Here is a 72,089-nt window from a genome sequence, read left to right on the forward strand (position 1 = left end):
CCATGAAGTGATGGGACCGGATGCCATGATCTTCGTTTTCTGAATGTTGAGCTTTAGGCCAACTTTTTCACTCTCCTCTTTCACTTTCATCAAGAGGCTTTTTAGTTCCTCTTCACTTTCTGCCATAAGGGTGGTGTCATCTGCATATCTGAGGTTATTGATATTTCTCCCGGCAATCTTGATTCCAGCTGGTGTTTCTTCCAGTCCAGTGTTTCTTCCAGTCCAGCGTTTCTCATGATGTACTCTGCATATAAGTTAAATAAGCAGGGTGACAATATACAGCCTTGACGTACTCCTTTAGTTTTGTCTAATTCTTGTTAAGTGCCACTTATAAAGTACCAGTGTCCAGTAACCATCCTCAGTTCAGTGTCCCTGCAGCTATGACACAGTCTCAATGACAACATCTTCATGGAAAGTGGAGGCCAGGGACTCCATGGTTACATGACATGAGGTCGGGCAAACCTGGGTTTAAATCTAAGTTCTGTCACTTAATGGCTCTTTATGATTGAATAAAATATTTACCTACTGTAAGCCTCAAAAAGTTTTTATATTATGAGGATCAAATTAAGGATTAATACAGTGGATTGCTATTGGGAGGACTCTGTATATACCTAGCACAATTCCAAGCACACTGCAGTCGTTCCATTGGCTATAATGATGATATTATTAATTTCAAATCAGACGGTAAGTCTGGAAGCTGCAGGATGGAGACCTTTGATTCATGTAACACGTTTCTTGATATCCCAGGTTGCAAAGTTCCAATTTAAGAAGGAGCTATAGTCAAGGTATTGAAGATGTAGTAGGGAACAAGTCTTTGAAAGTCTCTTCTCTTGGATCTTATTTTATAATGGGCAAGGGGAGGAATAGATTTTGAAAAATCAGACAATGATAGTTGCTATGCAGAAGATTGAAATAAAATAATGTAACAGAGGTGCAAAAACCCACTTTATATTGCCCTCTCTGAGGAGGTGATATTAAAATTAAATCTGAATGATAAAAAGGCCATACAAATATCTTGTATTCCCACAGTCATGGGCTTATTAAATTAATTTAGTAAAGATTCCATCCTGTACTTCCATGTGGTTCAGGTACAGCTAGGAGTTGGAGAGATAGAACTTTGGCTATAATTTGGAATGGAAGCATGCTAGAGTAAATGTTCCTAAACCAACATAATCATCTTTATTGTAACTTTTTGTTCCAGAAAAAAATATGATGGACAATTTTGAGCATGAAAACATAACTACTCTAAACTCTATGGAATTTTAAGTTCCCTTTAATTTTTTTAAGGTCCCGTTAACAGGCCATATTCTCTCCCCACCACTCAGGCAGAATGGCCATCAGCAGAGACACACAGACGCTCCTAACTGCCAAGCCCAGCGGACAGATTTTCCATCTTTATCTTGGGGGGCATTACCACTGCATCTGTCAACTGTTCCTTGATTTTGGTCACAACTTGCACTCTTTACTTTCCAGTTCCTCTCTTTGTCTTTTCCTGTTTATGAGTCATCTCCTCAACTTTCATGGTTCCAATTACTATCTGTAGGTTGACCCCTCCGAGAGCCACAGCCCCAGCTCCAAATACTTCCCTGAGTTTGAGAATCATGCCCAATGGTGTAGCACCCACTTCCCCCTGGGTATTGCGCAAGAGCATCAGCTTCTCGCCAAGCTGACCTCTCCTGTCCCTCCAGCTCCCAAACTCACTCACGGCCCATGGTGCCCGCACAGGGGACAGCAGGCCAAGCCCAGAGCCTCCCAGGTTGGAAAAGTAACCTCAGTTTACAGACTGAGACTCTTTCTAGTCTCATGCTTACTGTTCAAACCAAAACTCTCAAGCAGGCTGACGACTATAGACGTCCAGAGTACAGATGACACCAGCGGACTGGTCTGTGCAGAAAAGGCAACTCTGCCTCTCCCTCAACAGAAATATCCTCCCTTTCAGCTTTAATTTGACTGTGAGAATCTTCACAATTCCTGGCATCTGGTGATAGTTTGTACATATCACTCTACATGTAATTTTGCTCATAGAAAAGTCTGTATACGAATAAGATATGGTGCATATATGCATGCCTGCTAAGTTGCTTCAGTCGTGTCCAACTCTTTGCAAGTCTATGGATGTAGCCCAACAGGTTCCTCTGTCCATGAGATTCCCCAGGCAAGAATGCTGGAGTGGGATGAATTAGGAGATGGGGGTTGACAAATATATACTATTCAGTTCAGTTCAGTTCATCTCAGTCGCTCAGTCATGTATGACTCTTTGTGACCCCATGAATCACAGCACGCCAGGCCTCCCTGTCCATCACCAACTCCCGGAGTTCACTCAGACTCACGTCCATCGAGTCCGTGAGGCCATCCAGCCATCTCATCCTCTGTCATCCCCTTCTCCTCCTGCCCCCAATCTCTCCCAACATCAGAGTCTTTTCCAATGAGTCAACTCTTCCCATGAGGTGGCCAAAGTACTGGAGTTTCAGTTTTAGCATCATTCCTTCCAAAGAAATCCCAGGGCTGATCTCCTTCAGAATGGACTGGTTGGATCTCCTTGCAGATACTATGTATAAAATAGATAAATAATAGAACCTTCTGTGTAGCACAAGTAATTCTATTCAATGCACTGTGGTGACCTAAATGGGAAGGAAATTCAAAAAAGAGAAGACATATATATATAGCTGATTCACTTTGCTGTACAGCAGAAACTGACACAGCAGTGTAAAGCAATTATACTCCAATAAAAAAAGATATCTTATTAAAAAGCCTGTAAATTTGGGGAGAGAGATATAGAATTTACTTAAGCCTGAAAAAGGAAAAAATGTGAGTACAAATATGGAAAATATAAAAGATGAAATGTGTTGGGACAATGTGTCCTGGAGAACAGATGGCTGTTGGAGAGAGATGATTAAATAACTGTCCTCAAAGAACAGGAGAGTCTATAATAGGAATGTTCTATATAAATCTTCCCAGAAAACTAAGGAAGAGAAATTTAAACTCGGGGTTGAACTGAATGTGTTTGTTTCTTTTTTTTTTCTTTTCCAGCACCTAGAGTCTCTGACTAAATCGGCATTTCCTATACTTCAGTTTCCTTGGTTCATTTGTCTGAGCAAAACCAAACATGGGTAAGACAATTCTAAACACCTTCCACCTCTCAAGGCAAATCCACCTCCATGTTTTTTAAAACTGTGTCCTCCTCTACTTCATTCCTTTTATAATTTCCTATTTCCTTAGGACTTTTTCCTTTCAACTGATAAATGAAATTGTGCAATCATCATCTTTATCTTAACCAATAAATTAGCCCCTTATATTGTCCACAGAGCATGTTGTTTGCATGCTAAGTTGCTTCAGTCATGTCCAACTCTTTGCAACCCTATGGACTGTAGCCCATGAGGCACCTCTGTCCATGGAATTTCTCATGCAAGAATACTGGAGTGGGGTGCCATTTCTGCCTTCAGGGGATCTTCCTGATCCCAGGGTTGAACTCTTGTCTCTTCTGTCTCCTGCCTTGGCAGGCAGGTTCTTTACCACTAGCACCACCTGGGAAGCCTGCATAGCACAGAGTCACACAATAACTGTGGTGGACCACTCCCACCTCCATAGAAATACTTCAAGGAACCCAAACATTAATCCCCATTAATTTCAATAAAAATTGAAATCCTTAGAAACAACCAAATTGAACTGAAAAACATTTTTAATTCACTATCCACCAGTCACACATTTAAATAATTCAAAATGTATTCTACATATTCATCTTACGGACCTGAAGTGGAATCCAAGAAAAGCCAGAGCTGAACCCTTCTGCTGTGTGTACCATTTCCTCTATGAAGTTACAAATAGGAGAGACTTCCCAAGGTCTTCCCATGTGTTTTTCCTGGACACCTGCATGAATATACAGTTATTAAACATATGAAACATCCACTGACCCAGAGAAAAGGCTAGTGCATTCTACGGAAGCTCTTGAAATGCTTTCATCCTTATGCAGTTGTTTTTCTTCATCTGCATGAGAGCTAATGTCAACACAGTTCTGGATCACCTCCTTATTCAGAGTCTACAAACAGAAATGGTTGAATCCCTGAAAAATGACAAAGTCATTTCAGTCATGTCTGATTCATTGCAACCCTAGGGACTGTAGCCCACCAGTCTCCTCCATCCATGGGATTTCCAAGAAAGAGTACTGGAGTGGGTTGCCATTTCCTTCTCCAGGGGATCTTCCCCATCCAAGGATCAAACCAGCATCTCCTGCACTGGGAGGCAGATTCTTTACCACTCAGCCACCAAGGAAGCCCTTAATAACTCCATGTAGGCAGCTGCTAATAATGACTGGAGGTGCAGAGTATTAGGAAATGAGTTGCTTTTGTAGGAGCATCTGGTCAAAAAGCATTACAATATTCTTTATTTGTTTAATTTTCATTTTTATTTGAGTCAGGTCCAGCTTTCAGTTTTGTGAACATCCACTTCCCATCTCCTTGTTCCTGGAGTGGCAGGAAATCACCTGCAGGGCTGGCCACGAGTGGGTGGTAACGGACAACACGTGGAGCACATACCAGGGATGGAGTATTTTGGGGAACTGATAGCTCTTTAAGCAAGGAGTTTCGTGGCATTTCCCCAACACGTGGAACATGGCCTGACATGGAGTAAAGCCTAAGGTCTCCATTTGGAACTTTGGATGCACAAAATCAGCTGGGGGATTTGCAAAGACATGGATGCCTGAGTTCGTTCCTCAGGGGTTCTAATGTAATTGGTCTAGGCTGTGACCTGGTGGGACTTTCCCAGCGGCCCTGAGGGAAAGAATTCATCTGCCAGTGCAGGAGATGCCAATTCGATCCCTGGTTGGGAAGATCCCCTGGAGGAAGAAATGGCAACCCACTCCAGTATTCTTGCCTGGTAAATCCCATGGACTGAGCAGCCTGGTGGGCTACAGTACATGGGGTCACAGAGTTGGACATGACTGAGCATGCATGCTTGCAAGCCGGTTGCATGGTTTGTGACCTGGCAGAGGGATTTCCAAAAGCTCCTCTGAGGATTTTGGTGGACAGCGAAATTGGTAAAGTACTCTCCAAAGCAAAATTTGTTTCCTAAAGGCACCTAAATTTGAAGTTCAGAGTAGGTGTAAAAGTGAATTTTGCACCTACTTTTAAACAAAGAATGGTGGATCTCTTTGATGAGGGTTTCCCTTGTAGCTCAGCTGGTAAAGAATCCACCTGCAATGCAGGAGACCCTGGTTCAATTCCTGGTTTGGGAATATCTCCTGGAGAAGGGATAAGCTCCTCCTTCAGACTTTGATTTCTACCTTCCCCGTCAGGCACAACTAATCCAAGAATTAATGTTTTTCTCTTTTTTTTAGTAATATTATAGTTGATGTTGGCTTCCCAGTTGGCTCAGCAATAAAGAATCTGCTTCCCAATGTAGGAGACACGAGTTCTATTGCTGGGTGGGGAGGATCCCCTGGAGGAGGAATGGCAACCCACTTCAGTATTCCCTGGAGAATCCCATGGACAGAGGAGCCTGGCAGGTTACAGTCCATAGGGTCGCAAAGAGTTGGACACGACTGAGAACATACGGTATCCAAGCTCCCTGGCTCTCAGGAAGGTTATGTCACTGCATAATTTAACAAAGTCCCAAGTCTGTTCTTGAGGAGATGGGCACAGAAGGAGCTTGGACCTGCTGACATTGTGAAAACCTGCCTCTCGATTCATAATATGAATTAAGGAGACCAAAAGTTCTGAAATTCAGAAAGAATGCTTTGAAAAAACAATCATTTTTCAGTGACTCAAATAGCAGTAATCACTTTGAGAATTCAGTAACATATACTCAAGAACAGGATTAAAAAATAAAATTGATGGGCTTTATTTCAAACCTAATGTGATTAATATTATTTTATCATCTCTGGAGGAATAAGAAGAGTGTGCTTTAAATAAGCAAAAATAAACCCTCATTTTTCCAAGTCCCTTGCAAAGGAAATATACTTTATCTCCATGTTGATATTTTCTCAAAATTCTAACATTTTCTAGAACTCTGCTTACAATTATAGCCATGTACATCAAAAGTTTAGGCTATGAATTGAAATACCACAGCAGGGGCATGACTTTTTCATTCAAATAATATCTAGGTGTGTGCCAATTTGCATAGATGATTGTCTAGTTTAAATCGTCTGATTCCAAATTGCTTAGTTTTTATTCATATCTAGAATTCAAGGAAGCATGCACACACATACACACACACACACACACACACACACACACACACACACACACTGTTATAGCTGAAACTTAGACCAGATATTCACACACTGACATTACAGAGCATCAGTCACTAATGAAAGTGAACCTCTAGGAAGAATTCTGTATGATCTGTGGACAATTTATACTCCCTGATGGAAAGTCTAAAAAGACTTAGAAAAGTACATATTCTAAATTCCAATGTTAACCCAAAGCACAACATTTGAATGCTATTTAAAAGTATTATTTAATGGTGTGTGTGAAATAGACATTGTAATTTGCTAAATTAATTTGCAAAAAAAATATGCATTGTGTAAAGAAACACTATGACAATTGTACTAATATCTTAAATCTTTTAAGCATATCACTACATTCTAAAATATTACGAGGTGCAAATCACAGTTAGACTTCACAGTACATGCAAGATCCTAAATAGATGCATCTGTGGGTGTCCTCAAAACCATTCTTCTAGGATGAAATAAGCTTAGTCGGCTGTAACCCATGAGCATTCATTTCTGTACCTCTCCCATATGGAGGGTTTCATGTATTTTGTTAAGATGGCTTTGATGAAACATATTTCATCTTCCTTTATCAGTAGAGAATGTTGCTGTCTCGGGTCTTGAAGCAATTTGCAATAGCACATGAGAACGTGCCTGCTTTGGATGCTTCTATTGGAATTCTGAAAAGTGGAGTGGAAGGCAATACTTCCAGTAGAATCCTTGAAGGAAGAGGGCTTCTGTGAGCTAGTTTTGAAGTTGTCATTACACTGGATGGAAACTTCACTTTTTTCCTGCCCAAGTTGCCAGCGTGTGTTTGATCTGGACAGAGCATAACCAGGAACTCATCTACCTCTTCCTTCCTGGTTTTCTGTCTCAAGCATGAAAAACTATTTAGTTAACCTCCTCCTTTTTAGGGGCAGCAAAGCACAATAAATGCTTTCACATTTAGCAGAGACTTGGAAATAATAGTATCAATGAGTCAGGCTTGGTTCTCTATTGATTGATGGCCTCGCTTACGCAAGAAAATGAGTAGATGTAGTGCAAAGCACTTTATTAATCATTTTTAAACTCCAAGTTTCTGAATGGCACTCTTTCATTATCCTTCTAAGTGAAATCAAATAACGTACTTTATTTGCCTATATATCTTAAAATTGAGAAAAAGAATTAATGCCCTACATTCGTATCAGATGATTCTTCAGTGGTTTAAAAACGAGTGGCATGCTGGATTTATTTCCATTAATGAGTCCAGCCATTAACAAACCACAGAAACAAGGTCTCATTTCTGCTCATAGCTGGCGGCCTACTGCCAGTGATAACCAAGAAGTCTCTCTTCCTATAATCAATCAATCAGTCAATTGAAGCTTTTATGAAATCATTGCAATGGCCTTAATTGAACTCAAAATTCTGAAAAACCTCATGGGATATCTGAGCTGTACAAATTTGAAGATCTTCACAAAGCAGAGGTAAAAATGGATCCCAAATGCTTCAATGCTATTTCAGTTCAGAAACCTGTAAAGCTGATACCTTATCAAAGAGCTTCAGTGGTAATAACTAAAACTCATCAGCTTGCTTTTATGAAAAAGTACAGATGATAAGATGGCCCTCACATTTGTACAAGTATATACAGTAGGCATTGACCACAGAAAAGAAAAACATGTCAGTTGCAGACCTGGAAATTTCATGGGAATATATTGTTTATGTGTTGCCAAGCTTGGCTATACAAAGATTATTAGCCTTTCAATGTTGGATGCTCCAAAGTGCCTGGCATGTAGTAGACAGTCTAGAAATGAATTAACAGGAAAAGTTAAATAAGATTTGGAATATGGAGAAAATAACTTTTAAAGAAAACAAATCAACTTACTAAGAATGTTCTTCACCTATATTCTCTTACTAGTGAGGAAAAAAAAAAACCAACTTCAACAGAGGTGAAAATTACAAAAAGCAAAAAAATTAAAATGGAAACAAAAAATATTTGCCAAGGGGAAACACACTCCAAATAAACAAAATTCTCTTTGCATTTATGTACTCCTAGTTTTTCCACTGGGTACATTTGCACAGTTGGAATTAGGGGGGAAAAAAATCGAATTTCCACTAGCACATTTGTCAGAAGAGGAAAAAGGGAAAAAGCACCATAGGTCAAGTCTCATAGAGAGAATGCCAAATGTCTTTGTGTCCAGTTATTCATGGTTTCAGATAATTGTACAGAAAATATCAAATTTGCATAGTGTGATTATTGCTGATTATTTATCTAGCAGTCAAAATGTTTCAGTGGTTCCTAGGATGACAGATTGACAAGTCCTTAAAACTCATTCATTTTATGAAATTTGCATGTAATTAGGCAATAATGAAGGGATGTTTGTGGACAGAGGATTATACTACAATATGCTGGAAGCAATTCAAATGCTTGACAAAGTGTTAACATTATCTTCAGATTCAACCAAGCCTTAAATGTTTGGCTCAAAATCGTGAAATGTATGAATTGGGAAAGAAGATTTAGAAAATTATCAATGGTGTGAAATGCATTTTTTTTTCACTTTTTAAAACAGATTCACTCATAGAATTAACTATACTGGGGACTACCGCCACATTCTAATTAGCCAGTCATGATCTAGGATTTGAAGAGCAAAGGTGGGGGAAAGCCAGCTTGAGGAGGTGAAAAATGGATAGTCCAGAGTGTTCCCAGTCTTGTGGGTGAGCCACACCTCAGCCCCTCTCAAGGTACGTGACCTTGGACAGGTTACACCTGAACCTCAGTACCCATAGCTCCTGCACTATATAGATTTGAGAGAATAATCTATTTCCTTGTCTGAAAAATACATGTTTTCCATGCATTTATAATCATTTTTAAAAACACAGATTCTTCTTGCCATTGAGGTTTTCATTTAAGGTAATAACTGCATTTCCTTTGTCCAATCCTGGGGGGGGAAAAAAAGAAAAAAAGTTGAATATTTCAATTCACAGCATCTTTGAATTAAAGAAATTTAGTATTTATCAAGTGAAAAGCACAAAGCCTGATATTAAAAGTGCATCCTTAAAAAATGATACCTATTATTCCGTGGTCTTCTTCCTGCTGAAATCCTGTGCCATTGCTTCTCCAGGGTTGAGATGGACATTATCAAATCTGCATTTGAAAGTTACAGATTGTATCTGATCTTCATACAGAAACGTCTTTTCAAGTAATTGATGTATATTATGTAAAATGACTTCTTTCAAAACCAGACTACCTGAAATATTGGGTTATTATAGTAATTTAAATCGATGAAAATCTTAACAAAGGTTCATGGAAAGTTGTAAGAGGAATAAAAAGTATTTCTTTTGACTGCTGGATCCATGGTTTATAACTTGATCAAAGAACATATGTGATTTTACGAAGGACTTTCAGTGTTGGGTGGTGGGGATGAAAGAAGAGGACCACACTTTGAAACTCAAAATAGTAAATGGCATCTCTGTGCAAATTGTTCAGTTCAGTTCAGTCGCTCATCATGTACAACTCTTTGTGACCCCATGGACTGCAGCACACCTGGCCTCCCTGTCCATCACCAACTCCTGGAGTTTACCCAAACTAATGTCCATTGAGTTGGTGATGCCATCCAACCATCTCATCCTCTGTCATCCCCTTCTCCTACCACCTTCAATCTTTCCCAGCATCAGGGTCTTTTCAAATAAGTCAGCTCTTCCCATCAGGTGGTCAAAGTACTGGAGTTTCAGCTTCAACATCAGTCCTTCCAATGAATATTCAGGACTTATATCCTTTAGGATGGGCTGGTGGATCTCCTTGCAGTCCAAAGGACTCTCAAGAGTCTTCTCCAACACCACAGTTCAAAATCTTCAATTCTTCTGCGCTCAGCTTTCTTTATAGTCCAACTCTCACATCCATGCATGACTACTGGAAAAATCATAGCCTTGATTAGATGGACCTTCGCTGACAAAGTAATGTCTCTGCTTTTTAACATGCTGTCTAGGTTGGTTATAACTTTCCTTCCAAAGACTAAGCGTCTTTTAATTTCCTGACTGCAGTCACCATCTCCAGTGATTTTGGAGCCCCCCAAAATAAAGTCAGCCACTGTTTCCCCTGTTTCCCCATCTATTTTCCATGAGGTGATGGGACCAGGTGCCATGATCTTAGTTTTCTGAATGCAGATTGTAGGAGTGGCAAATTGAATGCCATTCCAGAAGACACTGCCCATGGTCAGTAGTCTGTGAGAGTCTTCATGTGTTTTCCATCAGGAAACTCACCTGCTCATCCATATAGGCCAAGTGATTTCAAATTTTAAGAACACCTCAAAATCCATCCATTGATACAGCTTTACATCTCTTTCCATAACTCATAGGTATTACAGGTAAATTGTAAGCATTATACTTCAATACTGAAATCTTATCAAATATTAAACAGATTGTTATTGTTGTTTAGTCGCTCAGTTGTGTCTGACTCCTTTCCAACCCCATGGACTGTAGCTTGCCAGGCTCCTCTGTCCATGAAATTTCCCAGGCAAGAATACTGGAATGGGTTGCCATTTCCTACTCCAGGGGTTCTTCTCAACTGAGGGATCAAACCCATATCTCCTACATTGGCAGGAGGATTCTTTACCACTGAGCCACCAAGAAAGCCCACTAAACAATCTAGGAAATACCGATCTTAACCAGAGACTGTAAGTCCCTTTCATTGAGAAGGTTAAATTTAAGAATAATTAGTCATGGTAAGCTAGTAATTATAAAAGAGAGCCCCCACAGTCCTAGGATCATCTATCAACATAAAAATTCCTAAGTGGGTTGTTGGCAAGGCTTTTCTCCATATAAACACTTAAGACCCCACCAACCACAAACTCTCTGAATCCTTGCCAGATCCAAGCAACCAGTCTTACGTGAAGGAAAGAGAAAAAGCTGGAGGATAGGATAGGACATATTTTCAAAGCTGAGGTCCAGTAAGAAAATACAGCATTGCCAACCACATTGGAGAAGGCAATGGCAACCCACTCCAGTACTCTTGCCTGGAAAATCCCATGGACAGAGGAGCCTGGTGGGCTACAGTCCATGGGGTCGCTAAGAGTCAGATACGACTGAGCAACTTCACTTTCACTTTTCACTTTCATGCATTGGAGAAGGAAATGGCAACCCACTCCAGTATTCTTGCCTGGAGAATCCCAGGGACGGGGGAGCCTAGTGGGCTGCCGTCTATGGGGTCGCACAGAGTCGGACATCACTGAAGTGACTTAGCAGCAACCACATTTCAAGAACTAGAATCTGGTCATGCCTAGTGAGCATGCAAAACTAATCTCTAGACATGTGCTTATCAGGACAAGGACACAGAGTTCAGAGAATACAGCTCAGTTTCCGTCACAGTCAAGTCTGTGTATTCTAACAGCTGACCTGGGCTGATCATTCTGTCCATCGACTTCTAACTCTTTGAAGCAAACTTCTTGATGAGAATCATCTATGTTGGTATCTCTAGCTACTTGTGGGCCTAGTGGCTCAGAAAGTAAATAAAAATCATGAGAACTAGAGACAGTTATATGACAACAAACTGAACAACCTAGAAGAAATGGGCACATTTCTCCACTTATAGAAGCACACAAACTGCCAAGATTGTATCAGGAAGAAATAGACAAGCTGAAAAGACTGATAACTAGTAGTCATACTGAATTGGTATTAGAAAAAAAAAAAAGAAAGAAAGGAACTTAGAGCAAACAAAAGTCCTGGCTTCAACAGGGGAATTCTACCATATATATTAAAAAAGATTAATACCTATCCTTCTTGAACTATTCCAATAAAATTATGAGAGTGGAATATTCACAAACTCACCCTGTGAAGCTACCATTCAGTTCAGTTCAGTTCAGTCGCTCAGTTGTGTCCGACTCTTTGCGACCCCATGAATTGCAGCACGCCAGGCCTTCCTGTTCATCACCAACTCCCAGAGTTCACTCAAACTCATGTCCATAGAGTCAGTGATGCCATCTAGCCATCTCATCCTCTGTCGTCCCCTTCTCCTCCTGCCCCCAATCCCTCCCAGCATCAGAGCCTTTTCCAATGAGTCAACTCTTCACATGAGGTGTCCAAAGTACTGGAGTTTCAGCTTTAGCATCATTCCTTCCAAAGAACACCCGGGACTGATCTCCTTTAGGATGGACTGGTTGGATCTCCTTGCACTACAAGGGAATCTCAAGAGTCTTCTCCAACACCACAGTTCAAAAGCATCAATTCTTCGGTGCTCAGCTTTCTTCACAGTCCAAACCTCATATCCATACCTGACTACTGGAAAAACCATAGCCTTGACTAGATGGACCTTTGTTGGCAAGGTAATGTCCCTGCTTTTCAATATGCTATCTATGTTGGTTATATCTTTTCTTCCAAGGAGTAAGCATATTTTAATTTCATGGCAGCAGTCACCATCTGCAGTGATTTTGGAGACCAAAAAAAGAAAGTCTGACACTGTTTCCACTGTTTCCCCATCTATTTCCCATGAAGTGATGGGACCAGATGCCATGATCTTCGTTTTCTGAATGTTGAGCTTTAAACCAATTTTTTCACTCTCCTCTTTCACTTTGGCCTTTTAGTTCCTCTTCACTTTCTGCCATAAGGGTGGTGTCATCTGCATATCTGAGGTTATTGATATTTCTCCCAGCAATCTTGATTCCAGCTTGTGCTTCTTCCAGCCCAGCGTTTCTCATGAGGTACTGTGCATATAAGTTAAATAAGCAGGGTGACAATATACAGCCTTGGCATATACCTTTTTCTATTTGAAACCAGTCTGTTGTTCCATGTCCAGTTCTAACTGCTGCTTCCTGACCTGCATACAGGTTTCTCAAGAGGCAGGTCAGGTGGTCTGCTATTCCCATCTCTTTCAGAATTTTCCACAGTTTATTGTGATCCACACCTGACACTAAAACCAGACAAAGACAGTACAAATATATGTGTGTACATAAAATGTAAGTATGCACACAGGAATCTGGTCTGCTGATGTGTTCTTTTCTTTGCTATGTTTACTATTAAGGCTGCTCCGTTGGTAACAGGAATAAAGATGGAGAGGTCAAGAGGAGGAGGAATGGGAAGAAATACTGGGAGTGAAAGTAAACATTTCTTGTGCATCTACCGTACATCGTTCACTCTGCTAAAAACTTTCTCATCACTCTTGCACTCAATTCTCACAGTAATTGTATGCTGGTTCCCATCATTCTACAGAGAAGAAAACCGAGCCTGTGTTCAACAGATCTCTCGGAGTCTAACAGCTTATCTGAGATCTTCAGAACCAGCTTTGTCCAGTGCTAACAGCGAAAATCTTAACTGGGCTTCCCTGGTGGCTCAGATGGTGAAGAATCTGTCTGCAATGCAGGAAACCTGGGTTGGATCCCTGGGTCGGGAAGATCCCCTGGAGAAGGGAATGGCACCCCACTCCAGTATTCTTCTCTGGAAAATCCCATGGACAGAGGAGCCTGGTGGGCTGCAGTCCGGAGATCACAAAGATGCGGACACACTGAGCACACACGCACTCATGAAGTCTTAACCATTTCTCATATCAGGTTCCCTGATTATGTACAATTTTTACAGTAAGAAAATATGTTTACTAAATCATATTCACTTGCAAATCATATACATCGAATGCAAAGGACACAAACACCTTATGTAATGACAAATACAATGAAAGTCTTGTTTTGAAAGGTAGTAGATGGAACCCTATGAAACTGATTTTATTCTGAGTCAAAAATGGTCAAATATGGACAATTTCATACGGCTCAACTTACTTCTCACCTCAGAGTTAAGGTAGAGCTTGGCTCTGGGCTTGGATTCCATGCAGGTAGGTCCACGTCGTGAAACTGCCTCCAAGGTACACACAGAGGCCTGCCCAGCCTGGAGATCCTGATCAAGCCCAACAAGGACAAAGATTTCCATTTACGAGGCTGCAGCTGAGGAGGGTCTTCAAAAGTATTTACATATTCTTTGCCAGCGATGTGTTTCATATTTGGGTACAAAATATAAATAGGCTGAAAAATATTTATTTGTTAGTTTAGGGAATTTAGAACCTAGGTAAAATGCCAAGTTTAACAGCCCCAGAGACTAAAACGCTTTATGTATTCACCTGCCTACAAATGGAGCTTGGGACCAGCAGCGCTGGCCTCCTCCAGGACTCTGCTTTTCCCGTGGGTTTGAACAATGAAGGGAAAGAACTGTTCTTCACCATAAAGAAATCCACTGATCTTGGGGGGATCTGGTTCATGACCTCTGGTCCAAGACGCCAGGATTAGTGTCACTTCTAACGGTCACCGGTCTGAAATTCCCATTATCTGTCACTGGACACTCTGTAGACGGTCATCTCCATGTACAAAGCGGCCCAGAAACTACTGACCAGCAGGGTGAATCGACTATACATATACTGGTCAGGAGATTCTGGACCACTTAGCACTTGGAGATGATCATCTATAGACTATAGAAACTAACACAACATGCTGAAGCAATGGTACTCTAATAAAAATTAAATAAAAATGAAAAAGAAAAGAAGAAAGAAACGACTAAGGAGCAGAAACTATTAACTAGAGAAACTATTAGCGAGCATTCACGGTGGGGACTCACTGAGAAAGGTCTGTCAGAAAGCTGAGGACCCGGAGCCAGCTCAGGCACATGCTCCCCTCATGATGCTCTGGATGCTGTCATCCTTACTTGCACCCTCTCACAGATGGAGGTGCATCGGGTGGAGGGTTGGGTGTTTTATGCTGATCTTGGGGATGTGGACCTAGGCAAAGGTCACTGCTCGGCCCTACCTTATGAAGCCTCCGGAAGAATGGGAGCCTGGGAGAGCTGAACATTGCAGACAATTCCCAGAGATGCCTGTCACCCCATCTGAGACTCGGGACAGTGGACCTTCCAAGAACCTTCTCCAAAGCAGACTGTTCTCCCAGCCTCCTGGAGGGAAAACACAAAGTTTGACATCATCAAAGGCATATTATGGGCTTCCCTGCTAGCTCTGTGGTAAAGAATGTGCCTGTCAATGCAGGAGACATGGGTTTGAACCCTGAGTTGGGAAGATCCCTTCGAGGAGGAAATGGCAACCCACTCCAGTATTCTTGCCTCTGAAACTCCATGGACAGAGGAACCCGGCGGGCTGCAGTCCATGGGGTCGCAGAGTCAGACACGACTGAGCATCTTAACAACAACAACAGTTCAACGCAATCACTTACAGCAAACCCAGGAAACTAACATATCCTGCAAGTATCCATTCTTTCAACTGCTTTTTGGAGATCAACCTGCTCCCATAATTCCACACCAAACAAGAGAATATCTAGTGCAGTTTATGGTACAATTTGGAACATGTTTTCAGTACAGAGGAATCATGTCCGACTAATTCATTCAACAAATATTTAGCTGTTCAACAAATATTTATTGAATGTGTTCTCCGTGCCAGGCCCTGTCATAAGTTCTGGAGATGAATCCTGTCCCTCGGGGATCTTACGTTCTAATCTTAGTAGAGCTCTTTGATGAGGGCAGGAGGTGTTTACTAATAAGCAAATAAACAAGAAACAGCTGCTGGTCCTGATGCAGGCAGATTGAAAAGTAGTCTGCAAAAATTCCAGGCAAGATAAATGTTCAAAATGGAAGTGGTTTGGTGTCAGAGTAAAGTGTGGCTATGGATAAATGACCAGCTCAGAAAAGGGGATCAAAGAATAGAAATGAATGAGAAACTGTGAACTAGAACTACTCAAAGAATAATTCTGCAACCCAGATTATTTTTTGAAACAATTTGGAAAGTTGCTGCTGTTGCTCAGCTGCTCCAAGTAACGTAATGCTAAATTGCTAACCAGGAAACCCAGGAAGGAGTTGAAAAGTGGCCGATGAACTTTGATCAAAACAACAATAAGGGAGACATTCCAGAGTGACAAGGAATCAGCCAAAGTCTGCTCCCAGTGACTTTCTATCAGTTTTCACTCCTTCAGACCATCCAGACGTGATTCTAAGTCTGTGGTCTGAAGTTCACTCCCATCCAGCCCACACTTCACCTCTCGGAAATAATTCTAGAATTTAGGACGTGCTTAGGAAAGTAATAGGAGACAAAAACAGAAAACAGAACCAAACCATCACAGAACTCTTGTACTCTTGCTAGCACAAATGGATTAACTTTGCCTCGTCAAGGCCAGGAAATGTTCATTGAATAAACTGTGCAAGGACATGGAGGCTTGTCCTATGAGGACAGAGTAAACAGAGAATATTCTATTTAAATATAAAGCACATCATCTGGGTTAGTGAAGGCTATACACATTGAAAGGATGTGGATGATCATTACTGATATTCCTATGAAATCTTAGAACTAAAATGCTCCCTTTACAGTTCACTGAGTGTGTGTTCTGTGTATACATATATACGTAGAAGATGTTCAATGTGTGTATATAGGCTGAGGGTTAACTGAAAACCACACAGAGCAAGTAGAAGAGGAGCTGCTTCATCAAGCTGGAAGTACCTTTAAGGAACTTGCTGGCACAGAGGTGATATAGTCTGACCATAGAAAATGGCAGTGTTAGTCGCTCAGTTGCGTCTGACTCCTTGCAACTCCATGGACTGTAGCCCACCAAGTTCCTCTATCCATGGGATTCTCCAGGCAAGAATAGTGGAGTGGGCAGCCATTCCCATCTCCAGCGGATCTTCCCTACTCAGGGATCGAACCCGGGTCTCCTGCATAGCAGGCACATTCTTTATTGTCTAAGCCACCAGGGAAGCGCAACCACAGAAAAAGACTCAAAACTGAGCTCCAGAAAGTAATTTGCATAAATTATTGCAGGCAGAAGTTTGCTTGGGTGGTACAAATGAAGTTTGCTGGGAAAGGGGCAGGAAAGAGATGTTGTAACCATAGCAACATTTGTTGATCGACATTATGAATTTCACTCAAAGAAACACAGTTAAAGAGATATATATTCTGACTTACATAGAATCTCTTATTTTCCCTACAAATATTTCAAACTTGAAAATTTGTCTTAATAGATAACATTTTCATATGAGTTAGAAATTTTTTTAAGGCTAAAGGTGTAGAGGGAACATCTCTCTTCTGTATCTGTCCCCAGTTGCAACATGTGTACAGATATGCATGTACACACACTTGTATCCTCCCCACAAAACCACAACACGGTCTGCAGGCCTTGCATCTTGCTTATTTTCCCTTGAAAATTGTTCTGTACATGTGCATGAAGAATTCCCTTGCTCTTTTGTAAAACTGTATTAACATTCCGTTCTATAGACACAGAACAATGCATTCAATAAGACCCTAGTGATGAATACTACGGGGGAAGGCAATGGCACCCCACTCCAGTACTCTTGCCTGGAAAATCCTATGAACGAAGGAGCCTGGTAGGCTGCAGTCCATGGGGTTGCTAAGAGTCGGATACGATTGAGCGACTTCCCTTTCACTTTTCACTTTCATGCATTGGAGAAGGAAATGGCAACCCACTCCAGTGTTCTTGCCTGGAGAATCCCAGAGACGGGGGAGCCTGGTGGGCTGCCATCTATGGGGTCGCACAGAGTCGGACACGACTGAAGTGACTTAGCAGCAGCAGATGAATACTAGGTTATGCCTAACTTTTACTACAAATAATGCTGCAACAAATAAATGATCCTATGTGAGGAAACCCGTAGGGTACAATTTCCCTAAAAGAAAATTTGCAGTCAAAAAATATGTACATTTGTGATTGTAGTAAATAGTAGATAAAAGGTCCCAGATTGCCTTCCAGTGCAGTATATTTATACCAATGAAATAGATAGCATTTCTTATGTTTCTATTTTACCATCCCCTCAGTGACTTCACTTTCACTTTTCACTTTCATGCATTGGAGAAGGAAATGGCAACCCACTCCAGTGTTCTTGCCTGGAGAATCCCAGAGACGGAGGAGCCTGGTGAGCCGCCGTCTATGGGATCGCACAGAGTTGGACACGACTGAAGTGACTTAGCAGTAGCAGCAGCAGCTAACACTAAATCCTGACAGAGCCCTGCAACTGGACTCTGGATATTTGACCACATCATTAGCATATCCTGTGAACTCGTGATGGGAGGTGTCGTTTCCCTTGACCTTGTTTGAGAAGACTTTCAACAGAGAGCCAGCTTGTGTGTGGTGCTTGAGAAAAGTTATTTGATGTTGATAAGAATGATAAATGGCATTTTAATGTACCAAAACAGCAAGTCAAGTTTCAGGAATCTAGATTCTCACTTAAAATAATACTCCATAACAACAGTTTCTCTGGCTATCCTTTTCCGGAGCAGCTAATGTAAATGCTTTCCATACATCAGTTGTGTTTAAATAGTATTCAGTTGGCATTTGTTATGTATTTTTATAACCCTCTGTTTGCACTGTTTCCTGAGTAAAGAAAGCAGATTTGCATTTGATAAAATATTTCATCCACTATTTCCTCTGTGCTTTCCGATGCACAAAATGCATTAATAAAACCCAAATTGCTTGTTAAAAATAAGAATGGCTAGGGTCCCCCAAAAGTGATGTATCACTATCACAGGGGTAGTCAGTACATCCCATGCTGTTATTCTGGCAGCCACAGACACCAAGATAATCTCACATGAGATGGTTTCTGACATACAGAGCAATTCACGGAAGCTTCCAAGTGAAATTTTACATCGGATCCTAATAACACATAGAATCATGACAATGGTTTATTTGAGATCTCATGACTCAAGGCTGGGCTGCAGAGAAGGCAGTTATGCATTCAACGCTTTCCTTTCTGAAAGCTCGCCTTGTCAGAGTTGATGCTGGGCAAATGATCAACGTGCATATAACTTCATAGAACAAACAACATGTCAAAATTGAGACAAATCTGAACTGAGAGCACTTACATGTGGGGAAATAAAACGCAGGTATCTAATGTAAACAACCACTGGGAAAAAACAAAATCAAAATGAATGAATTTAGTTTAGAATTTTTAGCCATCACTCAGTCTAGGACACAAGCAGTCAGATCTCCTGCCACGGGAGGGCCAGTTGGTAGAGATTTCTTTCTATGACTCCTTCAAAGAGAGAAAACTGAATGAGAGAGATAAGCGAAATAGGACTCAGAATATCTGTGACTGAAGCAGAGCGGAAGAGAGAGGTCAGAAAAGGTATAGATAGGAGAGAAGTCACGATGGGAAAGAAGCAAAAAGAGATAGGAAATGCAGTGCTCGGGAAGAAAAAGGAAAAGATGCTAAGGAAATACCCTAGGCTGAAGGATAGAAGGGAGACCATAGAAAAAGTAAGAGTTTACATTTTAAAAGGTTTTTAGGGAAGCAGTCTATATGTACCTGCACATAAATTAAATCATAAATTCCACAAAATTATATGGCGAGAAGACTCAAGAGATTTGAAGAAGAGAACTGAAGATTTGTAGACCCATTAGCTTAAAAAATACCCTCATAACTGTTCTTTTTCTCCCCTCAATTAGATGAAATTGAAGGCCTTCCCTCGTGGTCCAGTGGTTGGTACCTCACCTTCCAATGCAGGTGGTCCAGGTTTTATCCCTGGTCGGAGAGCTAAGATCCCACATGCCTCGCAACCAAAGAAACGAAACATAAAACAGAAGCAAACTGGTAACAAATTCAATAAAGGCTTTTAAAATGGTCCACGTCAAAACAAATTCTAAAAAATTTTAAAAAATGAAATCAAGGGAGTGACTTATAAAATACACCTTGTTTTTTGTTTGTTTTTTTTTTTTTATTTTTATTTTTACTTTATTTTACTTTACAATACTGTATTGGTTTTGCCATACATTGACATGAATCCACCACGGGTGTACATGCGATCCCAAACATGAACCCCCCTCCCACCTCCCTCCCCATAACATCCCTCTGGGTCATCCCCGTGCACCAGCCCCAAGCATGCTGTATCCTGCATTGGACATAGACTGGTGATTTGATTCTTACATGATAGTATACATGTTCCAATGCCATTCTCCCAAATCATCCCACCCACTCCCTCTCCCTCTCCCTCTGAGTCCAGAAGTCCGCTATACACATCTGTGTCTTCTTTGCTGTCTTGCATACAGGGTCATCATTGCCATCTTTCTAAATTCCATATATATGTGTTAGTATACTGTATTGGTGTTTTTCTTTCTGAACTATTCTGATGATGCACTAGGATGACTTCAATTAATTGTAAAGAGTCAAAAGTGGATGATTGATAGTTTTCAGTCATCTCGCTATGACCCAGAGAATGTGATCTATTCCAGCAACATGGGGCTGTCAGTCAGGGTCCTGGCAGGAAGTAGATAGGGCACAAACACCCAGTGCAAGCTGAATGAAGACTTTTCCAAACCCATGGGAGGACCAAGGCAAGAAACCAGGCAGAGTAAAGCATCTGGGGCTGGTCACAGCAGGGAGACAGTCCCACAGCCAGGCCTTAGGGGCAAGGTGAGGGCAGAGCCGTCTGAATCACACAAGAGAATTTATGACCTCCAGAGAAAAAACCGCTGCAGTCAAATTCAGCCCAGCAGAAGGCAGAAGAGGACCAATGACCCAAGGCACCATCTTCCCTCCCTCTGATCTCTTCCCAGCTCTTTCCTCTGGAGGAAGCAAGTGGAACCAAAGGGCCAGGGAGCCATGAGTACAAGGCCATAAACGTTACTTCCCCGAGGTGAAAAGCAGGGTAGAGAAGTGGAGAGGGACTACACAGCCTCATGGCCAGCTCCTAGCACCAGGGATAATAAACTTTTGGAGAAATATGTTGAAAGTCAAAGCTACTTATCCTGGAATCATTTGCATTGTTTATAGAAGGAGTCAAACTCCCTAAGAGCAACTTAGACAGTGGAGATGTCTGCATTCACCCTTTGTCCCAGGAGACCCCCAATGTAATAGGATTATTTCTTTGATCCCATTGTTCCCAGTAAGCCAAGAAGAGGACAGTGTTGGTATTAACTCCCTACCTGCCACAGAGCTCTTGGTTCTATTCTATTCTGTGATTCCGAGTTAAACCTTCAAGCCATTGTGTAAATTTTGTCAGTATTTCCCCACATGGAGAGAGAGAGAGAGAATGGGGATTAGTAGACACAAGTCTATTGGGCTTCTCTGGTGGCTCAGTGGTAAAGAATCTGCCTGAAATGCAGGAGACGCAGGTTCAATCCCAGGTTTTGGAAAATCTCCTGGAGAAGGAAATGGCAACCCACTCCAGTATTCTTGCCTGGGGAATCCCACGAAATAGAGGAGCCTGGTGGGCTACAGTCCATGAAGTCCCTAAGAGTTGGACTCGATTGAGTGCGCATACACAATTGCAGGTATACGCTTTGAAGTGCTAACCTTGCAAACTCAAACTTAACAAATAACAACCAAAAGAGGCTGATCTTCAAGGTAAACGTAAAACTCATCCATTTGAATGGCTATCAGAGGAGGGAGCAATTCAGTGGGGTTTGTAGTGCCAGGTCAGGTTCTATGGAGAAAGTGAGACTTGGATTGAAAGAGTGAAGGTATTGATTCGGGATGTCCTCACAGCCTTACAGTTAGTAAATGAGCTATTAATAGAAAAATCTGCTAGTCCCTGACCCTCATTTTCCATGAGTGTCATCTTATCATATCTCCAATTTTATCTCTTCTAAAGTCTGGCACAGTGCTTGACACACCGTAGTCTTTTAACAAAGAACTTCTCTATGAATTCTTCTCTGCTTCTCTTCACTATGACACCTGTGTAAGTCAAATATCACTTCATTACCGAATTAATTCCTTGGAGGGAAAGCATTAGCTAGCAAAAGAACTGAGAGTATAGACCTTATTTTTTTTTAAAAGCTAAAGTACAGTTGATTTGCAATGTCGTGTTAGTTTCAGGTGTCCAGCAAAGTGATTCAGTTATACATACACATACTCACACACACATATATGTATATATGTATACTTTTTGTATTCTTTTTTGTTACTATAAGGTTAATATAAGATATTAAATATAGTTCCCCATACCATATAGTAGATCCTGACAATAGGAAATAAAACCACAAGAATAACTTGATTAGGTTGGAATTTTATTTAAATAAAATTTAAATAACATTAATATTAAATTCTAAGTCCAGAGTAATTAAGTAGTTTTGTTTGAATGTTCTGTTGGTTTTTTGGTTGCTTGTTTTGTTTCCTTTTATTTTTTAGGGGAGAAGGCTGCATCACACCTTCACAGACAAGGATTCCAGACACTGAATCCTCCAGAACTGAATAGGATGTCCTGAAGATACTTAAGTAACAAAGAAAAAAATAGGAGTCAGAGAAACCAGAGAGGTTTTGGGGAGCAAGTGTGACCTGATTTTGGTAGGGGGATTAAGAAGGATTGGGATAATTAAAAAGCATTTTGGAAAGACTATCCAGCAAGAGGAGGTCTGCAAAGAAGCTTGTGGGAGGGAGTGAAGGCTGAGGCTGGGGCCAGGGAGTCCCATACGTGACTGTACAATTGGGTAATTTTCCTCATGAACTCATGACGTGATTTGTCACATGACTCCAGAATTCTGCTAGGTAATGCATCTTCATCTGCATTTCCCTACATGTCTGTTGATTAAATGAACAAATACATAAATGGTCATTGTCCACTTCAAATTAGTCATTGTACGGTAGCCTGTATATATTTGATACACAATATACATTATATGTAAATAAATATTTGTATATAAATATTTTATTAAATATTATATTAATATTGTGTTATAATATTTATATAATTTATAATATAAATATATAAGTATTTATTTATGTATGCTGCTGCTGCTAAGTCACTTCAGTCTTGTCCGACTCTATGGGACCCCATAGACGGCAGCCCACCAGGCTCCCCGTCCCTGGGATTCTCCAGGCAAGAACATTGGAGTGGGTTGCCATTTTCTTCTCCAATGCATGAAAGTGAAAAGTGAAAGTGAAGATGCTCAGTCATATTGTTGTGTATAGATACATATAAATTTATATATGCTACATATCAAATATAAAATATATATCAAATATGTATCAATTTGGGCTTCCCTGGATTGGAAAGATCCCCTGTAGGAAGGCATGGCAATCCACTCCAGTATTCTTCTGGAGAATCCCCATGGACAGAGAAGCCTGGTGGGCTACAGTCCATGGGGTCACAAAGAATCCAACACAACTGAGCGACTAAGCATAATGTATCAATTTAGTTGTAAGGTAATCTGTATATGTTTGGTATATAATATAAAATATTTGTATATAATATATATTAAATATATATCAAACATAAAATATATATCAAATATACATCAATTTAGTTACAGTATACATATATATTTGATATATACATACATGTCAAAATAGATATATGTTCCAAATATACAACTGTTGCCTTATGCATTCTAAAATTTTTTTCTGTTGCCATAGCCCTTCAGATCTTCTCAGCCATAAGTCATGTCTTTCAGCTTTTGAGGATAGATTGGAAATTTGTAAAATGTTCAAGTCATTCATAATCAAATGTAATAAAAGCAGATAAGGTGGATAATCTATATTTAAATCATTAAAAGGCAACACTAATAAAATGAGACAGGGGTCCTTGTGTGGTTTGAACATGACAGAAATGTGTGATGTTAAAGACGCTCCTCAGGGAGAGGGGCCGAGAAAGATGAGGAGGAGCTGCCTGGCCTCAGTTGTAAAATCTTGATCATAATGGTGACCCCTCCCATCTGACAATCTCTCAATTATGGAGACTTCCCTTGTTTCGACTGCTCTGCATTTAAAACTCACTTAATCAAAACAGCAAACACAAAATCTGGACCAGAAAAATATACTCCAATTGAATTCTACTTAGAAGATACAATGGAGGGACTCTTTTAAACACCTACTTTTAGATGTGCAAAATAAATCTGCAAGTTAAATAGTTGGGCTCCTCACCTACATATTAGATATTTTCAGCTGGAAGAACTTCCAATATAAAGTTTTCCATCCTCCCCTTACAGTTCGTACTATTTTAAGGTCCATGGTAATTCATTCTTGTGTGGTTAAATGTCATTCTCATTGGAAGGTGTCTATGTTTTTAATTTCACCTTCTTTCCTGGACGTGGGACTAGGGTATTAAAAAACAATGACTACTTTGTTCAAGTATTTTTTAAATTTATTTTTCAGCCATTTAGAAAATACAATATTTTTTGTTAATGTCTGTTTGAGACAGGCAGTTGCATATGAGTCTGTTATTTTTCCATTTTTCTGTGAATTTGAAGTATTTGACAATTATAAATAAAATTATTAGATATAATGCATTAAAATATATTTAAAACTCTTACAAAAGGAGCATGGACAATTTCTGCAAAAAAGAGAAAAAGGTACTAATGAGTCTTTTCATCATGACTAATACTTTAGGAAGTTAATTATAAGACCTATCCACAGAAAAAGATAAATATACAACCTATCTGTTATGTTGATTCACCTGGTCACAAAATTCTCAACCATTTATTTGCAGGTACAAATAAAACTAAATCTGGTCCATGTGAAGTATAAACAGAAAGGTTTTAACCCATATTTCTGGATTCTTTTCCCCCTTGAAGCTTCATCTATGTAAATTAATGCTGCTTGAATAAAACAATATCCAAATTCACCAAATAATACAAACATCTCTTAGATATTAAGAAGCTGCATTCAGAGGGCAGTTGAACCTGTCTAGATCCTTTCATGAGAAAACTGATTTCCTTATTTACCCACGCCAATATTTTTTTGAGTCATTTGTCATTTACATAACACTGAGCAACCAGTACTGGGAATGTCCACAACAACAAAAAAGCCTCTATAACAATTTTTGACACAGGGGACTTCATGGAGAAGCCCATATATTCATCAGCGGCAGATTCGTGGCACTTTCTGTTTAGATGGCCATTTCCTCGTGGAGTCATGATGTTTTATTTGGCTAGTAACTACTTCAGGAACAGAAGAGCAGTTGTATTCATGAAGCCAACTATTGGAAGGAATTTCCTTGCTTATTTTTTTCCTCGGTGTGTGTGTGTTTGTGCTTGTACATGTGTGTGTTTTTCTTCAAGATCTTGGGTGCAAAAGCCACCTTATTTATTCTTGAGAAATTTGAAAACATGTCAGTTACCTAGCTTATATTTATGATTCTTCTGTAGTCATTTTTCTCATATTGTTTTACTTTAAATGTAACAGATATATTTTAAACTCTTTGATTAACTGTTCTTAGTGCATCAAATTTGTATTAATATTGCTATTTTTAGCCTAAGCCCTTTTTCAAAGACAAAAATGGAAGGTGGGGAAAAGGAAATCTAATCATCACTATCAGTGAAGTTTCATTTCCTAAGAAGCACTAGGTTATAGTCAGTCCTAACAGAAAACTGTGGTGTTGGAAAAGATTCTTGAGAGTCCCTTGGACTGCAAGGAGATCAAACCAGTCAATCCTAAAGGAAATCAATCCTGAATATTCATTGGAAGGACTAATGCTGAAGCCGAAGCTCCAATACTTTGGCCACCTGATGTGAAGAGCTGACTCACTGGAAAAGACCCTGATGCTGGGAAAGATTGAGGGCAGGAGGAGAAGGGGATGACAGAGGATGAGATCGTTGGATGGCATCACTGACTCAATGCATATGAGTTTGAGCAGGCTCCAGGAGATGGTGAACGACAGGGAAGCTTGGCGTGCTTCAGTCCATAGGGTCACAAAGAGTTGGACAGGACTTAGTAGCTGAACAACAAGAAGAAAGAACTATCTATTTTCACATTTAGTATCTTTTTTTGGACACCTCAGCAGTCATAATATAAAGTTGATGTTTTACTGATAATCTGCCCTTAATAGGTCTATCTTGCAAACAAACATTAAATTCTGGCCTCTGAAATCACTTTTTCTGTCACTGACTTTTACACTCTTATCTCTTAAGCTATATTTAATTAAATCTATAGAAGAGGAAATGATTGTAATAAAAGTGAACAATTTGCTTTTTTGATATTTGATTCATTTTTATCCTCTCTTTCAAGAGAGAGGCGATATTTGGAATAGTCAGGCATATAATACCATCTCATGATTTGGGTCTCTTTTAAGTGCATGGAGAGATTAGCACGATTTGATTTATTTTGACAAAGGATGGTAAAAGTTTTTTTTAAGAACAACAGTCTGCCAGGAATGTTTTAAGAGTCTTTAGTGCTACTAGTAGAATAAACCGTGTCCCATTTCTTGGGACTGAAAGATGACCTTCAATCCCTTTTCTTCTTGTTTATCCTGATGTTTTTGAATAATCCTTAAGATAATTGAGAAGTTATTAACATTGCTATTTAAATACAGTACACAAGAGTCACATTCAAATTGAAAAGCTGGTTTGAAAGAATCACAAAGCAAAAAGTGACCTTGGTTTGCTTTCAATCCAAGTCACAGAGCATTTAAAGTCTGCCAGAATAGTTTAACCTCATTCCTGAAGACTCTAATGCTGGGAAAGTTTGAGGGCAGGAGGAGAAGAAGGCGGCAGAGGATGAGATGGCTGGATGGCATCATTCACTCAATGGACATGAGTTGAGTAAACTCCGGAAGATAGTGAAGCATAGGGAAGCCCTGCGTGCTGCAGTCCATGGGGTCATAAAGAGTCAGGCATGACTTAGTGACTGAACAACAGCAACAAATGTCGCCAGGAAATAAAATTATTCAGTTTTCCAAAAAAACCTTTTCGGACGTGCCGTACCTTTCCTCAAAGAGACAAGATGTCCAAATGAAACTTTAATTCGTAAGTTGAATGTTCCTCAGTGACAATCTCATTTATAACATTCTGAGGTCTGTGTAGACAGCTGGGTATGGCAGTTACACACCTGGCCTGCTGGGGTTCAGTTCTCTGAGTAAATATCCCTTTCATCACTAAGGCCAAAGTCATGCAGCATGTCCAGGTCTGATGTGTTATTCTCAGTTGTGTCTGACTCGTTGCTAGACCATGGACTGTAGCTCACCAGGCTCCTCTGTCCATGGGGTTTCCCAGGCAAGAGTACTGGAATGGGTTGCCATTTCCCCCTCCAGGGTATCTTCCTGACCCAGAGATCGAACCCACATCCCCTGTGTCTCCTGCATTGCAGGAGATTTGTTTACCCACTGAGCCACCTGGGAAGCCCTTCCAGGCCTGATAGACTTATGAACACTGGACAGTGGTAGGGAAATAGGCAGACAGATCACTCACAAGTTATCCACATGAATTACCAACCCATAAAGGGTGCCATTCATTCGAAAATCTCTTTTTCACTTTGAGATACAATCATCACATTATCACGGGCAGTGATGAGGCTCTTGCATTTTTCACAGGAAAAATCACAGACTGGGACCTCCCTGGTGGTTAAGACTTCTCCTTCCAATGCAGAGAGTGCAGATTCGATGCCTGGTCAGGGAACTAAAACCCCACATACCTCATGGCCAGAAAACCAAAATTAAACAAAAAACACAGAAGCATTATTGTAACAAATTCAATAAGCTTTTTAAAAATGGCCCACTTCAAAGAAACAAAATATAAAAATTTAAAAAAGAAAAAGCAAAGATTGAAAGCTGAGGCATATGAAAGCTGAGGCTTATGATGACATACCGTTGAGTCTGATATTTTAAAACCTGTATTGTACCTGTCAAATTAGTTGAAATGGTCACTAAATACAATTTCCTATAGGAAGTGACTAAGAATTCTGATACCAAAAATCCATACTGATTCTTTAAAATCATTCAAGGTCTGTACTGTCCCCTCTCAAAAATATTAGAAGGACTTTGGGTCTTGCATATTGCATGTGCACTGGTTGTGTTTGACTCTTTGTGATCCCATGGACTGTAGCTGGCTAGGCTCTTCTGTCCAAGGAATCTTCCAGGCAAAAATACTGGAGTGGGTTGCCATTTCCTTCTCGAGGAAAAGTACTTTAGTAATAATTAAAGCTATACTCAAATAACCATATGAAAAGTTCAGTTCAGTCAATCAGTCATGTCCGACTCTTTGCAACCCCATGGAACGCAGCACGCCGGGCCTCCCTGTCCATCACCAACTACCAGAATCCACCCAAACTCGTGTCCATTGAGTCGGTGATGCCATCCAACCTTCTCATCCTCTGTCGTCCACTTCTCCTCCCGCCCTCAATCTTTCCCAGCATCAGGGTCTTTTTAAATGAGTCAGCTCTTTGCATCAGGTGGCCAAAGTATTGGAGTTTCAGCTTCAACATCAGTCCTTCCGATGAACACTCAGGACTAATCTCCTTTAGGATGGACTGGTTAGATCTCCTTGCTGTCCAAGGGACTCTCAAGAGTTTACTCCAACACCACATTTCAAAGCATCAATTCTTCGGTGCTCAGCTTTCTTTATAGTCCAACTCTCACATCCATACATGACTACTGGAAAAACCATAGCCTTTACTAGATGGACCTTTGTTGGCAAAATAATGTCTCTGTTTTTTAATATGCTAAGTTGGTCATAACTTTCCTTCCAAGGAGTAAGCGTCTTTTAATTTCATGGCTGCAGTCACCATCTGCAGTGATTTTGGAGCCCAAAAAAATAAAGTCTGACACTCTTTTCACTGTTTCCCCTTCTATTTGCCATGAAGTGATTAGACCAGATGCCATGATCTTCGTTTTCTGAATGTTGAGTTTTAAGCCAACTTTTCACTCTCCTCTTTCACTGTTATCAAGAGGATGAAAAGTTACTCAATATCATATGTTATTAGAGAGTTACAAATTAAAACACTAATGAGATACCATTATGTTCATCACAGTGGCTAAAATCTACTGACAACTTCAAATACTGACAGAATTGAAGCAACGGGAACTCTCATTCATCATGAATGGGAATTCAAATGGTACAGAAGCCCCTTTGGAAGACAGTTTGGCCATTTCTTATGAAAATAAACATGTGTTTACCATGTGATCCAGGAATGTGCTCACTGCAGTCTACACAAAGGAACTGAAAACTCTGTGCACATGAAAACCTGCGCATATATCTATAGCAGCTTTATTCACAAATGAAACAACCAAGAATTCCTTCCGTAGGTGAATGGATAAACGTATACCCATACCATGGAATATTAATTAGTGCTAAAAAGAACTGAGCCATGAAGCCACAAAAAGAAATGGAAGAACCACAAAAGCCAATCTAAAAAACCTACATCCTGTATGATTCCAACTGTATGACATTCTAGAGAAGATGAAAGTATGGAAAGAGTAAATAGATCAGTGGTAGCCAAGGGGTGAGGGGGAGGGAGGGATGAATGAGGGGGGGGACAGTGAAATTATTTTAGGGCAATGAAACTGTTCTGTATGATACCATAATGGTTGCTACATGTCATTACACATTTATCAAAACCTGTAGATCAGTATAACACAAAAAAATAAGCCCTAATGCAATCTATAGATTTTAACTAGTAATAAATAGTGTATTAATACTGGCTCATCAATTGTAACAACTGTGTCACACCAATGCAGAATGATAATAACGGATGCTGAGGGAAGATAGACGGTTAAGGGAACTCGGTATCTTCCGCTCATTTTTTCTGTAATCATGGAACTGCTCTGAAATAACGAACCTTATTCATTAAAATTGGTAAAGTACATATTGAAGAAAATGAAAAAAATATTGCAAACATCTCGTCTTTGAACCAGTTATTTACAAGACAAAAATTGTCTAATGCATTTTAATAATGTGTCCACATTTTTCTTACTGGAGTTGAAGGATTTTCTGAACAGGCACTCAGGGGGCACAGTGGTAAAGAATGACCCACCAATGCAAGAGAAACAAGAGATGCAGTTTCAATCCCTGGGTGGGGAAGATCCCCTGGAGTAGGAAATGGCAACTCAGCCCAGTATTCTTGCTTGGAGAGTCCCATGGACAGAGGAATCTGTTGGGCCATAGGCTACAGGGTTGCAAAGAGTCGAACACGACTGAGCAACTAAGTACAACACAGCACAACATCCTTCACAAATATAGGTCAACTGAAAAGAATGACTCGGCGTCTCCTTAACGATAGATTTCTGGAAAGATTGGCCAACCCAGCTTCTCAAGAGATTCAGTCTTCCCCATGAACCGCGTATTTCCTGGCCAACAAAAATAATTAGTTCTACATTACTAAAGCTTAACATTTCAGTAGTGAGCATTCCAATCTAAGGTGGTGAAGAAATTACTAAATAAGTAATAGTGTTAGGATGCATAGGTTCATTACTCATTTTTAAAATATAAGTTCTACCCATTAAAAGTTCTTTATACAAATAAAGGAAGATGGAAAATTACATAAAACTTGAGAAATGTGGGTTCCTCCCACCATGATAACTGCACAGACTATCCAGAGGTTATATGCGTTGGGGAACATTGATACAGTTTTAATCCATTGAGGTCTGACCTTCTAATGAGGGGCAAAAACAAACCATTAGAAACTTTGAGCTGTGTTAGAAGCGTTTTGTGTCAAATGTTTCCACATACCTATTGAAAACATTTTAGAGGAATAATTTTCTGGGCATGGCAGTTGCTGAAGTGGCAGGAAGTCATCTGATTTTCTACACTCACCAGAAAAATTCAAAGATTTCTGGCAAAAGATTGCAACTAATTCTTATTAAAGGAGTTAACCAAACAGAGTAAATTTTAGAAACCAGTGAAAGTACAGTGGTTCACTGTGAGCATTCTTTTACCTATTTCATTGTTTTATTCATTTCAAATATGTGGTGAAAGTATCCCTCGCTCAGTCATGTCTGACTCTTTTAGACACTATGGACTGTAGTCCGCCAGCCTCCTCTGTCCATGAGATTTCCCAGTCAAGAATACTGGAGTGGGTTAGCCATTCCCTTCCCAGGAGATCTTACTGACCCAGGAATTGAACTTGTGTCTCCTAATTGAAGGCAGATTCTTTACCATCTGAGCTACCAGGGAAGCCTAGTAGTAGGTGCCAGCTACTATTCTAGAAAATTGCTATGCATTTGTGAAGAAATACGAATCTGCAGTTTTGATCTTGATTCCAGTTCCTGAAGTTTTATGCTAGAGAAGTTTAGGGTGGAATTAAACCCAGTATATATACTTTAGCCACCTGATTCAAAGAGCCAACTCATTGGAAAAGACCTGGCTGCTTGGAAAGATTGAAAGCAAAAGGAGAAGGGGGCGGTAGAGGATGAGATGGTTAGAAATCATCACCAATTCAATGGATATGAGTTTGAGTAAACTCCTGGGGATAATGGTGGACAGAGGGGCCTGGCAAGCTGCAGTCCACGGGGTCACAAAGAGTCAGACACGACTGAGCAACTGAACAACAAATATATATATGTATATTTATATATTTAGACTCCATAAACAAGATCTAATTTTTAAGATACCCCTGCCTTTTGAGAAAATCCAACATAGAGTCTTCTGTGAAAGTCTAAGAACAAAAGGAAGAAAAAAGGAAGTAAAAATTTTTAAAAAGAGAAAGACTAAATCAGGATTCAGTTAACTTGAGGAGTTGTGAATGTGCGAGAAACTTTATTTTTAAATATTTGTAACACTGGAAATGCACTCATGTATGGAGGGCCTACTCTATGTTAGGCAGTGTACTAGGTCTCAAGAATAAAATAATGAGCAAAAGATACATAGTCTCAACTCCTGAGGAGCTTGCAGTCTACAATGGAAACAGGAGCTCCTCGCATGAAAACACCAATCTATTATTAGGAACTGCAAAGCATATTATTAAAGATGACAAGGGAGCTGCTCAGGAAAGACTTTCCTGCAGAAATGGCATTTGGATTCAATGCAGGAGACCTGGGTTGGATCTCCGGGTCAGGGAGATCTTCTGGAGAAGGGAATGACAACCCACTCCAGCATTCTTGCCTGGAGAATCCCATGCTTCATGAGGATCCTAGCAGGCTACAGTCCAGGGGGTTACAAAGAGTTGCACACAACTGAGCAACTAAAACTCACTTTCTCAGAAGAGAAGTTGACACATTTTTAAAGAGAATTTCTGTTTACATATTTTTGGTTGTACTGGGTCTTCACTGCTGCAAGCAGGGGCTAATCTCTAATTGTGGTGCACTAGCTTGGAGAAGGCAATGGCACCCCACTCCAGTACTCTTGCCTGGAAAATCCCATGGATGGAGGAGCCTGGTGGGCTGCAGCCATGGGGTCGCTAAGAGTCAGATACGACTGAGCGACTTGACTTTCACTTTGCACTTTCATGCATTGGAGAAGGAAATGGCAACCCACTCCAGGGTTCTTGCCTGGAGAATCCCAGGGACAGGGGAGCCTGGTGGGTTGCCGTCTCTGGGGTCGCACAGAGTCAGACACGACTGAAGCAACTTAGCAGCAGCAGCAGCAGCTTCTTATTGCAGTGGCTTTTCTTGTTGCATTTCCCTGGTGGTCGAGTGGTGAGGAGTGCCCCTGCCAGTGCAGGGGACATGGGTTCGATCCCTGGTCTGGGAAGATTCCACATGCAGCAGGGCTGCAGGCACCACTAACTAAGCCCATGCGCCACAACTACCAAGGCCCAGCTTAGAGCCCAGGCTCCGCAACAAGAAGTTGGCACGTTCTAATCAAAAGGGACCTGACTTAAAGTAACATATATTCCAGCAGAAGTGTAACTGGAGGGAATCCCCTGGATGCTCGATGGTTAGGACTCCGAACTCTCACTGCCTGGGTTCAATCCCAGGTTGGGGAACTAAGATCCCACAATCCACATGATGTGGCCAAGAAAAGAAAAAAGTGCAACTGGAGTGCTAAAGTGAATGAGAGGAATGGGTGCAAACAGTAAAGCCTGTATTCAGGATACATCTTAAAAATGAAAATATTTAATAGCTATGTAGCATGGACATGTGTGCATAAGCTGTCTTCTGCATAAGATTTCATTTTTTATTTTCCTACTACCTGGAAAGTAGTGAACATTTCTGTTGACCTTTCGCCCATGGATTTGGCATTTACCTTTCTATTGTTAAGTTGCTTCAGTCGTGTTCAACTCTTTGAAGCTTTATGGACTGTAGTCCGTCAGGCTCCTCCATCAGTCGGATTTTCCAGGCCAGAATCTTGGAGTGGGTTGCCATTTCCTTCTCCAGGGGCTCTTTTAGACCCAGGGATGGAGCCCAGGTCTCTTACCTCTCCTACAGTGGTGTGCATCCTCAGTCGCTTCAATCATGTCCGACTGTGTGACCCTGTGGACTGTAGCCTGCCAGGTCCCTCTGTCCATGGGATTCTCAAAGGCAAGAATACTGGAGTGGGTTGCCATGTCCTCCTCCCAAGGATCTTCCCAACCCAGGGGTTGAACCCACGGCATCTCCTGAGTCTTCTGCTTTGCAGGCGGATTCTTTACCACTGAGCCACCTGGGAAGCCCGCTGCATTGGCAGGCAGATTCTTTACCACTAATGCCACCTGGGGCCTTTTCCTTGGTGATATCCAATTCTCTCACAAGAAGCTCACAATTCTAGATTGATAGCAAAGAAATGTTGGTTATCAGAACAAGCCATCTTACCAAGGCATCTGCTTGCTGTTTGGATGACAGTAGCAGAATTGTCACTTTATTGATATTTAACAATTGACATTTTATTTCCAAAAAAGGTATAATGTGCACACAACAATTGTTTGGACACATATACTTGCACATAAAGAAAAATGGGAGATTACAGCTTGAGAAAGGGGCTGATCATTCTGGGTGGTTTTTGCTAGCATAAGGAAACTGATTCTGTCCCTATGGTGCCCTTCAAAGAGTTGGAGCAGAGAGCAGAATAGGAAATGAAGTGAGTTCAGTGACCCTCGCTGGCCTGAACCACAGGAGCCAGTAAACACAGGATTTCCATTCTATTCATAGCCTGCTTTGTGGTGGCCTTTTGCTATCTTTGTACAAGCGAGACTTTCCCCCTAAAAAAACAACAAATATATTGATATGGACACATACAATGGCTTTCTTGTATACCACCACGTTATTTTGAATTATTGCCACAAGCATTGAGGAGCAGTGTACAGTTTTAAAAACAAATTTGAAATAGAGTGCAAGCAAGTCATGTGATTTGGGGGAGGGGGAGGTTATTAGTAATAAAACTGCACTTTCTTCACCTAGCTCTCCTTGAAGAATGATATAAAATGCAGCTTTCACCCAAGCCTATAATTTTCAGTGTAATAGAGCTGCTCCTTTTGTCACATATCAGAAACAGTGCTCAAGGAAAGAGATTATGAGCACAGTCGTATCATGATGTCGTACAAGAGAGGCTAGCCCTTGTCACCTGGATTGGTTTTCATATCAGTCTGGAAACTTCTTTACCAACACTGATAAAAGGTTTAAATGACATTGTGTCTTTCCCTAAAATGATATGTGTATGAACATATTATAAACTGGACTATAAGCGTAGAAAATCACGTCTAAGTACCAAAGTGCCAATGATCAAGCATCATATCCTTGTAAAGATTGTTTTGCTTTGTTTTTCTATAACCAGAGATTTCTAGATCTTCAAAAAGAACTCCCAGGTTTTGTAGCAATTCCTCCTTAGGCAAAAATACATGCGTAGTCTTATTCAGCTTTACTAGTATTGGACATGTGATTGACTTTCAAAAACTTTCCTTAGAGATGAAGAAAGAGTTCAAATTAAATTAGCATATGCAGATTAAAGAAAGGAAAGGGCTGAAGACCCAGGCATTACAAAACATTTGAGTAAATGAGCATGCAGTGTTCTGACTTTTTAAAAATTTTTACACTTTTAATTTCGTCTTCAAAAATGTAGTTCAAAGACTCAAGACTGAGCGCCAAGAAAACACTTCAAACAGAGCCTAGGATTCCTGATTCTGGCCATGACAGAGTAGCAAATATTGAAATAACCTCTCTTTATAAGCAACCCTAACACTGGACAAAGTTTTTAAAATAACCATTTTCAGAATTGATGCTTTTAAACCGTGGTACTGGAGAAGACTCTTGAGAGTCCCTTGGACTGTGAGATCAAACCAGTCAATCATAAAGGAAATCAACCCTGAATATTCATTAAAAGGACTGATGCTGAAACTGAAGCTCCAGTACTTTGGGCACCTAATGTGAAGAGCCAACTTATTGGAAAAGACCCTGGTGCTGGGAAAGATTGAAGGCAGGAGGAGAGGGGGGCAGCAGAGAATGAGATGGTTAGATGGCATCACTGACTTAATGCACATGAATTTGAACAAACTCGACGAGATAGTGAAGAAGAGCCTGACTCGCTGAAGTTCATGGGGTCTCAAAGAGTTGGACCCAACTTACTGACTGAACAGCAAAATGACAGCTTCTTACAAAATAAGATGTGCTTTTTATCATACAGTCCAACAGTAACACTCCTTGATATCTACCCAAATGAAGATGGAACTAAACCACGCCTGGATTCGTGACTCCTGAAAATTGTGAGATAATAAATGAGTGTTTTTGAACCCACCGCATTTGTGGAAACTTACTGTACTGTGAGAGAAAACTAATAGAAAGTCAGACCTAAAGATTACTGAAAGGTGCTATTTACATAAAGTTCTGGATCAGGCAACATGGATTATGGGGGAAGGTTAAGAACACTGGATGTCTCTGCTAGAGGAGTCAATTGACTGGGAGGAGGCCTGAGGGAACTTTTCAGGGTGATGGAGATTTTGAAACAATACACTGAAGATTTCTGTGTTTCATAGTCTTAAATACATCTCAGAAGTCAAACTTGTATTTCTCTGAATCTTATTTCAGCAATGCCACTGCTGTTTGGTATTACTCAACGCAGGCTCATCTGAAGCCCTCCAACCGACCTCACCCAAATCATTTCTAGTCATTCATGTGAGTACAGGTTGGCTGGTTTACCAAATCAATTTTCACATCAAGATTATTTTTAATCTAAAACAAAATGTTGGTAGTGAGCTGTCTTTTCTATTTTACAAACCATGCAACGGACGTCCCTAGTGGGTGCAGCAGATAAGACTCTGAGCTCCCAATGCAGGGGCCCAGGTTTGATCCCTGGTCAGGAAACTAGATCCTGCATGCTACAACTAAGACCCAGCACAGCCAAATAAATAAATAGTAAAAAATAAAAACCACAGAAAAGATCAGTTGTGTAACCCCAAAACATGTTTTACAATCATATACCAAACTCAGTAAACTGTGGCCACGAAGATGAAAGTCACCTTTTACCTATTTATAGCAATGTCATGTACACATGATAAATACCACGTGGGATAGCATATTGGGAAACACATTTTCCTATAAGATGACTACTTCAAATATTGGCTTAAAATAAGCATCTGAAATGTTTAGGATCCCTCTAGCCTCTCCATGCTGTGAACTTGTAGAGAGGATTATGGCTGGCAGGAATAAAATCCTCTCTTATAACCGTACTCTCATTGTTGCCGTTTGGTTGCTAAGTCGTGTCCGACTCTGCGACACCCGTGGACTGTAGCCCTCTGGGCTCCTCTCTCCGAGGAATTTCCCAGGCAAGAATAGTGAAGTGGGCTGCCATGTCCTTCTCCAGGGATCTTCCCAACCCAGGGATCAAACCCGGGTCTCCTGTGCCTCGTGTATCGCAGGTGGGTTCTTTATTGCTGAGCCACATTGGGAAGCCCTTATCAATTATCACCATAATATTGATTATGCTGTCTCCCACACTTACTAATGGTGTGAACTGGACAAATTATCTAGTCTTTAGAGACACACCTTCCATCCCTAAGACAGGTATAACAATAGTACACATCTCAGTGTTGTCTTAAAAATGAAATGAAATGAAATAAAAATATAGGCACAATAAGGCCCATAGCAAGCACTTAGTAATAAGCGTTCTTTTCTTTCTTCCGTCTCTTCCTCTCCTCCCCACCTCTACACCCTTTCTATACTCATATGTAAATGTTCAAAATTATCAACTATTTGGATTCAAATATTTTGTCCTAAATATTGCCTTTTGATGTACATTTCATTCTTAACTATTAAATGAAATGCTAGGGGTAAACAAAAAAGAACATTGTTTTCTTGGGGGTCCAGTAACTAATTTCTAAAAGTCAATCTTTTACTTCAATGAGAAGGATTTCTTTTTCTCTGCTGAGAAGTCTTATTTTTTAACATGATAGCTAATATTCACATATGGCAGGACTTTGGCCTAGGAGTTTGGCCTGTGGAAAGTCACATTAAATTCCTTGACACAAAATTCTTATTTATAGGATCTATTATTTTGATAAGGACAAGTCTCATATCGGACAACATAATACTCAAGAAGGAATCCTGACAGTGAATGCTTCAGAAGGGAATCAATGCAGCTGTAATTCTGCAGAATAGCTGGTCAAAGTAGGAGTTCTTGAAAACAATGGGGTTATTTAAATTCCACCTTGAAAACTGAGTGACAGTTTGCCCTGGGAACTATTGTGTTTCAAATTCCATCTCAGGACAGGCCCTGCCTTCCCACAGGCCACTGAAAAGCCTTTTATTTTGTCATCCTCTTCTAAAAGCTCCTTCAAAACCTTCCCAACAAACCAGGATTTTCTGCCATCAAAAACAAAAGCTATTCTTTTTTTTTTTTTTTAAGAAAAGAAAATATTACCTCCTTCGAATTAAGCTTCATGACACTGAGAATTCTAATAAATTCTTGGCAGATTTTGGAGACTACACAATTTGAAAACTTAAAAAATGTGTCATGTATCTAATTGTTTTCATTTCTTTTTCTTTGCCATTTGTACTGTCCAGTTATTCTACGGAAAAACTAGATAACACTGTAAGAGTAAACGCAGCCATTTAATAAAATCAAGCACCTCAGAGTGAAACTTGATGGAGAATCTATGTTTAAGAACCACCCACTTAAACTGAATTTTCTAAATAATCATAAAATTTTTAGAATAATTACATTTTGGAAGGTGCTCTCAGAAATTACCTCCCTAACAAACCACTAATTGTTTAGAAAGAGTATTGTATATAGTATATAAACATAAATACACACACACACAAAGTCTGCAAGGCACTACTTAGTATTTTCATTAAAAACTGTTTCCATATTCAAGAGGTACAACTTCTGAGAACCAGGACCAGCTCTAAAATTAACACTAAGAACTTAAGAGTGATTGTATTTTGCAAATCAACCCAAAAATACTCTTTCCCAAAGTCACCTCCAAGAAGAAATGTGAAGCACACAGACCTTCAACAAGATTCTGGTTTACTGCCCAGACGGGAGGAGCCTCCTCCACACACACAGTGAAAATACAAAACTAAAGACCAATTTGCTAAAAAGAAAATACTTCTTTAAAGAAAGTAAACTAAAATAGGTATACGTGAATATTTCTGGAACAGTTCATAAAACAACATCTCAGTTAGGAATTTTTAATTAAAGGCATTGTTATTTTTAAAATGTTCTGCCTTCTATGTTTTTATTTTGAAGTATAAATAAGTATACTTAAAGTATAGTTGATTTATTGAAGGGTAATTGATTTATGATATTATATTGGTTTCAAGTGTACAGCATAGAGATTCAGAATTTTGATAGATCATACCACTTTAAATATTATGAAATAATGCCTGAAATCCCCAGTGCTGAATAGTACATCCTTGTTGCTAATGCAGTTTATATATAACTTGTATCTTATAATCTATTAACCATTGTCTTGCCCCTCCCCCCTGCTCCCCCCCAACCCCTGACATCAGTAACCACTAGTTTCCTTTCTATATATGTAGAAGTCTGTTTCTGTTTTGCTATACACATTGACTTATCTTATTTTTCAGTTCAGTTCAGTTCAGTCACTCAGTCGTGTTCGACTGTTTGCTACCCACTGCAGCACACCAGACTACCCCATCCATCACCAACTCCCGGAGCATATTCAAACTCATGTCCATCGAGTTGGTGATGCCGTCCAACCATCTCATCCTCTGTCACCCCCTTCTCCTCCAACTTTCAATATTTCCCAGCATCAGGGTCTTTCCCAGTGAGTCAGTTCTTTGAATCAAGTGGCCAAAGTATTGGAGTTTCAGCTTCATCATCAGTCCTTCCAATGACTCTTCAGGACTGATTTCCTTTAGGACGGACTAGTTGGATCTCCTTGCAGTCCAAGGGAATCTCAAGAGTCTCTCCAACACCACAGTTCAAAAGCATCAGTTCTTCAGTGCTCAGCTTTCTTTATAGCCCAATTCTGACATCATACATGACTACTGGCAAAACCATAGCTTTGATTAGATGGACCTTTGTTGGCAAAGTAATGTCTCTGTTTTTTAATATGCTGTCTGGGTTGATCATGGGGATCTCAAGGCAAGAATACTGAAGTGATTTGCCATTCCCTTCTCCAGTGGACCACATTTTGTCAGACCTCTCCACCATGACCCATACGTCTTGGGTGGTGCTATACCCATGGCTTAGTTTCATTGAGTTAGACAAGGCTGTGGTCCATGTGATTAGATTGGTTAGTTTTCTGTGATTGTGTTTTCAGTCTGTCTGCCCTCTAATGCCCTCTCTCATAACCTACAATCTTGCTGGGGTTTCTCTTACCTTGGACGTGGGGTACCTCTTCACAGCTGCTCCAAAAAAGCACAGCCACTGGCTAACCGCTCCAGCGCCCTGAGAAGCAAAGTAGAAAGGGAAAGATATATGCATTTGGATGGATATGCCAAAGAATGCCAAGGAGAGATAAGATAGCCTTCCTTGGTGATCAATGCAAAGAAATAGAGGAAAATAATAGAATGGGAAAGACTAGAGATCTCTTCAAAAAAATCAGAAATCCCAAGGGAAGATTTCATGCAAACATGGGCACAGTAAAGGACAGAAATAGTATGAACCTCATAGGAGCAGAAGATATTAAGAAGAGGTGGCAAGAAAATACAGAAGAACTGTACAAAAAAGATCTTCATGACCCAGATGATTATGATGGTGTGATCACTCACCTGGAGCCAGACATACTGGAATGTGAAGTCAAGTGGCCCTTAGGAAGCATCACGATGAACAAAGCTAGTGGAGGTGATGGAATTCCACTGAACCTATTTCAAATCCTAAGAAATGATGCTGTGAAAGTGCTGCACTCAATATGCCAGCAAATCTGGAAAACTCAGCAGTGGCTACAGGACTGGAAAAAGTCAGTTTTCATTCCAATTCCAAAGAAAGGCAATGCCAAAGAATGCTCAAACTACCGCACAATTGCACTCATCTCACACGCTAGTAAAGTAATGCTCAAAATTCTCCAAGCCAGGTATCAGCAATACGTACATGAACTGTAAACTTCCAGATGTTCAAGCTGGTTTTAGAAAAGGCAGATCAAATTGCCAACATCTGTTGGGTCATCGAAAAAGTAAGTTCCAGAAAAACATCTATTTCTTCTTTATGCCAAAGCCTTTGACACTGTGGATCACAATGAACAGTGGAAAATACTTAAAGAGATGGGAACACCAGACCACATGACCTGCCTCTTGAGAAATCTGTATGCAGGTCAGGAAGCAACAGTTAGAACTGGACATGGAACAACAGACTGGTTCCAAATAGGGAAAGGAGTACGTCAAGGCTGTATATTGTCACCCTGCTTATTTAATTTATATGCAGAGTACATCATGATGAACAGTGAGCTGTGTGAAGTACAAGCTGGAATCAAGATGGCTGGGAGAAATGTCATTAACCTCAAATATGCAGACGGCACCATCCTTATGACAAAAAGTGAAGAAAAACTAGAGTCTCTTGATGAAAGTGAAAGAGGAGAGTGAAAAAGTTGGTTTAAAGCTAAACATTCAGAAAACAAAGATAATGACATCCAGTCCCATCACTTCATGGCAGGTAGATGTGGAAACAGTGGCAGGCATTATTTTGAGGTGCTCCAAAATCACTGCAGATGGTTACTGCAGCCATGAAATTAAAAGATGCTTACTCCTTGGAAGGAAAGTTATGATCAACATAGACAGGATATTAAAAAGCAGAGACATTACTTTGCCAACAAAGGTCTGTCTAGTCAAGGCTATGGTTTTTCCAGTGGTCATGTATGGATGTGAGAGTTGGACCATAAAGAAAGCTGAGCACCGAAGAATTGATGCTTTTGAACTGTGGTGTTGGAGAAGACTCTTGAGAGTCCCTTTGACTCAAGGAGACCCACACATCCATCCTAAAGGAGATCAGTGTGAGTGTTCATTGGAAGGACTGATGTTGAAGCTGAAACTCCAATAATTTGGCCACCTGATGGGAAGAGCTGACACATTTGAAAAGACCCGGATGCTGGGAGGGATTGATGGCAGGAGGAGAAGGGGAAGACAGAGGATGAGAAGGTTGGATGGCATCACTGACTCGACATGAGTTTGGGTATACTCTGGGAGTTGATGATAGACAGGGAGGCCTGGTGTGCTGCAGTCCATGGGGTTGTGAAGAGTCAGACACAACTGAATGACTGAACTGAATTGAAGTGAGGTTGATCATAGCTTTTCTTCCAAGGAGCAAGCATCTTTTAATTTCATGGCTGCAGTCACCGTCTGCAGTGATTTTGGAACCCCCCAAAATAAAATCTCTCACTGTTTCCATGTTTCCCCATCTATTTGCCATGAAGAGATGGGACCAGATGCCATGATCTTAAGTTTTCTGAATGTTGAGTTTTAAGCCAGCTTTTTCACTCTCCTATTTCACTTTCATCAAGAGGCTCTTTAGTTCTTCTTTGCTTTCTGCTGTAAGTGTGGGGTCTCCTGCACATCTGAGATTATTGATATTTCTCCTGGCAATCTTGATTCCCACTTACGCATCATCCCAGCTTTTTACATGATGTACTCTTCATATAAATTAAATAAATAGGGTGACAATATACAGCCTTGATGTACTCCTTTCCCTATCTGGAACAAGTCTGTTGTTCCATGTCCAGTTCCATGTCCAGTTCTTACAGTTGCTTCCTGACCTGCATACAGATTTCTCAGGAGGCAGGTCAGGTGGTCTGGTATTCCCATCTCTTAAAGAATTTTCCACAGTTTGTTGTGATCCACACAGTCAAAGGCTTTGGCATAGTCAATGAAGCAAAAGTAGATGTTTTTCTGGAACTCTCGCTTTTTCAATGATCTGGTGGATGTTGGCAATTGGATCTCTGGTTCCTCTGTGTTTTCTAGATCCAGCTTGACCATCTGGAAGTTCACGGTTCATGTACTGCTGAAACCTGGCTTGGAGAATTTTGAGCATTGCTTTGCTAGCGTGTGAGATGAGTGCAATTGTGTGTCATTTGCACATTCTTTGGCATTGCCTTTCTTAGGGGTTGCAATGAAAACTGACCTTTTCTAGTCCTGTGGCCATGGCTGAGTTTTCCAGATTTGCTGGCATAATGAGTGCAGCACTTTCACAGCATCACTTCTTAGGATTTGAAATAGGTCCACTGGAATTCCATCACCTCCACTAACTTTGTTCATCGTGATGCTTCCTAAGGCCCACTTGACTTCACACTCCAGGATGTCTGGCTCTAGGTGAGTGATCACACCATCATGGTTTTCTGGGTCAAGAAGATCTTCTTTGTACAGTTCTGTGTATTCTTGCCACCTCTTCTTAATATCTTCTGCTTCTATGAGGTCTATACTATTTCCTTCCTTTACTGTGCCCATTTTTGCATGAAAATTTCCCTTGGTATTTCTAATTTTCTTGAAGAGATCTCTAGTCTTTCCCATTCTATTATTTTCCTCTATTTCTTTGCACTGATCGCTAAGGAAGGCTTTCTTATCTCTTCTTGTTATTCTTTGGAACTCTGCATTCAGATGCTTATATCTTTCCTTTTCTCCTTTACCTTTCACGTCTCTTCTTTTCCCAGCTATTTGTAAGGCCTCATCAGACAACCATTTTGCGTTTTTGCATTTCTTTTTCTTGGGGATGGTCTTGATCACTGCCTCTGGTACAAGGTCACGACCCTCTGTCCATAGTTCTTCAGGCACTCAGTCCATCAAATCTAATCCCTTGAATCTATTTTTTACTTCCATGTATAATAGATACGGATTTGATTTAGGCCATACCTGAATGGTCTAGTGGTTTTCCCTACTTTCTTCAATATAAGTCTGAATTTGGCAATAAGAAGTTTATGATCTGAGTCACAGTCAGCTCCTGGTCCTGTTTTTGCTAACTGCCATCTTTGTCTGCACAGAATATAATATATCTGATTTTGGTGTTGAGCATCTGGTGATGTCCATGTGTGGAGTCTTCTCTTGTGTTATTGGAAGCGGGTATTTGCTATGACCAGTGCGTTCTCTGGGCAGAACTCTGTTTACCTTTGACCTGCTTCGTTTTGTACTCCAAGGCCAAATTTGCCTGTTACTCCAGATGTTTCTTGACTTCCTACTTTTGCATTCCAGCCCCCTATAATGAAAAGGACATCTTTTTTGCGTGTTAGTTCTAAAAGGTCTTGTAGGTCTTCATAGTACCGTTCAACTTCAGCTTCTTCAGCATTACTGGTCGGGGCATAGACTTGGATTACTGTGATATTGGATGGTTTGCCTTGGACACAAACAGAGATCATTCTGTCATTTTTGAGATTGCATCCAAGTACTGAACTGTGGACTCTTTTGTTGACTATGGTGGCTACTCCATTTCTTAATTTTAGATTCCACATGTAAGTGATATCAGACAGTATTTGTTTTTCGCCATTTGACTTATTTCACTAAGCATAATATTCTCTAGGCCTACCCATGTTGTTACAAATGGTAGAATTTCATTCTTTTTATGGCTGAATAATATTTCAATATATGTATACAATATTATACATGTAGTATACATACTTATATATAATCCACTATGTATATATCCCATCTTCTTGATCAATGCCTTTGTTGATGGACACACTTGGGTTATAGGGCCTTCCCTGGTTGCTCAACGTAAAGAATTCATCTGCAACACAACAGATGCAGAAGGTGCAGTTTCACTTCCTGGGTTGAAAAGATCCCCTGGAGTAGGACATGGCAAGACACTTCAGTATTCTCGCTTGTAAAACTCCATGAACAGAGAGCCTGGAATGCCGCAGCCTGTGGGGTTGGATCGGAAGGAGTCAGACACGACTGAGTGACCGAGCATGCACGCACGTGTGCCATGTACTGGCTGCTGTAAATAGTGCTGCTATAAACATTGGAGCACATGTATCTTTCTTTCCAAATTAGCACTTGGTTTTATCTGGGTGTATACTCAGGACTCAAAGTGCTGGATTGTATGGTAATACTATTTTTAATTTTTTGAGGATCCTCCTTACTGTTTTCCATAGTAACTGCACAAGTTTACCTTCCTACCAACGGTGCACAAGTGTTCTCTTTCACCGCATCCTTGCCAATATTTATTTGTAGACATTTTGGTGATAGCTGTTCTGACAAGTGTGAGTTGATATCTCATTGGTATTTAAAGGCATTGCTATGAAGTCTTGGGAGCTTCCCCTGGTGGCTCAGATGGTAAAGAATCCACCTGCAATGTAGGATACCAGGGTTCGATCCCTGTTTTGGGGAGATCCCCTGGAGAAAGGCATGGGTACCCACTCCAGGATTCTGGCCTGGAAAATCCCATGGACCGAGAAGCCTGGCAGGCTACAGTCCATGGGGTCGGAAAGAATGGAACACAATTGAACATCTAAGCTTGCATGCCTGTATGAAGTCTTGAACAAGACAAGATTATCCACTGTTACTAGTATTCTTTAACAAAACTGAAAAAGTTATTTAAAAGTAGAAATCAAAGGCAAAAAAACCTATAAAGGAGAAGTAGTTCTCTCTATTCACAGATGATATGATTGCCTATTTTAAAAGTCAAAAGAATGAAATGGAAACCCGTTAGAAAAAAATAAGAGAATAATTACAGCAGCATGTAAAATGCAGATACTGAAATGGATATCATATCTATAAAACATTAATTAGAAGACATAACAGGAGGAAACTCACTTAATAACACAAAAGAATAAAATATCTAAGCCTATGCATTAAAATACATGTAGAAAATTCTCATGAAGAAAATCCTAAAAAAAGGCAGAAATGTGGACTTGAAAATGCACAAAAATATGACATACAAAAATACATCTTAAAGATCTCAGTTTTGCCGGGTTAATATAAATGTGTTGTAATTTCCAATAAAAATAGTAACTTTTTTCTTCTTTAGTTGCAGAAGTAGATTGCAACGTTTATATGGAAGAGTAGACAGCAAGAGTAGACAAAAAAATCCTATTAAAAAAAAGAACAGTAACTTGGCATTGGTCAATGAATAGGTGGTTGGAGCGATAAAATGATTACCTAATAAAAATACTAACCTACTCTGAAGGAGAGTGCATGTTACAGGACTAGCAAAGAATAGCAGACTTCTCTGAATATATCATATTATACAGTTTGCCTGTGAACACATTTCAGGTGACTATAGAACATAGTTGGGGGTTTCCCTGGTTGTTCAGATGTTAAAGAATCTGCCTGCAACATAGGAGACGTAAGAGACCTGGGTTTGAACACTGGGTGGGAAAGGTCCTCTGGAGAAGGAAATGCACCCCAAACCAGTACTCTTGCCTGGAGAATTCCATGGAGAGAAGAGCCTGGTGGGCTGTAGTCCAGGAGGTAGCAAACAATCGGACCTGACTGAGCGACTAACGTGCACACATGTGCAGAACATAATATGGACATGAACACCTGCAGATGTACACAGAGGAAGACATTCTAGGAACACATAAAAACTGTAAACATATCTTGAAAGATTCAGAAGTCTGTTAGCAGTAATATATATGTTATTTTTAGAATCATATGTGTATTTCCAGGTGACACACAAAAAAATCACATAATATTGTTAAGAACAAATACTTTAGTGGACGATAAAAGCATGTAAGTAGAAAATCAAAGAAATCAAGCAAACATCTGGATTCAGAATGTTGGAAATATCTGTATAAATTGCTGTTTTATCTTAAACAGCTCTGCACTAGCTCTGTCCCCTGAAATGTCCAGAACCAAGGATAACTCAACAGCAGTGAAGAGCCCTAGCCCCCAGATTGTGTTTCCCAAATGCCTTTCTCCACCGAAGTGAACGAGGGTTCCTTAGAGTCCTGGCTAATTCCAGTTGTAAAGTGGGAAATAAACATGCTGAGCATAGAAGCATCTTGTGCCAGAACACACGAATGTGATCAAAGAAAGATGGGTTAAACATGAAAGACAGAGAAGGCAGCGTGAAGATCTCTTATCAGCCAAGAGCCAAAGACCGAACAACTTTAGCATCAAAAAGAATAATTTATTTAAATATATTGAATATGTAAAGACCTATAAGTTCACAATGATATGAGAGAGAGGGGGCAGAGAAGAGATCTAGGGCACCGACTCTGTGCACTGAAAATGGAACATTATCAACCAAAAGGGAAAGTTAAACATTTATTCTGACTTTTCCATACACACTCTCATTCACACAAGGCTAGTATTTGATATGACGCATTTATCCTTTACAGAAGGTAGCCAATAGATGTGTAAGGAATGACAAAATTAGAAAATTATCATTTCTCAACATCTAGTGAATCAGTTCCCCTGTGACGAGATCCACAGTGGGATGAGAAATGGATGAGAAATTTGTCAACGAAAAGATGAGGATTTCAGCACCTGAAAATTATAAACCTCAGTATCTCTAAAAATGGAGTAACTGTATGAAGCACACAACTGCTTGAGATGGATTTTTAGAAGAAAAAAGCATTTTGAACCTGGACCTGAATTTAATCAAGCCTCTAGAACCAACAGCAAGGTTTACGTGTATAAACAGAATGAATGGAATGGGGGAGAGGGACGTTGCTCTACCTTTTAAAAGTCTTAGGTGTCAAGACAAGTAAATATGATGTGTGGACTCTATGGATACTGACTTGAAGAAACAATTTTTGTAGATTTTTTAAAAGACTTGATTGGGGATGACCCACAGAGATGTTATGGGGAGGGAGGTGGGAGGGGGGTTCATGTTTGGGAACACATGTAAGAATTAAAGATTTTAAAATTAAAAAAATAAAAAACTTAAAAGACAAAAATAAATAAATAAATAAAAGACTTGATTATTTATTATTATTTTGCTGGGCTGGGTCTTCGTCGTTGCACACTGGCTTTCTCTAGTTATGGCGATCAGGGGTTCTTCTTCCTCACTTTAGCTGCTCAGGCTTCTCATTGCCGTGGCTTCTCTTGTTGTGAACCATAGGTTCTAGACATGTAGTTCAGGCATGTGGGATCTTCCCAGACCGAGGATTAAACTGTATTTTTCAGGTTGATGTTGTTGTTTAGTCGCTAAGTCATGTCTGACTCTTTGGTGATCCCATGGACTGTAGCCCACAAGACTCCTCTGGACTCTTGGGATTTCCCAGGCAGGAATACTGAAGTGGTTTGCTATTTCTCCCTCCAGGGGATCTTCCTGACCTAGGGATCTAAACCAGGTCTCCTGCAGTGGCAGGTTATACCAAAGAACCATTGTTAACTTTGTTTGGTATAATAAAGGCATCGTTATAAAGAAAAACTTTATTTTAAAAAAATATATGAAGAAATATGTATGTGAAAAGACGTGACGCTTAAGAAATGCTTCAGAATACTATCACAAAAGAAAAGAGAAGTTAGACATAGAATTCAATGAGGAAAATAAGGCAGACTGATATCCCAGAAGAAAGCATTATGTTTGATTATTAGATAGATGTGAATTCAAATCTAGCTCATTTACTTTTTGTCTGGAGAAAGTTATTTACTTTGCATAATTTCTACTAACCTCCATTGCTCCATCTACTAAAAAAAAAAAAGGCTATAGATTTTCCAAGAGGATAACTGGAAAATGGGGCAAATATTCTCCTCTTAATAATAGGTCACTAACAAGGATTAGTTAGGAAGTTTCTGACTGCTCTTACCACGTCTAAATCACCTTTTAATCTCAAAGGAGCTGCTAAGTCTTCCTTAACCTCTGAAGGTTTTATAAAATATACCAACCCTATGCATTGCTAGTCTAATTATCATTAACAAGAAACTCTCCCACTGAGGATTTCTTAGAAATAGTGCTGTTATTAAGGCAGCTAGCATGATTACTGTGATGTATTAACAAAATTGTAGTGTGTAATTACTTCACCCTATCAACAGTGGCTAAAGTGAGTTTTAGCCATTTGGGCAAGTATTCCTGTCTGTATGAGGAGGCTGGAGAAGGGCGAGAAAGAATTAACATTAAGAAAATGTAAATGTGATGAAAAAGTTTTAGAGAAATGGAAACTAGGCATTTCTTATTATGAAATGTGATGATACTGTACAAAATTACCTACAGTAATTTCAAGCACCGTGGGCTCTACTATAGGACACGGACTAAGATGAAGTCAAATAGTAGAAACAAATTGTTTCTCAATTACAACTCTCTCTGCAAAATATATAAGGTTATTTAACAAAAAGAATCTCTTAGGGTATTGAAGAATGCTTATTCTCAAGGATAAGAATTATTTATTCCCATTTCAAAAGAAGGGTTTTGAGAGTCTGCTAGCAAAAAATAATGGCATCCCACTCCAGTACTCTTGCCTGGAAAATCCCATGGACGGAGGAGCCTGGTAGGCAGCAGTCCATGGGGTCGCTAAGAGTCGGACACAACTGAGCGACTTCACTTTCACTTTTCACCTTCATGCATTGGAGAAGGAAATGGCAACCCTCTCCAGTGTTCTTGCCTGGAGAATTCCAGGGACCAGGGAGCCTGGTGGGCTGCCATCCATGGGGTCCCACAGAGTTGGACACGACTGAAGTGACTTAGCAGTAGCAGTAGCAGCAAAAAATATAGTACAAGTGAAGGCTACAAAGGATGATTTGACAAGATCTTCTTAAGAAGAAAAGGAAATTAAAAAACAGAAGTCTCTTTAGTAAAAAATTTTTCTAAGGAAATCAGAAATTACAACTTAAAATACCACATATTATGTTTTATTTGTTGGGGATTTTAACTGGATGCTTACAAAGTTTCAAAAATAAGACACAATTCTAAAGGAGCAGAATTTATTAAAAGAGACAGAAAAAAACACTTAGATATTTAAAATATAGAACTTGGTACAAAGAGTTATGGAAAGGAGAAGTGATGAAGGCGCTTCTGATTGATCTTACGTGGTTACAGTAGAAGTCACATCTGAGCTGAGCATGGGTGATGAGAGGGAGTTCATCACATAAAGAAGAGAAAATATATTGAGGAAGAAACGTTCAAAAAGGCACAGGGGTTTGTGTTCAAGGCATGTTGAGTGGTTCTTTGTAACTGAGCGATGGACGACATGAGGCTTCCCAGGTGGCTCAGCAGTAAAGAATCCACTTGTCAATGCAGGAGACCTGGGTTCAATCCCTAGGACACGAAGATCCCCTGGAGAAGGAACTGGCTTCCCACTCCAGTGTTCTTGCCTGGGAAAGCCATGTAGGCTACAGTCCATAGGGTTGCAAGAGTCAGACAGAACTGAGCAACTAAATAACAACAGTGGATGACCACATTCAGAGAGAGTATCCTCCCTTCCCCAGGTTTCCCAGGCCCCACCACTCAGTTCCCAGTCTCCCACTCACGGCCCCAGGGGACCAGTGATCTGCTCTCCATCTCTGTAGTTCTGTTCTTTCTGGAATTTCCTGAGTGAAATCATATGCAGGTACAATTTACTGTTATTGACTTTTAAACTTCACATTCTATTTTTAAGATGCATCATGTTGTTTTCTATAGAATGTAGTTTATTCCTGTTAATTGTCCCCTGGTATTCCAAAATATGGATATGCTATGATTTATTTTTTTATCAGGTGCCTACATTTTTTTCTTTCTCAACTTAACAGAAACTGTGTTGAATCTATATAAACCTCACTCACGTTTAGACACACAACTTTAACATAATGCTGAATTATAAGGAGGCTTTGTATTTCAAAGACACATTGAACTTAACAATGGTATTGAAACAAAGCAGGATCTGATGGTCCTCCCCGCCCCCACCACGTCTTCAGCCTGCCTTTTGTCTGTGGAAAAACTTTATCCAAAGAATATGTTTAACCAGAGAAGGGAGAAAATACAGAAACAAAGTAAAACAGCCAAAGCATGCCAAATAATAATGAGGTGGTCATTAAGCAGACTCGTTGGAAAAGATCCTAATGCTGGGAAAGATTGAGGGCAGAAAGAAAAGGGGGCGACAAAGGATGAAATGGTTGGATGGTATCATCGACTCAATCTCCAGGAGACAGTGAAGGACAGGGAAGCCTGCGTGCTGCAGTCCTTGGGGTCGCAAAGACTCGGACATGACTTAGTGGCTGAACAACAAAAGTATACTCAAGGATCTTTAGTTCCTTCTCAAGGGCTATAGACAGTATTCTGAGCCATATCCCATGAGCTGTCTTATAGATACTCAAACCCCCAACAGGTGGAAGAAGTTAACTACATAATGAATAGACTGTGGCCAAGATAAAAGCCTCCACAGTTCTGAGACCTGGCCTCAAAGAAGTGGGAGCAAACTGACCCTGGAACTGAAGACTAACTACCTAAAATAACCAAGATGATGCTGGTCAGACCACAGATGACTGATTTCAAGATGACTGTCAGATCTGACTCTGCTGTTCTGCATGAAGCCCCCTCACTTCGTCTATAAAAGCTCTTGCCCCCTGCCTGTGTGGGAGGGGAGTAGTCAGCCTTTGGACAGATGTCTGCTCTCCCCTTCCCCCTTAGGTTGCAGGCATCCAGAATAAAGCAAATTTTCCTTTCCACCATCCCTGTCTCTTTACTAGCTTTTGAGCAGCAAGCAACTGGACCCCACTTTCAGCAATGGTATTTCTTACAATCTGGAGCTTATAAGTAGTCCATTTCCCCAACATTTGCAAGCCCCCAACTTTCTGGCATTTTTCTCTTTCTTTTTCATCCCGCTTGCAAACTGGCTGTTCTTCCTAGAGCAAATCTCCTTCTTGTGATACCTTGCCAAAGACTACTAATAGCTACTGAAATCCATGATTAGCCCTTATTTTCTGGTCTTTTTCTCTTGATCACAAATATCTTAGGTAACCTAAAGATTGCCTCCCAAATATTTTGCACCATCTCCTACATGCCATCATATTCCTTACCACCCACCACACTGTAGTAAGCCAATGCCAGATATTTTAGGGTTTTGTACAACTCCATGTTTAGCACCAATTTACATGTTATTTTATGGCTCTTTTTTATATTCTCTAAATTATACCCATCTGTAAGACTTCATAGGGTTTTCTTATACATCCTCAGCATATGGTCAATTTCGTTCTGTAGGATTTTCAAGCTCTAACATATGGAAAAGTTTTTTATATCCATATTTGAATGTCTATTAGGCTAATCTTCTATTATGTTTAATAGGTTCTATTTTTACTTATAGATTTTCTAGATAATAATTTAATTTACCAAAAAAATTGTGTTTTCACTCTCAATATAGTGACTAATATGTCTATGCCAGTGTTAAAAGATACTGGTTGCATATTTTATTCTTGATTTTTATCCATATTTTATTCTTGATTTTTATACCTCCAAGATTTCATCTTTAAATATGAGTTTGACTGTTGGATTTATATAAGCAGTATTCATAACATGAGACTGTGATCTAAATATGTCAGGAATGGATTTGAATACTATCAAAGTCCCCAATACATCTGATATTAATTATCTAATTTATTTATTAGCTATTTATTGATACTTAATATGTTACAACACTAAGCCTGCGATGGTGAAAAATAGCAATACAGTTACTGTCTCTGTCAATTTTCTGGTCAGAAATGAAAATTATGTTTACCACTTTATTCATGTTCTACTTTAATATAATATCAGTCTTATATTACTGGCAGAAATAATGCTTTTTAATTAAGAATATTCTTCTTAAAGGATTAATTTCTGTTATTTTAAAGTACTTTTCATCTATACCAATATATAGACTTAGATTTACATTAACTTTTCAAAACAATATTGTGTTGTGGCTATGCTAGTTTGCTAAATGCACTGAAACATTTCCCTTCATTTCCATTTTCTGGAAGAGTTCTGAATATAGTATATATATTTCCTTGATGGGTTGAAAGACATTATCCTTAAAACCATCTGTAAGCATTTTTTTTTAAGTTGCAACATCTTTTGTTTACATTTCTTTGTTACTTTCTAATTTATAAAATTGTTTCCTTATTCTACAGTCACTTTTAAAATGCGTGTTTTAAAGATAATTATCACTATAGCACTTTTGGCTTTTTTTAATCCTGCCATTTTAACCTAGTGGATGTGTTATTTACATTGTTTTGACTCTTTATATAACAAGTACTTTTAAGCATAATTGTACCAAAAATAATATATTTTCTTTGAGAAATATTTAGCACGGCCAATTCATTATTTAAATTTTATGTAATAAAATAGTTTTACACCTAAACAAAAATCTTAGGTTTGATCTTCTTTGTCTGTCTTCCATATTAATTATCTGGTCTATCATTATTTCTATTTTCTTGTGCATCTTCTCAGCACCTGGAATTATAGGTATTTAATAATCTGATGTTTCTTCAAGTGTCTATTCATGAATCCATAAGTTCCTTGATGATAAGGTACGTATATCTGTTTCAAATGACATCAATGCTTCTTTCATATAGTGGCCTCTCAAAAATAGTGACATAAATATGAATTAGTATATTCACTGAGTAAATATGAGCCTAATTAATGTTGTAGATAACTGCTAAATTCTCAGAAAATAAAAATAAAAAATGAGAGCAGAGGAGAAGGAGAATGATTAGCATAGCTGTGGTAGACACTAATGTCATTTCCTAACCATATAGCATGCAAGCTTATTTAAGCAAAATATAAGCAGTATTTGGACAAAAAAGTGGAGAGAAGACTTAACTATTTTAATATAACAACCACAATTCTGGGATTTTAGGTCCTATTAAAAGGAGGAAGGAGAAGGAAGCAGCAGAGGAAGAAACAGATAGTGTAACTGACTCAATGGGCGTGAGTTTGAAGCAGACTCTGGGAGACAGGACAGGGAGGCGTACTGCCGTCCATAAGGTTGCAAAGAGATGGACACAACTTAGAGAATGAACAACAACAACAAAATAAGACACAGAGACAGAAGTCTCCTGAAATAGCTTCCTTAAAGATGCAGTTAAACAACGAAAAAAGAAAAGACGATACTTGCCACATATCCTGGGACAGCTAGTTACTCTTTGAAAACAGTCTTGGATCCATTTTCTTAACTGCTGATACAACTGCTGTAAGTTAAAAGTTTTGTTCAATATAGGCTCTATTGCTGCAAGAGGAAGCCTTCGTCCTTACTCATGCCAAAAACTAATTAGAAGTTTCTAATTCTTCTTTCATCTCTTCCCACTCCAATGCTCACTTCCTGTCCACATAAAACAAAGTCAAGGGTTTGATCAACCAGAAAACTCAGCAGTGATCTAACACCTCAGTGTGGTTGGAGGCACAGAAACACCATTAATTCAGTCCCTGACTCTCCGATCATCTCCTCATTGATACAAACATTAACTGCCCTTATTCCAAGTTTGTCAGCTGACTGATTAGTGCCCTTTGTAACATTTTCTTTTCCTCCAGCATGGCAACCGGGTGAAGGAGAGGTGCTGCCTTTGCTTCCTCATCTTTCATTTCCTTTCATCTGAAACATTTCCACAACTTCTCTTTGTCTTCTATGACACTGATCATTTTGAGGACCACAACCCCTCCTCCATTCCCCACTTCTTTTAATAGAATGTTCCTCACTATGAATGTTGCTGAGGTTTTTTCATGATTACTTTACAACTGGATACTTTCAGTCAGGGATGAGGAGACCTCCAAAGGGCACTGTGTCTGGAGGTAAAGGACAGAAGTTTACCTGAGTGTTGCCATGCCTCCGTGTTCAGTCACTGAGTCACGTTCGACTCTGCAACCCTGTGGACTGTAGCCAGCCAGGCTTCTCTGTCCATGGAGATTTCCAGGCAAGAATACTGGAGTGGGTTGCTGTTTCTAATGCCAGACAATACCTTTGAAGACCTGATCACATTTCCTCCTCGCTCAACACTCCATCAACATCTAATGCCACATTTTATAATGTTTTGTGGTGGTTGTTGCTATCATGGTAACATTTGACCTCTAAGTGCCAATTCTTCCTTCTTATCCTTTTTAATATATGCATGCATGCTCAGTGTCCACCTCTTTGTGATCCCATGGACTGTAGCCCAACAGGCTCCTCTCTCCATGGAATTCTCCAGGCAAGAGTACTAGAGTAGGTAGCCATTCGTTTCTCCAGGGGATCTTCCCAATCCAGGGATCAAACGAAGGTTTCCTGCATTGCAAGTAGGTTTTTTACCATCTCAGCCACCAGGGAGGCCCCAGACAAATAGATAAATAAGTAAATAAAAACAGGGCCAGGCGAGGAGGTTGGGAGGAGGAAGGAGACAAGAAAGAGAAAGTAACAAGGTCATTCAAGGAGAAAATGAGCTATAAGGGTCCTGTGTCTCACAGTTCTGTCTGTGGGCCACCTGTGAGCTTTGGAAATTCTGACGGCTGAGCCCCAGGGGACCAGATGACCCAAGAGTCTTTGGAAGCTGGCATTGGTTTGGGTATTTTGTTTCTTCTTCACTCAAGTAAATCTAATTTAAATGGTCACATCAGGCTTAACTCAATGTATATAGGCATATCGTGTATGCTCAGTCATTCAGCGATGTCTGATTTTTTATGACCTCATAAACTGTAGCCTTCCAGGCTCCTCTGTCCATGAGATTTCCCAGGCAAGAATACTGGAATGGTTGCCATTTCCTCCTCCAGGGGATCTTCCCAACCCAGGAATTGAACCTGCATCTCCTGTGTCTCCTGCCTTGGCAGGCAGATTCTTTACCACTGAGCCAGCTGGGAAGCCCTTGTATGTGTTAATATATATGTACCTACATATGTATGTGCCTATGTGTACATCTGTGTATGCATATATATGTATATATATGATATGTGTTGGTATATCATCTCTTCTATATTTCCAATGACAAAAAAGCATTGTTCACCTGTGATTATTATTGATTATGCTTTGTGAGGACTTCTAAAATAATATTACAGTTTTATCTTCTATATTTTGGGGATTTCAGTTAGAAGAAACTACCAATTCTTAATGATTCTTATTAGTAAAAAAGCAAGAAATGACATGGACCACCAGATTTTATCCAACATAACTTAGTGCTAACTCTGTATCAAGAGGAAGAAAGTTTAGGTAGGACCACATGAAAAAAGCAAAAGTAAATGGATGGACGGATAAACAGATGGTGGCTCAGTGGTAAAGAATCTGCCTGCAATGCAGAAGATGTGGATTCAATCTCTGGGTCAGGAAGATCCCCTGGAGGAGGAAATAGCAACCCACTCCAGTATTCTTGCCAGGAGAATCCCATGGACTGAGGAGCCTGGTGGGCTACAGTCCATAGGGTCACAAAGAGTCAGACATGACTAAAGCGACTGAGCACGCAGCACAAAAGAAAAGCAAAAATAAATGGATGGATAAATAGATAGGTAGATAAATAGATAAAATAAAACAAAGCATCTATGCATATGTAAATATTTTTCTTTTCTAAAATCTATTCTGTATTATTTTCTTTTGAGCTCACAAACCACTTCTCATTGAAGTTTTGGTGATTAAAAGCTAAGCCACAGCATTTAGACTGAGTTCCCTGAAAACAGTAACACTGATAGGTAGTAAAGTTATACGAGAAAAAACAAACAAACAAAAATGACCCCTGCAAGACTCAGCTCCAATAAGTAACCTAGGAGGGACAGTGGCTTGTAATTTTCTACATATCTTGCCTTGAGAGTGCTTCCCTTTGACCAGGATACCCTCCATACAACATATGGGCTTGTAGCAACAGCAGCTGGGTGGAGCCCTCTAGGAAGAACCCTGCTTCCTGTGAAAGGAATGGGCTTCAGTGTACCCTCCCTGGACCTGCTGCCCTCCTTGGAGCTCATAGAATCTCCCTGCAGTACACATCAGGTGCATGGGACACAGAACCACAGGCAACACTGCAGGTAGGAGTCTCAATATCAAACAATCCAGGGTTTTCATAGCGTAAGAAGGTGTAAAATTTTAAAGTGTATTTTTTCTGGCTGGTAACATTAATTCCTACTGAGCTCAGGGCTCACGTAGAAACAGCCGAAGTGTTTCATTGCCCAGTTAAAGGATGTCCCCATGGTCCACTTATTCATCTTGCTATATTTTAAGGGCCTTTTCCTTTTTTTTTTTTTTTTTAATCCATGATTTTTTTTTTCTCCCTTGGAGGTCCCCTAACGGAAACAAAAAAGCAGATAACATGGAGGTCTTTTACAGCCTTCCCACAAATGGAAAGCCACTAGCTTCTGTCTTTACAAGGTCAAAATTTGAACAAATATCAAAACTTACCTGCTGGAGGTGAAATGTAAAGTGTAGAGTGTAAAAGCACTTTGTCCTTGGACTCGACACCATGTTGCTCCAACTCTTCTGGAAAACTCTGTGTTTAAAATGATTTCCTTAGGAACTTCCCTGGAGGTCCAACGGTTAAGACTTCACCTTCCAATACAGGGGGTCTAGGTTTGATCCCTACAGGTAAGATTCCACATGCCTCATAGCCAAAAATCCAAAACATAAAATGGAAGCAATAGTGTAATAAATTCAATAAACCTTTAAAAATGGTCCACATCAAAAAAATCTTAAAATGATTTGTTTAAAGACTGTAGGCAAGATATTACTGTCATTAGAAGACAGGAGATTTGTTTATGGTCTAAATCCAATATTTGTCTTTATGGATTCCTTACATGATGAATTCTTCAAGTCTGTTCTAAGAAGCAAGAGAGAAGACTGGCCACTTATTGTAAAAAGTATACATGAAAATTAGAAGAAGTGATTTATTATACTGGACCAATGTGACTTTGGGTATGACTGCAGCCATGAAATTAAAAGACACTTGCTCCTTGGAAGGAAAACCAACACAAAGCTAGACAGCATATTAAAAAGCAGAGACAACACTTTACCAACAAAGGTCCATATAGTCAAAGCTATAGTTTATCCAGTAGTCATGTACAGATGTGAGTGTTGGACCATAAAGAAGACTGAGTGCCAAAGAATTGATGCTATTGAACTGTGGTGCTAGAGAAGACTCTTGAGAGCCCCTTGAACAGAAAGGAGACCAAACTAGTCAATCCTAAAGGAAATCAACCCTGACTATTCATTGGAAAGACTGATGCTGAGGTTGAAGCTCCAGTACTTTGGCCACCTGATGCAAAGAGCAGACTCACTGGAAAAGACTCTGATTCTAGGAGGGTTTGGGGGCAGGAGGAGAAGGGGGTGACAGAGGATAAAATGATTGGATGGCATCATGGACTGAATGGACATGAGTCTGAGCAAACTCTGGGAGAGAGTGAAGGAAAGGGAAGCCTGGAATGCAGCAGTCCGTGGGGTCACAAAAAATCAGACATGACTTAGTGACTGAACACATGAAAGTTAAAAAAAAAAAAGAAAGCAGAATCTAAAATTAAATTAGCACTTTTTCATAATCCAAAGGTCATCAATATTCATAAATTCTTTACATATCCTGCTTCTTCTATCTAAAAAAAGAAAAGATTATGTACTGGTGAACTCAAGAGAAATTTTTAATGCACCAAAATATCACCATAGCTTGTGAAAATAAAAGTTATGTTTTTTCTCTCTCGTGTTTTCTTAATATTCAATAAATACATTACTTTTATAATAATGATAAGCAAATATTAAAATATATGCTTTCAATCTTAGAATTTGGCCATATTTCACATATGTTACTCCTCAGCACCATGCAAGAGGAATTATCTTGCTGATGAGGAAGGTAAGAACAGAGAGGCATTTAATTTCACTTTTATTTTCAAGATTTGCATTTTCACTCAACTGCCAGAAACAGAGGTTGGAAAACTTAATAAATTTATTTTTCCTATACATTTAAATCACAGAATGATGCGATTATACTGTCCATAAATTTGAACTTAAAATTAATAAAAATATGTAATTCCCTGGTGGTCCTGTGGTTAAGAATCCCTGCTTTTACTACTGTGGGCCCAGGTTTGATCCTTGGTTGGGGAACTAAGATCCCACAAGCCACATGGCAAGGCCAAAATATAAATTAAAAAAATAAAATAATAAAAATAAAATTATTATACATATAAAGAAATTATATAATGAAAAGATAATTTATATCAAAATTCAATCTGCTCTGTTATGAAGAATAACAGATATGAAAAGGCAACAGCAGTTAAGGTTTCTTCAAATAACTTTAACATATCTTTACATTTTAAAAAATGAAAAAGGTAGGGATATTACAATGACATTCTCTTTCTCTTTTTTCTCTTCAAACTCAGGAAAGGTGGCATATCATGATACAAGCATAACAAGTTATCAAGACATCCATTATCACACAGCACTTAAACTTATTTCTTTAAATGCCTCATTTTAGAGGAAATAAAACTGATTCTTAAGAGAGACTAAATGTCCTGCTCAAGGTCATTAAGATGGATTATAGATTACAGAATGAAATTTAACTTATTGTTTTTTTACATTTACCATTAGTACCATTCACAGATCCCTTGGAGAATGGAATGGCTACCCACTCCAGCATTCTTGCCTGGAGAATCCCATGGACAGAGGAGCCTGATAGACTATAGTCCATAGGGTCACAAAGAGTCAGACAGACTGAGCAACTAACACTTTCACTTTCACTTTTTATCATTCATATGATTGATTTTCCACATGTCACATGGTGTCCTTTTCCTGGCTGCTTTCAATGTTTTTCTTTTGCTGAGCCTTTTCAATCTATAAGGTTATGTCTTTCAACAAGTTTAGAAAAAAATTGGAAATTTTTATCCTAATTTTTCTTTGTGCCCTATTTTCTATATCTTTGCATTCTGAAACCTTAATCATACTTATATTAGACATTTTGGTATTATTTTCTGTTTGTTTTCTACCTATTCTTTCAATTAGTCATTTCTATGAATCCAACTGTATTGAGCCCATTTTTGCATGAAATGTTCCCTTGGTATCTCTAATTCTCTTGAAGAGATCTCTCAGTTCAGTTCAGTTCAGTTCAGTCTCTCAGTCGTGTCCAACTCTTTGCGACCCCATGAATCACAGCATGCCAGGCCTCCCTGTCCATCATCAACTCCCGGAGTTCACTTAGACTCACGTCCATCGAGTCAGTGATGCCATCCAGCCATCTCATCCTGGGTCGTCCCCTTCTCCTTCTGCCCCCTATCTCTCCCAGCATCACAGTCTTTTCCAAAGAGTCAACTCTTCCCATGAGGTGTCCAAAGTACTGGAGCTTCAGCTTTAGCATCATTCCTTCCAAAGAAATCCCAGGACTGATCTCCTTCAGAATGGACTGGTTGGATCTCCTTGCAGTCCAAGGGACCCTCAAGAGTCTTCTCCAACAGCACAGTTCAAAAGCATCAATTCTTCAGTGCTCAGCTTTCTTCACAGTCCAACTCTCACATCCATACATGAGCACAGGAAAAACCATAGCATTGACCAGACAGACCTTAGTCAGCAAAGTGATGTCTCTGCTTTTGAAGATACCATATAGGTTGGTCATAACTTTCCTTCCAAGGAGTAAGCGTCTTTTAATTTCATGGCTGCAGTCACCATCTGCAGTGATTTTGGAGCCCAAAAAGATAAAGTCTGCCACTGTTTCTACTGTTTCCCCATCTATTTCCCATGAAGTGATGGGACCAGATGCCATGATCTTCGTTTTCTGAATGTTGAGCTTTAAGCCAGGGTTTTCACTCTCCTCTTTCACTTTCATCAAGAGGCTTTTTAGTTCCTCTTCACTTTCTGCCATAAGGGTGGTGTCATCGGCATATCTGAGGTTATTGATATTTCTCCCGACAATCTTGATTCCAGCTTGTGTTTCTTCCAGTCCAGCATTTCTCATGATGTACTCTGCGTATAAGTTAAATAAGCAGGGTGATAATATACAGCCTTGGTGTACTCCTATTTCTATTTGGAACAAGTCTGTTGTTCCATGTCAAGTTCTAACTGTTACTTCCTGACCTGCATACAGGTTTCTCAAGAGGCAGGTCAGGTGGTCTGGTATTCCCATCTCTTTCAGAATTTTCCACAGTTTATTGTGATCCACACAGTCAAAGGCTTTGGCATAGTCAATAAAGCAGAAATAGATGCTTTTCTGGAACTCTCTTGCTTTTGCCATGATCCAGCGGATGTTGGCAATTTGATCTCTGGTTCCTCTGCCTTTTCTGAAACCAGCTTGAACAACAGGGAGTTCATGGTTCACGTATTGCTGAAACCTGGCTTGGAGAATTTTGAGCATTACTTTACTAGCATGTGAGATGAGTGCAATTGTGCGGTAGTTTGAGCATTCTTTTGCATTGCCTTTCCTTGAGATTGGAATGAAAACTGACCTTTTCCAGTCCTGTGGCCACTGCTGAGTTTTCCAAATTTGCTGGCATATTGAGTGCAGCGCTTTCACAGCATCATCTTTCAGGATTTGAAATAGCTCAACTGGAATTCCATCACCTCCACTAGCTTTGTTTGTAGTGATGCTTTCTAAGGCCCACTTGACTGCACATTCCAAGATGTCTGGCTCTAGATTAGTGATCACATCATCATGATTATCTGGGTTGTGAAGATCTTTTTTGTACAGTTCTTCCATGTATTCTTGCCACCTCTTCTTAATATCTTCTGCTTCTGTTAGGTCCAGACCATTTCTGTCCTTTATCGAGCCCATCTTTGCATGAAATATTCCCTTGGTATCTCTAATTTTCTTGAAGAGATTTCTAGTCTTTCCCATTCTGTTGTTTTCCTCTATTTCTTTGCATTGATTACTGAGGAAGGCTTTCTTACCTCTTCTTGCTATTCTTTGGAACTCTGCATTCAGATGCTTATATCTTTCCTTTTCTCCTTTGCTTTTCGCCTCTCTTCTTTTCACAGCTATTTGTAAGGCCTCCCCAGACAGCCATTTTGCTTTTTTGCATTTCTTTTCCATGGGGATGGTCTTGATCCCTGTCTCCTGTACAATGTCACGAACCTCCGTCCATACTTGATCAGACACTCTATCTATCAGATCTAGTCCCTTAAATCTATTTCTCACTTCCACTGTATAATCATAAGGGATTTGATTTAGGTCATAGCTGACTGGTCTAGCGGTTTTCCCTACTTTCTTCAATTCAAGTCTGAATTTGTCAATAAGGAGTTCATGATCTGAGCCACAGTCAGCTCCTGGTCTTGTTTTTGTTGTCTGTATAGAGCTTCTCCATCTTTGGCTGCAAAGAATATAATCAATCGGATTTCGGTGTTGACCATCTGGTGATATCAATGTGTAGAGTCTTCTCTTGTGTTGTTGGAAGAGGGTGTTTGCTATGACCAGTGCATTCTCTTGGCAAAACTCTATTAGTCTTTGCCCTGCTTCATTCCACATTCCAAGGCCAAATTTGCCTGTTACTCCAGGTGTTTCTTGACTTCCTACTTTTGCATTCCAGTCCCCTATAATGAAAAGGACATCTTTTTTGGGTGATAGTTCTAAAAGATCTTGTAGGTCTTCATAGAACCGTTCAACATCAGGTTCTTCAGCGTTACTGGTTGGGGCATAGACTTGGATAACTGTGATATTGAATGGTTTGCCTTGGAGACGAACAGAGATCATTCTGTCGTTTTTGAGATTGCATCCAAGTACTGCATTTCGGACTCTTGTTGACCATGATGGCTACTCCATTTCTTCTGAGGGATTCCTGCCTGCAGTAGTAGATGTAATGGTCATCTGAGTTAAATTCACCCATTCCAGTCCATTTTAGTTCGCTGATTCCTAAAATGTCGAGTTCAATCTTGCCATCTGCTGTTTGACCACTTCCAATTTGCCTTGATTCATGGACCTAACATTCCAGGTTCCTATGCAATATTGCTCTTTACAGCATCCGACCTTGCTTCTATTACCAGTCATATCCACAGCTGGGTATTGTTTTACTTTGGCTCCATCCCTTCATTCTTTCTGGAGTTATTTCTCCACTGATCTCCAGTAGCATATTGGGCTCCTACTGACCTGGGGAGTTCCTCTTTTGGTATCCTATCTTTTTGCCTTTTCATACTTTTCATGGGGTTCTCAAGGCAAGAATACTGAAGTGGTTTGCCATTCCCTTCTCCAGTGGACCACATTCTGTCAGACCTCTCCGCCATGACCCACCCATCTTGCGTGGCCCCACAGGGCATGGCTAGGTTTCATTGAGTTAGACAAGGCTGTGGTCCTAGTGTGATTAGATTGACTAGTTTTCTGTGATTATGGTTTCAGTGTGTCTGCCCTCTGATGCCCTCTTGCAACACCTACCATCTTACTTGGCTTTCTCTTACCTTGGATGTGGTGTATCTATTCACAGCTGCTCCAGTAAAGGGCAGCCACTGCTCCTTACCATGGATGAGGGGTATCTCCTCACCACCATAGGAGGTAGTAAAGTGTAAAGACCTTTTAAAACTAACACCCAAAAAAGATGTCCTTTTCATTATAGGGGACTGGAATGCAAAAGTAGGAAGTCAAGAACACCTGGAATAACAGGCAAATTTGGCCTTGGAGTACAGAATGAAGAAGGGCAAAGTCTAATAGAGTTTTGCCAAGAGAATGCACTGGTCATAGAAAACACCCTCTTCCAACAACACAAGAGAAGACTCCACATGTGGACATCACCAGGTGGTCAACACCAAAATCCGATTGATTATATTCTTTGCAGCCAAAGATGGAGAAGCTCTACACAGTCAGCAAAAACAAGACCGGGAGCTGACTGTGGCTCAAATCATGAACTCCTTATTGCCAAATTCAGACTTGAATTGAAGAAAGTAGGGAAAACCGCTAGACCATTCAGTTCAGTTCAGTTCAATTGCTCAGTTGTGTGCTACTCTTCGAGACCATTCAGGTATGACCTAAATCAAATCCCTTATGATTATACAGTGGAAGTGAGAAATAGATTTAAGGGACTAGATCTGATAGATAGAGTGCCTGATGAAGTATGGATGGAGGTTTGTGACATTGTACAGGAGACAGGGATCAAGACCATCCCCATGGAAAAGAAATGCAAAAAAGCAAAATGGCTGTCTGGGGAGGCCTTACAAATAGCTGTGAAAAGAAGAGAAGCAAAAAGCAAAGGAGAAAAGGAAAGATATAAGCATCTGAATGCAGAGTTCCAAAGAATAGCAAGAAGAGGTAAGAAAGCCTTCCTCAGCAATCAGTGCGAAGAAATAGAGGAAAACAACAGAATGGGAGAGACTAGAGATCTCTTCAAGAAAATTAGAGATACCAAGGGAATATTTCATGCAAAGATGGGCTCAATAAAGGGCAGAAATGGTCTGGACCTAACAGAAGCAGAAGATATTAAGAAGAGGTGGCAAGAATACACCGAAGAACTGTACAAAAAAGATCTTCTTGACCCAGATAATCACAATGGTGTGATCACTCACCTATAGCCAGACATCCTGGAATGTGAAGTCAAGTGGGCCTTAGAAAGCATCACTACAAACAAAGCTAGTGGAGGTGATGGAATTCCAGTTGAGCTATTTCAAATCCTGAAAGATGATGCTGTGAAAGTGCTGCACTCAATATGCCAGCAAATTTGGAAAACTCAGCAGTGGCCACAGGACTGGAAAAGGTCAGTTTTCATCCAAACCCAAAGAAAGGCAATGCAAAAGAATGCTCAAACTACCGCACAATTGCACTCATCTCACATGCTAGTAAAGTAATGCTCAAAATTCTCCAAGCCAGGCTTCAGCAATATGTGAACCATGAACTCCCTGTTGTTCAAGCTGGCTTTAGAAAAGGCAGAGGAACCAGAGATCAAATTGCCAACATCCATTGGATCATGGAAAAAGCAAGGGAGTTCCAGAAAAACATCTATTTCTGCTTTATTGACTATGCCAAAGCCTTTGACTGTGTGGATCACAATAAACTGTGGAAAATTCTGAAAGAGATGGGAATACCAGACCACCTGACCTGCCTCTTGAGAAACCTGTATGCAGGTCAGGAAGCAACAGTTAGATCTGGACATGGAACAACAGACTGGTTACAAATAGGGAAAGGTGTACACCAAGGCTATATATTGTCACCCTGCTTATTTAACTTATATGCACAGTACATTGTGAGAAACGCTGGGCTGGAAGAAGCACTAAATGGAATCAAGATTGCCGGGAGAAATATCAATAACCTCAGATATGCCGATGACACCACCCTTATGGCAGAAAGTGAAGAGGAACTAAAAAGCCTCTTGATGAAAGTGAAAGAGGAGAGTGGAAAAGTTGGTTTAAAGCTCAACATTCAGAAAATGAAGATCATGGCATCTGGTCCCATCACTTCATGGGAAATAGATGGGGAAACAGTGGAAACAGTGGCAGACTTTATTTGTGGGGGGGCTCTAAAATCACTGCAGATGGTGACTGCAGCCATGAAATTAAGAGACGCTTACTCCTTGGAAGGAAAATTATGACCAAACTAGACAGTATATTCAAAAGCAGAGACATTACTTTGCCAACAAAGGTCCGTCTAGTCAAGGTTTTGGTTTTTCCAGTAGTCATGTATGGATGTGAGAGTTGGACTGTGAAGAATGCTGAGTGCCAAAGAATTGATGCTTTTGAAGTGTGGTGTTGGAAAAGACTCTTGAGAGTCCCATGGACTGCAAGAAGATCCAATCAGTCCATTCTGAAGGAGATCAGTCCTGGGTATTCTTTAGAAGGAATGATGCTAAAGCTGAAACTCCAATACTTTGGCCCCCTCATGGGAAGAGTTGACTCATTGGAAAAGACTCTGAAGCTGGGAGAGATTGGGGGCAGGAGGAGAAGGGGATGAGAGAGGATGAGATGGCTGGATGGCATCACCGACTTGATGGATGTGAGTTTGAGTGAACTCTGGGAGATGGTGACGGACAGGGAGGCCTGGCGTGCTGTGATTCACGGGGTCGCAAAGAGTCGGACACGACTGAGAGACTGAACTGAACTGAACTGATGAATCCACCTTCAGTTTCAACAGACTCCTTTCTGTCTTCCTAAATCTCCTCTTAATCTCATTCACTAATTTTTTTTTTTTTTTATTTCATACTTTGTGTTTTGCAGTTCTGGAATTGCCTTTTAATTTTTTTTTTTTTTTTTTTTTTTTTTACCATTTACCTTCCTTTCTGAGAGTTCCTATTCATTATGGTGATTGCAAGCATATTTTCAGTAATTACAATAATTGAATTAGAAATTCAGTATATGTCTCCTCTCTGAGTTGATCTTTATTGATAATGTCTTCTTTAGAGTTTGGATCATGTGTTTCTGCTTCTTTGTAGACTGAATAATTCTGGATTATCAACTAAAGATTTTGAATGGTATATTATGGAGATTCTGGGTTCTGCCATATTCCTCCAGAGAAGGTTGATTGTTTCACTTAGGAGGCAATTAACTCAGCTAAAGAGAAAAGTCTGAATCAGTGTGGTTAGAAGCGGAAATACGCTGCTTGCTTTGGCTGCACTACTTTAAATCGCCACATCCATAGATAGCCCAAGGTTTAAAAGTTTACATGAAGAATTTTGAACACCATCTCTCTGATTTTCTGTTTCCAACATTCTTCCCACTCTCTTTTCCAGGTATTGTGAGTCCTTAAGCTTTGTTCTTGAGCTCTTCAAGGTAGTAAGATTGAACGTGTTCGTTTCGGTCTAGGCCAGCCGCACGTGGAAGGCTGAGGCTTGTCTGAAGCCAAATGCTGTGAACTTGGTTTCTCCATGGCACTCCCTCCTCCAAATGTAGAGTGTCCTTCAATTTCAGTCCAGTTTTGGTCTTTCCCCAATTTATAGTTGTTTCCCAAGGAAGAGTTTGTTTATAAGAACTACTTGATTATGACATGAAGTAGAACCATTTTAAAATTAACCTTCATCTTCTGTTTAGTTTATATTTTAATCCTTGCTATTGTTGAGGTGTGTTGCTTAGTGGCTATGAACAGAATCAGACTACTTGGATTCAAATATTAAATCCTTGGCTAACTGTGTAATCTCTTTGTTTCTCATTTACAAAATGAAAATAGTTATAATAAAGCCAATCTTATAGGCTGTTTTGTGGGCACTAAATAAGATACTGATTGCAATGTGGTTAGGATATTGACTGATACTTCATAGATGTTTGAATGTTGGTAATGTTAACGTGGGGTCCCCAGGTGGCACAGTGGTGAAGATGCAGGAAACGCAGGAAATGCAAGAGGCACGGGTTCCATCCTTGAGTTGGGAAGATCCCCTAGCATTCCACTCCAGTATTCTTACCTGGAAAATTCCACGGACAGAGGAGCCTGGTGGGTTACAGTCCACGGGCTCGCAAAGAATCGGACACAATTGAGCACACATGCACTTATGGTTAATGTAATTAACGTCCCATTATTAAGCTATAGATTACATAATCTCTCCCTCCGGAACTCGGGCCACTGAAACTCACAAAGGTCTTCACTGGCTATTTGTATAATCAAATCTTATACCATTCCCAACTTACAACCTTCCTTTGAAGGATTAAAGAAAACACATAAACACAGGAATATGCTGAGGGACATCTGCCTTTGGGAAATGACTGCATTTTGGATACTTAGAAATGAATTATTAAAATTTCATGAAGTTTTCCTCTCTGGCTCATTATTTTTTTGTGGCTGGCTGACTAAACTGTACTTTGTGGACATGGATTGGAACCTTATTTATTTAGAGGAAGGAACCATGTGTTATTTAATCAAAGGAGCAAGGTTGCTTTCTTAAATTTGGCCACATGACTTTCTACCATCTTTTTACTTCAACAGTCAATGTTACAGCTCCTGGTGAACTATTCAAAATTACTTTAAAATAGTTTAATAGTTTTAAGTTTGCTTTTTCAATTCAAAAAAATAACTTTAGAGTCAATCAGCTAATGAATCCCCTCTTTCTCTTTATTTGGACCACCTTCAAATGCTGATCTGCAGTGGAGGGGGTGGGCAGGGGCTGCAAACACGTTAATAGAAAATCCTGATGGAGAGGAGAAAGCTGGTCTGTCTTTTTCATCTCCTGCAGCTGCTGTAGCTGTGGATCCAGTGCTTTTAAAATTTAGGAATATTATGGAAATTATAGGACTTGTGAAAGGGTGCCTCCAGAGAAAAAAAGTTATAAACTTCACAAGACTCATGAATCACAGGCAAAATGTATTCAGAGTAGAAACATCCATGATTTTTAGACATCACATCCACTGTGCTTCCTTTGCAGGACCATTTCAGAATTCATATCAATGCTGAAACCATGCTATGTCACTGTCATTTTTCCTCTATTGTATTCCTCTAATTTATCTTGTGTCCCTCAGGCAAAGATCAAGTAAGGTTTTTCCAAGGTTGGTAAACAATGTTCATACTGTGTCACTTTATTAATATAAATAATAATAATGTTCTATTACTAAGTGTATATTTGCAGTAAGGCATTAACAGCAATTTAACAGAAAGCATCAAGACTTAGCATAAAGCAATGCTTAGCAAAATATTATAAAAGTTACCAGTGCCTTTAGCTATAATATTTTATTCCATTCCATAAATTTGAAAGATTTTTTTTCCAGTGAGAACTGGAAAGTGGAGCTGAATCACGTTATCCCATTTCTATTGCTTTTCCTTTCCATATGTAAGAATTGATGAATGAAACTTTCCTACATTTGTAACTGAATATTTATACCCAATATTTTTTCTTAATTTTTTCCTTTCAAATAATTATAGCTAAACTTCCCTTGAACTAAATTAAAAAGCAAGATGCAAATTGTCTGTATATTGTGGTTGCAATTATGTAAAAATATGACTGCATATGAATAAAGGACTAGAAGGGGATATACAGAAATTACTTTAATTATATAACATGATGGAAATTACAGGAGTTTTCCCACACACATACCATTTAAGTTTTATGTAATATTCTGTTATTGTTTTCAAAAGAATATATTTTATTAAGTTTCCCCATTGACAAGTCTGTCAGCTTGAAAATTTATTAGGTGATTTTTAAATTAAATCCATTTTTTCCCCTACTTTCAGAAGCTCCTGCTCAGAGCTTCCCCATCCATTCCTCTCCCTGTAGATTCACTGTTTTTCATTTGAGGGGAGTCTGTGGAGCACCTGAACTAGGCCTGACCACCCAGATGCGGTGGACGACATGCTGCATCGATTGCTTTCCCCCTCAAACCTTTGCTCTCTGCTGATTCACAGGAAGTGCTCCAAGGATGCCATTTCTAATGTTATTCTAATTCTGTCCTGTCTTGACCAAATCTGATACAAACAATCTTGACAGCAGGTGCATGTGATCAAACACAAACCCTAACCTCTTTCAATCTTCCCACTTTTGGCAATCCCACAAACAGTGATCCTCTTTGCTCCCCAGGGGCAATCTGCTTTTCAAGATTTTTGACATTGTCTCCTTTCCCCTCATTTGTCATTACAACAGGACATTTAACAGACTCAGCTGACGCTTCTTTTTAAAACTCTTCTCCATCTCTCTGCCACTCAAAAATCAACGTCTCTCTCATTCGAATGATCCCCGTTCTTATTTCTCTAACACCCTCCTTTTCCTTTACCTATTTCCTACTTATTTCCCTGTTCCACAGAATTCTTGATTTTTTTCTCTCTCTCTCAGTGATTTCACTCGTTAGGATGGTGCTTGCAGTAATCATCCAGTTATACAGCTGAACTTTGAATGACACAAGTGTTTCAACTGCCATGTACCCACTTGTATGCAGATCTTTTAAATAACTATTTTGGAGATTTGCGACTATTTGAAAACTTTGCAGATGAACCATGTAGCCTAGAAATATTGAAAAATAAGAAAATGTTATGTATGTCACGGATGCCTAAAATACATGTGGCTGTACATACAAAAATATGTGTTGATTGTTTTTGGTGAGGCTTCCAGTCAACAGTAGTTATTAGTAGTTAAATTTAGGAGAATTTAAAGTTTTATGTGGATTTTTGACTGTGTAAGAAGTTAGTGTCCCTAACCCTCACATTGTTCAAGAGTCAACCATAATTTTAATAAATAAATTTTGTTGAGGGTTCATTATATATCAGGCTCTATGCTAAAAAGTGCATAACTCATTACCATGATATCATTTAATTTTTACAAAACCACAAAAAGGTAGAATTCTTACTGTCTTTTTCTTTTCTTTTTTTAAAAATGTTCCTGGCATATAGTTGATTTACCATTTTGTGTTAGTTTCAGGTGTATAGCAAAATGAATCAGTTACACACACATACACACACACACACACACACACACATATGTGCCAGTCAAATAATGCAACTCAATTTTACTTAGTCAAGGGTCCTCATTTATTTTTAGAAAAATTTTGTTAGACTATCTCAGATTTTCCTTTCCTTTTTGTCGTAGACCACAAAGCCAGCATCCTTTTGCTTTATAGAATAGCAGAGTGAAACAGTGCAGGAAAGAAGTTTGAAAATGTACTTTGGGTCCTGTCTTTATCACTGGCAGCTCATTGAACTTGAGCATTATATAACTTCTCCCTGTCTAATTTTTCACATGTAAAATAAGGTAATATCCTGTGCCGTGCAAGACTAATGTCAAGATTACATAAGACTTCTATGTTTGGTACATAGAAGGAATCTAATAAAAGAGAGATAATAGTTATAATACTTTTTCCTTAGAGGTTCTGTTGTAACACTCTTTTATTTTCATTTTACTGTATTTGAATTTTTACTTTACAAAAGGCATGGTGTATCTTCCTTGTATTGACACTAAAGTTATGGACTAACACTACACCTACATATACTTCAGAATTCTTATACACTGGGTTGGCTAAAAAGTCCATAAGATGTTATGGGAAAACCTGAGCAAACTATTTGGCCAACCCAGTAAAAAATCTTCCCTTAAAAGGAGATAACATTTGGGGAGTTATCACTTAGCCACTCACCTTCCTAACAGTCTAGAACATCACATATTAATAATCTATTTGTTTCTCCTGAAAATAATATTCTTCTCCTATAAATACCACAGGTGGATTCTTTACCACTGAGGCACCAGGGAAGCCCATGATAAGCATCACAGAGCTGAAATAAGCTGCAGTAATCTAGCCTGGAAAACAAATCACCTTTAACAATTTTGCTTCCATCAGAAGACACACCGTGAGTTGTAAACAACTAATTTGGGAATATGTGTTGGGAACACAATTAAAATATCATGTGCCAGAGAGCAGTAGGTCTTAATCAGTGAGCTGTGTGCAAATATTACAATATATGAGAGCTTCCCTGATGGGTCAGTCAGTGAAGAACAGGCCGACCGATGCAGAAGGCTTGGGTTCGGTCCCTGGGCCAGAAGGATCCCCTGGAGGAGGAAAATGGAAATCCACTCTAGTATTCTTGCCTGGAATAGCCCGTGGACAGACGAGCTTGGTGGGCTACAGTCCACGGGGTCACAAGGAGACACTGCAGAGACCCAGCGCAGACACAATCCAGCAAATGGGGTATAAAATAAACTATTAGCTTTCCTGTCATTTTTGCCTCATTTTAAGAATAATTTCTGTAGTTGAAGCAGCTGTAGGAATAAAATTGGATATTAAAGTAAAAAGACGAATTCTTCACTGAGTTTTCTCCAAGGAAAACTAGAGAGCTGCTCTCTTGGTGAGCATTGACTAGTGGGCCTGTGGGCTTGAAAGTGGGGAGGTAACTTAAATTACTCAGGGATTATCCTTATGCAGAAAAAAAAAAAAGTGAGATGTTGATTTTCACACCCACAAGACTGGGGGAGGCATTTTTTAAATAGTCGAAGACACCTTGATCAAATGACTTTTCACAGAAATTTTTATTACACTGTAAAACTTGACATTTACATCCATGGGCTAAAGAAATTAAAAGATATTTATACTCACTCATTGATGTAAAGTCGAATCGGAAAAATGACTGAAATTAGGACAAAAGACGTTTTGTCATAAGCAAAGGAAAACAACAAAGGAGATTCATGTGACATACTTGGTAAACTACACATTCACCTAGAATTAAACAGAACATTTACTGAGCACATATTATGTGCCTGGCACTGCAGTGGGTGCTCAGAATTCCTGTGAACAAGACAGGCAAGTTCTCTAGCCTCACTGAGCTTCTAGCCCAGTGGCAAAGGCAGATCAATAAGCTTATACATTTAAATTCCATTCAGAGAAGTGACTTATGCTGCCAACATAACAAAGGGCCATCTGGACTTCCCTGGTGGCCCAGCGGTTAGGAATCTGCCTGCCAGTGCCGGGAAGATGGGTTCAGTCTCCGATCCAGGAAGATTCCACATGCCTTGGAAAAAGGAAGCCTGTGTGCCCCAATTACTGAGCCTGTGCTCCAGAGCCAGCACGTCACAAGAGAAGCCACCTGACTGAGAAGCCCTCACACTGCAAGGAAGAGTAGCCCCAGCTTGCCACAACTAGAGAAAACCCACGTCTAGCAACAAGGACCCAGGGCAGCCCCTCTCCAAAATCATAATAATAATAAAGGGCCATCAACCCAGGAAGCAGAATATTAGGAAGGGGAGAGGAGGGAAACCAAATCTCTGACACGTTGGAGATTCCAGAAGGCTTCCATCCAAACTCAGGAATAGGAGCAGTTTGTTTCCAAGCCTCTGACATCCCTAAGGTCTTCGTTTCCTCCTCTTCCAGCTCAGGTAGGCACAACTGCACTGTATTCACGCTCTACCTGCAAATGCTCGTCAAAGCTTCACCTTAAAGCCTGTCTGCCTCATAGTGTAAGAATGTGTATCCACAGTAGAGTTACTAATTCCTCAGGGTCGTGTAAATGTTAACTGAACAAATTTTTGCATTAAAATGTAGTGAGTGGGGGAATTTTACAGGAGAATCCCTCATAGGACAAGATCGAGTTATGGTCCCTCATGATATCAGCTAAGTAGTCCCCAGGGAGATATTGGTTATGAATAGATCTGACAGGACATCAACAAGATTCAACTTCCTGTCACTAAATATTTTTCTTTCAAATAAAAGGAAAAATGCACTCAGATAAAATGAATACAGCTGTGAGCACTTACCTGGGGGTGCCATGGATAAGAATTTGCCTGCCAATGCAGGACACACAGGTTTGATCCCTGGTCTGGGAAGATTCCCTATGCCGTGGAGCAACTAAGCCTGAGCACCACAACTGCTGAAGCCCATTCACCTAGAGCCCATGTTCTGCCGCAAGAGAAGCCGCTGCAATGGGAAGCCGTGCACCACAGCAACCAGTAGCCCCCACTCACCGTTA

Source organism: Budorcas taxicolor, chromosome 11, assembly GCF_023091745.1.
Source record: "Budorcas taxicolor isolate Tak-1 chromosome 11, Takin1.1, whole genome shotgun sequence".
In the NCBI taxonomy this organism is placed as follows: domain Eukaryota; kingdom Metazoa; phylum Chordata; class Mammalia; order Artiodactyla; family Bovidae; genus Budorcas; species Budorcas taxicolor.